Below are 72089 nucleotides of genomic sequence, written 5' to 3'. Positions count from 1 at the left end.
ATTCTAGGAATCCAGAAATACTTGGGATTACTTTAAGTTCAAGAAATCTGGCAATCCTAAATATTTGCTATGTTACTTGTGATGTTAAGCATTAGATATACTTTATGCATTTTTTCTCATTTACCTTATCATATTTTTTTTAATTTTAAGTTTCAGGATACATATGCAGAACGGGTGCAGGTTTGTTACATTGGTAAATGTGTGCCATGGTGGTTTGCTGCACCTATCAACACATCACCTAGGTATTAAGCCCAGCATACATTAGCTGTTTATCCTGATGCTCTCCCTCTGCCTACACCCCCCTGTAGGCCCCAGCGTGTGACGTTCCCCTCCTTGTGTCCATGTGCTCTCATTGTTCAGCTCCTACTTACAAGTGAGAATATGTGATGTTTGGTTTTCTGTTCCTGCCATAGTTTGCGGAGGATAATCGCTTCCAGCTTCATCTGTCCCTGCAAAGGACATGATCCCATTGCTTTTTATAACTACATAGTATTACATGGTGTATATGTGCCACATTTTCCTTGTCCACTCTATCACTGATGGGTATTTGGGCTGATTCCATGTCTTTGCTATTGTGAATAGTGCTGCAGTGAACATATGCATGCATGTATCTTTATAATAGAATGATTTATATTCCTTTGAGTATATACCAAGTGGGATTGCTGAGTCAAATGGTATTTCTGGTTCTAGGTTTTTGAGGAATCACCACACCATCTTCCACAATAGTTGAACTAATTTACATTCCCACTAACAGTGTAAAAGTCTTTCTATTTCTCCACATCCTCTCCAGCATCTGTTGTTTCTTGACTTTTTAATAATGACCATTCTGATTGGTGTGAGATGGTATCTCATCATGGTTTTAATTTGCTTTTATCTAATGACCAGCGATTATGAGCTTTTTTTCATATCTTTTTGGTTGCATAAATGTATTCTTTTGAGAAGTGTCTGTTTATGTCTTTTGCCAACTTTTTAATGGGTTGTGTTTTTCTCTTGTAAATTTGTTTAAGTTCCTGGCAGACTCTGGATATTAGTCCTTGGTCAAGTGGATAAATTGCAAAATTTGTCTTCCATTCTTTAGGTTGTCTGCTCACTCTTATTAATTTTTTTTTTTACCATCTAGAAGCTCTTTAATTAGATCCCATCTGTCAATTTTTGCTTTTGCTGCAATTGCTTTTGGCGATTTCATCATGAAATCTTTGCTTGTGCCTATGTCCTGAATGGCATTGCCTAAATTTTCTTCTAGAGTTTTTTTTTTATCATTTTGAGTTTTATATTTAAGTATTTAATCCATCTTGAGTTAATTTTTGTGTAAGGTGTAAGGAAGGGGTCCAGTTTCAATTTTCTGCATATGGCTAGCCAGTTTTCTCAGCATCATTTGCTAAAGAGGGAATCCTTTCCCCATTGCTTGTTTTTGTCAGGTTTGTCAAAGATCAAATGGTGTTAGGTGTGTGGTCTTACTTCTGAGATCTCTATTCTGTTCCATTGGTCTGTATGTCTGTTTTGGTACCAGGACCATGGGGTTTTAGTTACTGTAGTCTTGTAGTATAGTTTGAAGTCAGGTAGTATAATGCATCCAGCGCTGTTCTTTTTGCTAAGGATTGTCTTACCTACATGGGCTCCTTTTTGGTTCCATGTGGATTTTAAAGTAGTTTTTTTCTAATTCTGTGGAGAAGTCATTGGTAGTTGAATGGGAACAGCATTGATTCTATAAATTACTTAGGACAGTATGGCCATTTTTGCAATATTGATTCTTCCTATCCATGAGCACGGAATCTTTTTCCATTTGTTTCTGTCCTCTCTGATTTCCTTGAGCAGTGGTTTGTAGTTCCCCTTGAAGAGATCCTTCACTTTCTTTGTTAGCTGTATTCCTAGGTATTTTATTCTTTTTGTAGCAATTGTGAATAAGAGTTCATTGATAATTTGGCTCTCTGCTTGTCTATTGTTTGTATATAGGAACACTTGTGATTTTTGCATATTGATTTTGTATCTTGAGACTTTGCTGAAGTTGCTTATCAGCTTAGGGAGCTTCTGGGCAGAGACAATGAGGTTTTCTAGATATAGAATCATGTCATCTGCAGAGACAGTTTGACTTGCTCTCTCTTCTTATTTGAATACCCTTTATTTCTTTCTCTTGCCTGATTGCCCTGACTAAAACTTCCAATACTCTGTTGAATAGGAGTGATATGAGAGGGTATCCTTGTTACTGTCCGCATGTAATTATCGTGACCCATCAGAATTTCTTATTTATCCCTTGTTTAAAAAATAGAACCAATATTAGAAAGTTTAAATAAGTGATCACATACTAAGTAAAAGAAGTAACAGTAACAGTGGAACCCCCAGACTCATATCCCACTGCCTCTAGGAAATTGCTCTAGAAATAGTTTATAATAACATTTATTTGCACTTTGTTTTTAGAAGGCTTGGTGGTCAGAATGAGCTGTGGCTTTTTTTTTTTTTTTTTTTGAGAATTTATACTCAATGACTACCATGCTATGAATTCCTATTTTTAGAGATTTTCTTTAAACAGTTCAAAAGGCCTTTCCTTCTCCATTTAAACCAGGTGTGCAGTTTAAAAATGGGACTAGTTCCTCTTCTGTCCTATCTTGTTTTAGCCATGTCCAACATTTTATTGGCATGTATAAAGGATGAGTGCAATTTGAAGATAATATACATGGTCTATCCTTACTTCTCTAAACAGCAAATATACTGTTTAAGCTTCTGTCGTAACAGACTGATTTCCCTAAATTATGTTTGAGAAAAAAATTTTTTGATTCAATTCCAATCACACATACATGTGCAGGTACATACACACATACACAAAATTACATATGCAAACCTTGGCAGCTCGTTCTGCTCTAACACTAAAATTGTTTTCTTATGAAATTTCAACTTAATAAAAATTGTGTCTAGTAATCCTATAATTAAAAGAGCTGCATCAATGCAGGGGAAAGAGCTGAAGACTAGAAATTTCAGTCTTGCATTAAAAAGTTGTTCTTTCTACAAGAATTGAACAACATTGAAAAAGTTTTTTCACAAGAAATACATGAACATATTATCTTAAACATTTCAAAAATATAGATAAAATATAAGCATAGTTCAAGCCCCCTTTCACCTTTCCCCATGCTTCTTGTTGCTAGCTATAGCTGTGTAAACCATCTGATGTGTATTCTTCTGGATACACATGCATTTTCTGTGCATGTACATGCACATATACATTTATCTTATGATCCAACTCTTCCACTCCTAAGTATTTGTAAAAGAGAAATTAAATCAGCACATGTCTATACAAAGAATTAACTACAAATTTCAAAGCTGTTTTATAAGTAATAGACAAAAACTTTATATAACCTAAATATCCATTAATAAGTAAGTGGACAAATAAATTGTAGGATATCCAGACTATGAAACACTCCCCAGCAATAACAAAGAATCCACTATTGGTATACACAACAGTCTGTTAAATATCAAAATAATGATGCTGAATGAAGTAAGGCAAACAAAAAGAGTACATACTATATGATTCCATTAATATGTAATTCTAGAAAATATAAATTAACCTATAGCAACAGAAAGCAGACCAATAATTGCTTAAGGAGAGGTACACAATGAGGAAGAGCAGAAAGGGAGGGAAAATAGATGAAAAAGAAAAGTTCTTGGGTGATGAAATTGTTCATCCTCTTGGTTTTGGTGTAGTTTCATGGTTCTACTAATATATGAAAACATAAAATTGTACTTTCAAAAATTTATTGTATGTCAATTTATAAGTAATAGCCAAAAACTTAGACCAATCATGTGGTAAACAGGCCAAGAAATCCCAAATCAATTGGAATTACAAATACTTGATGCTGTCCTATCCACAATGAGAATAAAAACAGTAAAAAGTAATTGTCTCTAGGAACTGAGTCAGGGGATGGGAATACTTTATATTAGAACCTTCTGCTTCGTTTGATTTTATTAGAGGGCATGCCATGTGGAGGTATGTATCTTATTTCAAAAGTCATTTCTGAAGATAGTGTGAAATGCCTACATATTTTACAGAAATAAAATTTAACAAAAATATTCATAGTAAAAGGTTACCAGGTGTGAGGTATCACGAATGACTTTTTTTAAATTTTTCTACTTTTCTAGATTTTCTTAGAAACTTTAACCATTTTTCAAAACTTATTTTTAAATACTGATTTTCAGCTTTCTTCTTATCAGTGGCATTCCTTTCAAATAAAACTTTACATGATTTCCAATTTCGAAAATGTATAAAAGTTACCCAGCTCAGGCTCTCATTATTTTTGCTTTTTGTCTCAGGTCTCAGTATCTTGCAGCCCATCCTAGATCTTGATGCCAGAGTGCTGTTTCTCAATTTATCCCCCATGTACAAATGTGCCATTTTTAGTACAGTAGTATCCAGCCTTATCAGACTCAATGACTTACTTTTGTAAATATTTCATAACTCCCCTTTATCATTCCAAATGGAATTAATATATAACATGTTTGTATATATGGTGAATATTATACATTACATGTATGGCATATATATATATATTTGGCATATATTTGATGTGTATATATGTATACATCACATGCTTACTAAATATATATACAAACATACCTACATATAAATAAATAAATATAATTATCTCACCTAATATTTTGGTGAAACCGTTAAAATATTGGTGTTAAAAATAATGAGCAAGAAAAAATGGAATTTTTTTTCATGTGCTCAGAGTAGGTGAACAGAAGGTCAAGCCTGGCTTCAGATACATAACTTCGTAATTTTTCTTAGCCTTCCAAACTTTTTTTCTTTTATCCATATAATGACTAAAGCATAATTTTTGGACTAAAAAGCTTAATGTCTTGGACTCCAGAGCAACAAAGAGATTACTGAGGCCTGGAGGCAGCTTTCATGATCTAGGTAGAATTTTAACAGAGCCTTGAGAAAGGAATAGGGTAGGATTTGATAATCAGAAAAGCCTTGTGCCTAGGTTAACTTTTATTTCACTCTCTGAATTAAAAGTCAGTAAACTATTAGAATGAGGATGAAATGGGATTATTTTTTAGCTATTTGCAAATTAATAGCTAAACTAATACTAAAAAGCCTGCACAATCTGGCACAGACCCATTTTTCTAACCTGAATTTTCAATGATCCACAAAAACCCTCCTCTCCAAATAGACTGATTGATTTCTATAAATGCCTTACACATGTTTTGAAAAGAGGGTTAAAAATCTCAATGTAACCAAAATAGTGGCACAATATAAATATAGTTCTTATCTGCATTAAGCTCTCCATTGTTTAAAGCAATGCAAAATCTGATTGTTTTTCTAACTGAGAAATTTTAAGGATACATTACATGAAGAAGGTAACAGTAAGATTAATATGACGGAAATCCAGTAATATAGGTGAGAATAGAGGACAGTGACCTTTGATGCTCAAAGGTAATCAGTGTACTGTTAATCCAATCATTTTTTACACAATTTTTAGCTAAAAGTTTTACTATCTTTATTGCCTGCACTGTGAATACTTTCCTGCAGTAGACTTTATTTGCTCACAATTATTTGCTCTCTTGCCAGTTTAGCCATGCCTAGTTTAGTTCCCCAGCCTACAGATTTGGGGCTTGTCATGCAACATGCTTTGGCCGGTAAGAGGTGAGTGGACATAATATTTAACATATCTGAGCAGAAGCTTCCCATGCTATTGCAGTATTTGGCTTGGTCTTTCTCTCATGTATCCCTTCTGACAGAAAAAAGAACTGTCTCAGATAGAAGTTACTCCTTCCTTCTGAGTCATAAAATGAAAGTATTTTAGAAGATACTCAAACCTGACCTACAACCTAGACTTCATTCCAGCTCAGTACAATCCATGGTTAGCCCAAGCCCACATGTAATATGAATGATGACAAAAAAGTCTTGTTGTAAGCCACATGAGTACTGAAATTATGTTACTGCAGTAGAAACTGACAGTTAAAATTCCATTTTAGATTGCTTTTTGTATTTTTTACTGAAAAAAATGAGAACAACCGGATGTTTCTAAACATAGTAACAGAATACTTACTTTTACCATCTTTAATACTGAAAGAATATTCAAGTAGCAATTTGTTTACACTTAACATTAAAATGATCCGTTGAAATTTGTAGTTTTTTCCTATTGCTTTTATATCATAGCATAATTTCTGTCTTGGTGTTGAATATACATATATATTATACATACATTTTATATATAACTATATATATACACTAATATGGAAGACTGTGGTATGTTATATTAATTTGTGGGGTTCTAAATATTTATTAATTTTTTCTTCATGTGCAAATATCTGGTGCATGATCTCCTAAATGAATTTTTTATGCTTTTGGTTCATTATCCAAAAAATGTTAGTTTAGCTACCCTGATTAAGTATGACCTATTGCTTAGCCAAGCAATTTTAAGTGGGAATAAGTCTCAAAACTGTGAAACACTGATTTTTATTAATAAATATTTTATAAATGCAGTCAAATGAATCTCAAAATACTAACTCATTTTAAAGACCCAACTATTGGGGAAAAGTCCCTTATTTCTTTTAATACAACATTCACACTATTGCAGCATTAAAAATACAAATCATGCTACTATGGTTTGAATGTGTCCCCCAAAGTTCATGTGTTGGAAACTTGTCCTCACTGTAGTGATGTTGAAAGGTGAGGCCTAATGAGAGATGTTTGTCATGGGGCAATGCCTGCATAAATGAATTAATGCAATGAATTAATCCCAAAAGTGAGTTTATTATCAAGGGAGTAGATTCTTCATAAAATAATGAGTTCTGCCCTTTCTTACTCTCTCATCCTCTTTTGCCCTTCCACCATAAGATGATACAGCAGGAAGGCAATCACCAGATGCCAGCCCCTCACTGTTGGACTTCCCAGCCTCCAGAACCATAAGCCAATAAATTAACCACTCTCAGGTATCCTGTTATAGCTGCACAAACCTGACCAAGGAACATGCCTTGGATGTTTTTAAATAGATCCAGAAAATATAATAAAATGATGATACAGACCTGCTTAGTGAGCAAGTATTTTGTCAGCCTTTATTTAAAGTTAAATACTTTACTTGTCAAGAATAGCAAACTATCTAAGATTATTCCCTACTTGTAAGCCAAATAAATTAGTATGCCAGTTTCATGAATGCTGTGTTAGAGATAAAGAACAGTATTGCTCTCAATTTCTTCTGAGCCCAAGCATATTTGCGTCAGTGTCCATTGCCTCCACGTCCAAGAGTGGGCATGCAGTGGGCCCAGATTGATATCTGCACATATGTGAGTTGCAGTTGCACAAAAGAGGAACCCTAAGTTCAGGAAATATGAATATTTTATAATGTTCAGTAAGCATGCCTGCCCTTTGCTCTGAAGGGAGACACTATGCCTGTCTTCCAAGCCTGCTTGCTAGACAATTATCTTTGAAAAGAGAGTATGAAACAAAGAATAATTAGTGCCTTTCACACAAAATGTGCCAAAATCATGAAAGACGTACAGAGCATTGTCTCCCAACACACTTGCAAATAATCCTGAGGGACCTAAGTGGGCTCAAAATAATATTAAATAAATTAGTAAAATCAGTAATTTAAACTCCAGATTTAAAATTCATAAGAAAATATAAATGAATCTAAAAATCCAAAATATTATATTTAGACATTTTTCCATTTAAAATAATATATTTAAATATGATAACCTATATAAATATCTTGAGGGAGGAACTTTCTAAGATTAAAAATAATAAAGGAAATTACAACAGAAAACACTAGTGGACTGAAATACATAAAATTTGAATATCAACATAGCAAAACCTGATTAAAATAGAAATAAAAAAATATATAAGAGACTTGGAAAACATTTAATATTATTTAAATAATAATTACAATAGATACATAATTAGTATTCTTACTATATAAGGTCATTTTAAATGACAAAAAAAATTCCTGCTCTCTCCTAACACTAATAATAAACAGATAAGTCACAAAAGTTCAATTCAACTATTAAAATTAATTTTCTAAAGAAATCAAAGAAACACAATGTTATTAATCAACAATGAGTGGCCAGTCTTTGCCTATCAAAACTAACAGTGTTTTTAAGTAACATTTCATTTCTTCCATGATGTAATAAAGTAAGAACATATGTACTCTGCTGATGAGAGATTCAAATGTTCTAACATTGCCAGAAAGCACAAAAGCATTAGGTGTCACTTTTTAAAAAATATTTATAATTCGTGATTCAGTAATCCTTCCTTCTGGGATGCATTTCAAAGAAATAACCTTAAGTACACATGAAATTCCATTCTTAAAGATACTGCAGTATTATCTATAGGAATAAAAGATGGGAATTAACGTATATGTCTAAAATTTAAAAAGCCAAGTAAATGATGACAAATCTTTTAGAAAGAATGACTATACATTATTTACATGCACTCAAAGTCTTCAGCCTTTATCAAAATGAAATTTATTTTTACAGAAAGCTTGAGAGAATGGAAAATTGCTGACATGATGATGTTTGAGAATATGAATCAAAGTTTTATGCATTTGTTTTTATTTGGGTAGGTAAGAAGGAGATAAGGAGAAAATATATGGTAGATATATGTTGTATATTACCTGTGTACCGCAGAATTTGAAATAAACTATTCTTATTCTCCATTTCTTCTAATCTGTTTATAAAATAGGTCAAAACATTTCATTCAAACTTTGAATGTTTTAATGTTTTCATGAACTCTTGCCGTATATATCATTAAAACTATGAGTGCTAAAGAAAACTCTACTTGTTAAAATTTTTATTAAAGTACATGGTGTTTTTAGCTAAAACCTATAAACTTTAAGATTGATTTTATTTACTGATAGTCATAACTAGCATAACCACACTGATCTAGTTATGTTTAACTAAGCAGTATCCAAAAAATTGAAGGTATTAGAAATAGGAGTATATTTAAAGGTTTTCCATTTTATAAAAACAACTAATTAAATGTGACTCAGAATTTTTTAAAAATGCAGAAATTCACTTTTACAATATAGCAGAATACTTATAAACTCTCAGTGACATGGAAAAATTCTCATGACATAATGTTAAGTGAAAAAAATAAAAAATATAAAGTGTAGCAGCAGATTTTTTTAAGCAATAAAACCTGAAATAATGTCCGAAAGAAGTACCTAACAGTCTTATCAGTGATTGTTAATATGGCTTCATATTATAGTAATATTATACTTACTTTATTGTATTTAAACTTTCAAATATTTTTATACTGAGCAAAAATTATTATTGAGAAATTTTAAAAATTCAAAATAAATCAGCTTGAAGTTTCTACACTATGCACAGTATGGTAACATACCACCCTATGTTGAGATTTGAGAACCCCCATCATGCCTTCTAGCCCTGCTCAGTTTCTCTTTACATTTCATGATACTTAAAATCTTTCCATCAGTGTTTTCTTTCTTTGGATTTTTTTCAAAATATATAAATACCTGTTCAAAAATATAAATACCTCTCATTATATTCAGCAAATTAAACTTAAGCCATAACAATGCAGTAATAGTTTATCAGATACTTTACTTTGCCATAGAGCAGAAGTAAAAATCAGATGGAGGAAGTGACACTAGTGATGAAAGACCCCAGAAAGTGGTAGTGATGGGCAGCAATCAACAATGAGGTTTGCTTCTTCCCGATTTTAACTACAACTGTCTCTAACATCTCATTCGAACATGTTAGCCCCAGGATAATCTCATAAATTGCAAAACTGTTGGTTATGCCTGTTCATGTATTCGAAAAGATCTTATGAGAGACTCTTTGGCTTTAGTTTTGCATCTATATGGATTACATAAAAATAAAACTGAATCCTATTTCTTACTCTGGATTTTTGCACTACCAAATATATTGACTACATAAACCTGTTTGTTAACAACTTTTTTAAATGTGGATTTGTTTTCATCACATAGGTATGCTTAATTTGTTTTCTATTGCTGCTGTTAATTACAGCAAATTTGGTGGCTTAAAACACAAATTTATTACTTTACAGGTCTGCAAATGGGAAATCCAAAATTAATTTCCTTGGGTCAAAATCAAAATTTTCAGGTTTCAACAAAGTCCTCCTGGAGGCTGCCACCATTCCTTGACTTGTGGCCATATCACTCCAGCCTCTGCTCTTGCCACATCAGCTTCTCTAACTTTGACCCTCTTTGGCCTACCCTGGGACCTTCTTTCTGGTATCTACTTACCTTGCCTCCTTCTTTAAAGAACCTTTATAATTATAATACATCACATCTACCCAGATAATTCAGTATACTCTCACTGTCTCAAAGATATAGCCAAATTATATCTTCAAAGTCCCTTTTGGCATGTAAGGAAAATAGTCACAGGTTCCAGGGATTAGGACATGGGCATCCTTGCGAGACTATTATTCTGTCTACCTCAGTGTAGAGCAGTGTATTTAAAAATCACTTACTAGAATTTTATATCTTTGAAACAAATTATAGAGATATAAATAAGATGATAGCTATATTAAAAACTAAGAAAAATGAAATATTTTTATTGTATGAACTACATCATCAATATGGTTAAATGGCATATAATAAATTTCAGAAACTGTTATTTTATGGACCAAAGATCTGTCAATAAATTGCATGAAATGATTTTAAAGGTAAAGGAATTCAAACATTTGTTTTATGAGCATTTGCCAAATTTGTGAGAATTCTTTTCCTTCAGAGATCATTTGAAGACTAAATGTCTATGGATATAATAATTTATTCTGCAAAGAATGTCATTTAATTAAATTGTAACTAGTATAGTTGTTTTGACTGTGCCCTCAGGACCCTTTGAAAGTAAGAAAAGGATGACTTAAATTGTTTCTTCTGATTAGAAGTAACAGAATATAGGGAAGAATGTAGTTGAAAGTCAGAAAAGAAGGAAATTAAGCACTCTGCAAGTTCTAAAGTTCTGGTAGTGCCAAGCAGCATGAGTAAGAGAGAGACCTGGACAAGTGTCTGAGGAAAAGGGAAAAGCAGTACAACTAACTAAGCCCCAAATACTACAATAACCCAACTGCAATTGATAAAGTCAGCTCAGTCACTAGAGGGTGAATGTCTCGCTCAACACTTCTACCAGGCATAGGTCAGAAAAGTCCCTCCTAGTATGAAACTGGTACAATGTTTAAGAAAACTGAATTACTTTAAATTCTCCCAAAATCTGTCATAAGTTTCCAAAGCACTTAAGAAGAAAAGGTAGGAAATTTTATACTGACTTTTTTACAAGTCAGAATTTGTTCACTTTCTGAGATCTAACTCTTTGGCAAATAAAAAATCCAATACTTTATTAATAATCTTGAGTCAACCTAGACAACTGGCAATAGGCTGATGGAAATTTCCTTGTTTATTTTATTTTGTCTGCCTACCATTTTGGCATGCTGTAGATGCTACCAAACTTTTATGGTGATCGCAGAAAATCATGAGTAATTATCAAAAATATGAATTTTAATTCATAAGTATTGTGAGAGATATATTGGGTGTCCACTGTGTTCTACACACTAAACATGAGTAAAACAAAAGACAGGTCACATTATTTTTGCTCAGCCGTTGTAACAGTACCCAGTTTGGCCCAAAGGAAAACCTCAAATATTGACAAGACCCTACAAGGCCCTAAATGTCTACCACTGCCTACTCCCATCCTTACTTCTCTGACTGTAATCTTCTGCTCCTTTCTCTGCCCACTCAACCCACCTGTTGCCTCCCCTGAAATCCCCCAGGCAGATCCTTCTGTCCAGGGATACTGGCCCACCCCAGAAGCCTTTTCTCCATGAAACCTACTTAACTAACTCCCTTACCTCCTTCAAACATTGCTTAAATCACCTTCACAGCCTGCTCTGAATACTCAATTCAATATGGTAGTGTGGCCCCTGGTCACACCCTGTGATTCCCATCTTCTCTCCCTGCCCTTTTTCTTCTTTCCAGGGCACTTGTGGCCTTCTAACATTCTATGCAATTGATTGATTGGTTGGCTGATTGATAGATTAATTGATTTTTAAATTGTTTCTTCCTAACAATGACACATGTTCTATGATAGTAAGAGTTTTTATCTGTTCTGTTTACTGACATATCGCAAGATCATAGAACTCTGCCTAGAACAGAGAAGGCATTCATTAACTGCATGTTGAATAAATGAATACAAACTGAGGATAGAAATTTTAAAGCATATTCGTTAATCCTTGCAATAAAACTGTAAATTGGATGTCATAACTTATTTTTACAGATGGCTAAACTAAGAACTTGAGAAGTTAAATGATTTACTGTATCATATAGTACATGACCAAACTGACACTCAAGCTCAGAACTGTATACATTTTTACATACCACACAGCAATATCAGTTTTATTTCTTTAATTAAATAAGTATTTCTCAAGTGTTGATGCTATACAAGGCATCATACTTAAGAAATCGTAAAGAGGAATAAAATACGGAACTTGTTCTCAAGGAGCTCATTTACTGTCTGTTTGACAGGTTTTAAAATGAGAGCACTCAGTGAGTGAACTAGGATCGGTCTGGTGATGCAGCTAAACATGCAGAGTTCTTAAACTCTGCCCTCACCAACCTATCTCAGCTTCTTCTGTGGTTTCTAGTTCTAAGTTTTTAGCATAAATAACACCACCTCTAATATCTTCCATTTTATTTTCTGAGGCAATGAAAGATTATCCACATCCTGTTTTAAAGTATTTTACAGCTTGTAATTACAGTATAGTTGGGTAGTTAGAAATGCTTTCGTTGCCCTTATCCTTTTTGTTCTGCAGGGTTTCTTGTTTTCCATAGATCTATAGACTGGACATGAGGAAAATAAATAATAAGCAGGGTATTTAAGGCAAAGATTTCAGGCATTCGCCAAAGCCTTGTGCTAGATCTTAGCAGGATCTTGTAATAGACCCTTAATAAGTGCAAATATATTAAGGCAAGACATTAAACAATAAGTGCACTAGATGAAATATTAGAAGATAAATATTGAAACTTTCCTCCAACTGCATCCCCCTCTGCATCTCTTAATAATAGACCTCATCAAAACCAAGATTAGAAATTTTCTATTTCAGCATATGGCAAGAGGGCTGAACTAATAAGACTTTGAAGAAGACATTGCAACATTGACATGGAAATTGTCTGTATTAGATGTCAGAAAATGTTCACTGATTTGAGCTTCACTTGGGATGTTACATGAGTTATTCACAAGATCCTGGTTGAGTTTGTGATGTTCACAAAATCTCCTAATGTCCAAGCTAGACCAGAGATTCAACGGGGGAGAAAAAAAAAAAAAACCACTTTCAATGGAATGTGTGGTGTGAAGGGAATAAAGGATAAAATGGTGATGAAAGCATTGTAGCTGGCTTTAGAAGGACAGATTTGGATAGACAGAGATGTGGATAAAAGGTAGTTTAGGTGAAAGGAATACCAAGAGCAAAAGCAGGTACAAATGTGAGAAATGCTAATTGAAAACAGGATTTGTAAATAGTTCAGTGTTGCTGGGCTATGGTGTCTTGGAGGAGAATACACACTGAATTAAAAGTGAAAGAATATAAATATTGTGCTGTAGGTAGCTGTGAGCCACTATTGTTTTTTGTTCAGGATGTGACAGTATCTGAAATATACTTCAAAAAGATTAATCTGTTGTAAGAAGGATTAATATCCATATAATTTGTGGAAAAATCAACAGTGAGAATAAAATATGTATATAAGATGTCACTACACAAACACAAGAAAACTTATTAGAAGGCATTCACTTATTTTGGCATCCAAGATACAAAATAGGAAACACAGGACAAGACTTGGGCATTGGTTACCTAAGTTACTGCCCTATCAAAAATGACCAGGCGGGCATATGCTGCCCTGGGAGGCTCATCTGTTAATAGGCTCTTAGATTACTCATAATTCTGACTGAAAAATTTTTTGGAGTACACATGCACTGGAAAGACCTAAATCTTCCAGCCTGGAAGAATCTGTCCTTTTGCTAATGATATGAATCCAGTCCCAGAGCTATTACTCTTTTGCACGAATAAAGGAAGGCATGTTAATCTCCCACCCAGCAAATGCTGCTTGGCTGTTGTGAAAAATGCCTAGCATTCTTAGCATATCCTAATGCATAATTGCTCTGGTCTCTTCCATCCTGGTTGTCATTCAGAAATAGTGTGAGAATCATTAGAGAGTGAACCACACACTGAAGCTAATTAGTCTACAATGCTAATAAAATACAAACTACTTTTAATAATCTATTCCCTATCAACATGGTATTAGGCCATTCTTTCAGTGCTGTAAAGAAATACATAGGTGGTTGCTAGCCGGGCGCGGTGGCTCAAGCCTGTAATCCCAGCACTTTGGGAGGCCGAGGCGGGTGGATCACGAGGTCGAGAGATTGAGACCATCCTGGTCAACATGGTGAAACCCCGTCTCTACTAAAAGCGCAAAAAATTAGCTGGGCATGGTGGCGCGTGCCTGTAATCCCAGCTACTCAGGAGGCTGAGGCAGGAGAATTGCCTGATTCCAGGAGGTGGAGGTTGCGGTGAGCCGAGATCGCGCCATTGCACTCCAGCCTGGGTAACAAGGGCGAAACTCCGTGTCAAAAAAAAAAAAAAAAGAAAAGAAATACATAGGTGGTTGTTGAACAATGAGAACATATTGACACAGGAAGAGGAGCATCACCTACTGGGGTCTGTTGGGGGTGGCTAGGGGAGGGACAGCGGGGGGTGGCAAAATTGGGGAGGGATAACATGGGGAGAAATGCCAGATATAGGTGACCAGGGGGATGGAGGCAGCAAACCATATTGCCTTGCATGTACCTATGCAACAATCCTGCATGATCTGCATATGTACCCGAGAACATAAAGTACAATTTTAAAAAAAAGATTTCAGTTAGAAGAAATAAATTCAAGAGATCTAATGTACAACGTGGTGACTACAGTTAACGCAAATACATCGTATCTTGAAAACTGCCAAGAGAGTAGACATTAAGTGTTCTCATAACAGAAATAATAAAAATGTGAAGTTATACATTTGTTAATTAGCTCAATTTGACCATTTCACAATGTATGTATATTTAAAACATCGTGTTTTACACAATAAATATATACAATTTAAAAAATGCCTGACTGGTAATTTATAAAGATAAGAGTTTTAATTGGCTCACGATTCTGCAGCCTTTACTGGAAGCATGGTGCTAACATCTGCTTGGCTTCTGGTGAAGCTTCAGGGAGCCTTCAACCATGGCAGAAGGGAAAGGTGAAGCAGGCACATCACATGGCAAAAGCAGGAACAGATGAGAGAGAGTAGGGCAGGAGGTGCCATACACTTTTAAGCCACCAGATCTCATGTGAACTCAGAGAGCTCACTTATCACCAAGAGGATCACCAAGAGGATCACCCAAACCATTCATGAGAGATCTGACCTTATGATTCAAACACCTCCTGCCAGGCCCCACCTCCAACACTGGGGATTATAATCCAACATGAGATTTGGCAGGAATTTATATTGAAACATATCCAACATTATAATGTTACACAACATTGTAAATGATCCTTCATTATACAGGTCAACTTGAAGTTCTTCTTTTCTCTCCTTATCTTTGAAACCAGTTAGTTTCTTAATTATATTTGCTTTTCAGTGTGGCTTAAAGCTTGAAGCCTTCACACCACAACCTTAAGCTATTTTATGAAATCCACTGCTTCTGTTCTTTATCCCATTGGAGTTACTCACCTAGAGAACATGTGCCTGTGGTTCTCACATCTCTTTTACCACTGAGGCCTTGGTGGCCCTCTTTCCCTTATGAATTCTTCTTCTGTGTATTTCTAGGCTTATGGTAGTAACTAATATTGCTTTAAGAAAACAGACTACTAAGGTCAGGTGTGGTGGCTCACGCCTGTAATCTCAGTACTTTAGGAGGCCAAAGCGGGTGGATCACAAGGTCAGGAGCTCAAGACCAGACTGGCCAACATGGTGAAAGCCCATCTCTACTAAAAAATACAAAAATTTAGCTGGGCATGGTGGCTCATGCCTGTAACCCCAGCTACTTGGGAGGCGGAGGTAGGAGAATTGCTTGAACTGGAACTCAGGAAGCAGAGGTTGCAGTGAGCCGAGATTGTGCCACTGCACCCCAGCCTGGGCTACAGAGCAAGACTCCACCTAAAAACAGAAACACAAAAAAAAAACCAGGTGAATCATGTATGTTTTGTATAAAGGGATAGTTGTAGTATGACTTGCAAGTCTTGGAGGTATTGTATGTTGGGGGTATTGTATGTTGGGGCAGTAACTTAGATAACCAATGCCCAAGTCTTGTCCTGTGTTTCCTGTTTTGTATCTTGGATGCCAAAATAAGTGCATGCCTTCTAATAAGTTTTCTTGTGTTTGTGTAGTGACATCATATATATATATTATTCTCACTGTTGATTTTTTCCACAAATATGGATATTAATCCTTTCCTTTCTTAGTATGTCTCATACTAAGAAAGGAAATTCTGCTATACAGTCATGTGCCATATAAAAGCACTTCTAGCAATGGTCCCATAAGATTATGATACGCTTTTTTTTTTTTTTTTTGAGACGGAGTTTCACTCGTTACCCAGGCTGGAGTGCAATGGCGCGATCTCGGCTCACCGCAACCTCCACCTCCTGGACTCAGGCAATTCTCCTGCCTCAGCCTCCTAAGTAGCTGGGATTACAGGCACGCGCCACCACGCCCAGCTAGTTTTTTGTATTTTTAGTAGAGACGGGGTTTCACCATGTTGACCAGGATGGTCTCGATCTCTCGACCTCGTGATCCACCCGCCTCGGCCTCCCAAAGTGCTGGGATTACAGGCTTGAGCCACCGCGCCCGGCCAATACCCTACTTTTACTGTAATTTTTGTTTAGGTATACAAATACTTACCAGCATGTTAAAATTGGCAACCATATTCAGTACAGTACTGTATGGGTTTGCTACATAGCTTTATTGGTTAAACATATTCACAAAATTCTGGTCAAATACGAACTATATTGTTATATACCTGCTAGGTGTATAGTAGGCTATATGACAAAGGTTTATGTAGATACTTACACAGTGACAAAATCACCTAACAAATAATTTCTCCAACTGTATTCCCATCATTAAGTGATACATAACTGCAGTAGCATACCTTCCTTGTTCTTCCTCTCTCCCTCTCTCTCCTTTCCCTCTATCTGAAACTAGGCAATGAAGATAGTAGATGAGATTATTTTCTATTGCCAGATCCGAAGATATTTTAAATCTTTTTGCTGTTTATAATCACAGAGATACAGCCAGTCTGCTGTTCATGTGGACTGTTCAGAGATCTAAAAATATTAAAATTTATTTATCATGTTAAATAGATACTATAGTTAATAAATATCAGAGACAGACTTCACTTATTTTATTCTCCTATTTGAGAAACTTAAAAGGTTTTGGAAAAGAGAAGGGAAAATGCAGTATAATTAAGCCAAAATTGATCTTTTGGGCTATTTTTGCATATCTAAGATGGAAAAATAATAATTCTGTGGATGATAATTATAATGCTGGTGATAATTGCAAAGGTTTTAGTGATTAGATAGAAGACACTGATGATTTTTTAAGAAAATACTTCAAAAATTGCATTTTTGAGACTACATTTTTAAAGCAATATGATAAAGACCGAAATTTTTAAGATCTTGAAATTTTGTTTTTCTTTGTTGGATGACAATTAAGGTTTATGATTGTTCCAGGATTGGTATACTTCTGCTTTATTTTCCTTCTCACCTTATAATCCTCTCTACATATGCTGTCACTCAAATGTATGCATACATATATACACATTTATACATACATACTTTTATAATATACATATTATAAAAATAATGGCTGCCTCTTACTGAGTATCTACCACATGAAGACTGTACTAGGAACCTTACATATGTTATCTCACAACAACCCCAGAAAAGAGGTGATGCTATATCCATTTCATAGCTAGAAACACAGATCTTTCAAGTTTACGCGTTGGTAAATGACATCTCTGGAATGTAAATCCAGCTCTTTCTGCAACATTAGAGAATTACTCGATTGATTCCTATATAAGTCAAAAGATAGGTTTATTAATAAATAGTATTAAATTTACACAAAAATTTTCTCTTTTTTATATTCTCTCTCTTCTTCACACTTGGAATGTATTTTCCAGCATGGCTTGCACTTCCCTGCACACCCTCCTCCTCATCAGCTAGGAGTAGTACTAACAACTGAAGTTCCTATGAGTGCAGCAGACATAAACCAGTAGACATTAATTTAGTTATTGTCAGAACAGACAAATAATTCCGTTACTCAATGTCTGGCTGCCACAGTATCATTAAAAAGATATTTTCTTAACTGCAGATTTTGGGGGCACCTCCTTCAAGTAATTCTGATTAGGTGAGCTGGGAAGAAGCCTCGGAATACCCTGTGAAACCTTCTAAGGTGATTTTCATTCATAGGCAGGTTTGAGGACCACTGGCTAAATCAAAAGCAGAACTGATAGTCAATACTCCAATTAAGGCCAAACTTAGGAATGACTAAGCTGCACGTTAGAATCACCTTTCAACACTTTTGAAATCCTGATGTTCAGACCCTGGCCCAGATCAATCACATCAGGATGTCTGGAGGTGGGGTATTTTTAAAGTATTTTTACAGCTCCCAGGTAACTACAATATGCAGCCAAGACTGAGAACCTCTGCTTTAAAGAGTGGAAGTAATCAGTCCGAGTTTTGTTACCAGAAGTAAATCTGTACAGGTCTGCAGCAACCTCAGTTCTTGCCTCCTCAGAAGAAAGAATTCGATTAAGAGGTATAAGGCAGAAGGAGGGACTGAGGCAAGTTTTAGAGGAGGAGTGAAAGTTTATTAAACAACTTTAAACGAGGAATCAAAGGAAGTAAGGTACTCCCGGAAGAGAGCCAAGCAGGTGACTTGAGAGAATAAGTATGCAGTTTAACTGTTAACTTAGGGTTTTATACTTTAGTAGGATCCCAGCTCTTGTGTTCCTTCTCCCTTGGTTCTTCCTTTGGGGTGGGCTGTTCACATGCACAGCGGCTTGCTAGCACTTGGGAGGGGAGCCTGTGCAGTGTGTTTACTGGAATTGTTCACGGGCTCACTTGAGGCGTTTTTTTTTCCTTACCAGTGCAGTGTTCCAAGAGGAAGGTCATTCACCATTTTGCCTCTTATTACACATGCTTGAGCCCACTCACCCAGCTCCTGAGATCTTATCAGGAAGCTGCTGATGACCAGTTTCAGGTGTTTCTGTCTATTGGAAGACTGCCTTTCCCTGGTGCTGCTGCAACCAATTATTATTTTAGAGAGACTGTGTAGCAACTGCCTGACCATCACCTGATGGTTGCCAGAATTCCTGGAGAAAGAAGGGGCTCTCTCCTGCCCTGCTCCTATCTGAGTAGCTACCTACTATTATTTTGGTTGTTTGTCTTGCAGTTCCCCTCTCTTTTCCGTGTTCCACTCTCTGGGCTAGAGTTGCAGAGTTGTTACCCTGAATATGATAATGTGTGGACATCCCCCTGCATCTTGACTATAGCTCCAACAGGGAGCAGGGAACTGGATTTGCAGCTTCTGAGTGGCTTGTCTTCCACTGGATCAAAATATTTAAGTGTTCAAAACTGAAATGTGAAAGAACAATGTATCCTAATTTCATTTATTTATCCAACAGGCATTTAAGCTGAATGTGAACATTACTTTTCACTCACTAAAAGAAACGTAGGTTATACTCTTACTTTTAACTTGCTTACACATATCCCACCCACAAACGCAGACACACAAACACACAGAGAAAGACAGTGTTATATAATCTCTATTGCAAATTTTTGCTTAAAAGGTTGTCCCTTGGCCGGGCGCGGTGGCTCAAGCCTGTAATCCCAGCACTTTGGGAGGCCGAGGCGGGTGGATCACGAGGTCAAGAGATCGAGACCATCCTGGTCAGCATGGTGAAACCCTGTCTCTACTAAAGGGGCAAAAAATTAGCTGGGCATGGCGGCGCGTGCCTGTAATCCCAGCTACTCGGGAGGCTGAGGCCAGAGAATTGCCTGAACCCAGGAGGCGGAGGTTGCGGTGAGCCGAGATCGCGCCATTGCACTCCAGCCTGGGTAACAAGAGCGAAACTCCGTCTCAAAAAAAAAAAAAAAAAAAAAAAAAAAAAAAAAAAAAAAAAAAAAAAAAAAAAAAAAAAAAGGTTGTCCCTTTGTGTATTTCAGGACTGTGATGGGAAGAAAGGCAGGCAGAATTGTTAGGCACTCCAGGCTACTTTTAACTGCCTGCTTTGTCTGTGTAAGACTGGACACACAGAAGATACAATTAAAATTTCAAAGATTATTGAGGGTTAGCAGTAAAAGTGCGAAAAACAGATATAGCATGTTTACACAACATTTCTCTGCTATTCCAGTTCCCAAAGGGTGTTGGTAAAAGCTTTAAGTTGAGTCGGGGGATACTTCAGATTTCTCAGAGAAAACAGAAAGCCAGGGTGAGCATCCAGGGTCAGGCAATCAAAGCTAATGAGCCGATAAAGGACTGGAGGGCTATGAGTCATCAGCACCTGCTGGCATTTTTTTCTGGACCAGGTTTGAATATACTTTATATCTAAAATCTAACTCCACATATTTTTCCCCTAATATGTTTGAATCTGGTTCACGGTGCTCTAAAATCACCTCAAGGGTTGGGTTGCTTTCCTCAGTGTCTGTCATAAGAACATGAAATAAAATAACAACAGTCTGGTGACTGGGAAGTGGAGAAAAATTTAAAGTTACCTCCCGTTTATGTCTAAGTCAGTTTAAATCAGGGGATGGGATGGGTCCAAACTCCAGCAGGACAAGTGAAGAATTTTATGAGTCAGTTCAAAATGAGTTTGAAAACAGGTTTAGAACAATTTTATTTCCTCTAGGTAAAAAAAAAAAAAAGCAATGGGGCTTTAAAACACAGCAACATGCAAATCAAAGGGCAAATTCAAGGGTAAAATTATTTTACAAGTTCCAGTGACCACACACACACACACACACACACACACACAAATCCTATTTAAATATGGGATAGGGGGAAGCTGACATTGTACAGCCAAAAAAAAAAAAAGAAAGAAAGAAAGAAAGTCAAGTACCAGGTTGTCTAATATTGTTTTAACTCTGTTAATAACTATGAGCCCTGAAGAAGTTATATAAAATTTTCTGAACCTTAGGTTCTTCATACTTAGAAGAAAGATAAGGGATAATTAGTATCTTTCAATCTCCAAAATGTTTAGTTCCATATCTGGTTGGAAACTTCAAACTTTGGATTGTCTAAAAGGTGTGCATGGTTATTTTATAAAGAAAATTGCTGGGAGAGCGGCAGCGGCGACCGGAGTGGTAGGAGCGTCAATTTATTCGTCTGCAGTCCCAAAATGGAAAGAAGATGCTAATTAAAGTGAAGGTTACCTGCTTCTCCCAGTTCCTAACGTAGGCCGCCTCCGAGCACAGCCCTAAAACGTTAGCCCGGGGAAACCGGGGCTTCCCAGGGGCTAGACTGTGAGCCCTTACTGGTGGTTGCCAAGGTGTGGTATCTCAGCCGTCCTACAGGAGCCAAAGCGGGGAGTGTGTTCAGTCAGCACCTGCCTTTCTGAGCCTGGCATCCTGGACCAGCCTCACTTCCTTGGCAGAGACAGACGCTGACCGGAAAGGAAATTGAGATTGACATTGAACCTACAGATAAGGTGGAGCGAATCAAGGAGCGTGTGGAGGAGAAAGAGGGAATCCCCCCACAGCAGCAGAGGCTCATCTACAATGGCAAACAGATGAATGATGAGAAGACAGCAGCTGATTACAAGATTTTAGGTGGTTCAGTCCTCCACCTCGTGTTGGCTCTGAGAGGAGGAGGTGGTCTGAGGCAGTGATGGACCCTCTATTTTACCTCCTTACCCTGTCGCTCATAATGAGGCATCATATATCCTCTCACTCTCTGGGACGCCAGAGCCACTGCCCCCTCCCCTGGATGCCCAGTAATGTATGTCTACTGGTGGGAGACTGTGAGGATCCCAGGATGCAGTATTCCTGGCCCAGAGGGCCCTTGCTGACTATTGGGTGTTAGTTTGCAGTCCTGTGTGCTTCCCTCTCTTATGGCTATGTCCCTGGTTGTCAATAAAATATTTCCTGGCCTCCTGGAAAAAAAAAAGAAAGAAAATTGCTTTAAAGTTGAATTTGATGCTTATAATTCCCTCCCCCTTTAAAAAACTATGGTTCCCTCCAATGAAATTCCCCCTACTTCAATTTAGTCTGTAGAAAATTAATAATGCTCTACTAAATGCAGACATTTTCCAGAATTGAGAAAATGTTTCAGGGCAAAACATTCTTATAGAAATGGTTTCCCCTTAATACTACATCCCCAAAATGTTTTAATTAAAGAAGACTATGGGACCGGGCACGGTGGCTCACACCTGTAATCCCAGCACTTTGGGAGGTCAAGGTGGATGGATCACTTGAGGTCAGGAGTTTGAAACCAGCATGGCCAGCATGGTGAAATCGTATCTCTACTAAAAATACAAAAATTAGCTGAGCGTGATGGCAGGCACCTGTAATACCAGCTACTCTGAAGGCTGAGACAGGAGAATTGCTTGAACCCAGGAGGCGGGGGTTGCAGTGACCCAAGATTGTGCCACTGTGCTCCAGCCTGGGCAACAGAGAAAGACTCTTAAAAAAAAAAAAAAAGGCCATGAAGTCAAGTAACTATCTCTTGAAAGAAAGAATAGATTTTACTCTTTATAGATGGGATTTTTTTAGTGTTTGACCAGCAAACCATTCTCTTCCCTCTTGCAAGTTCTTTTTTCTTACCGAATCCTTTTTCTCCACCATCATCTTACCTCCCAACAATGGAAATACTTCTCTTAGTGTTCAGTTTCTTTATGAGTTTGTGGTTCAGAAAATTGACTTGTCATTTCCAGAAGACTTTTCTTCTTCCCTCCAAGTAATTCCAACATTTGACATAATAGAGGTAACTACCTTTATTCTTGAGAAACTCATTAGCTAACCTGAGGCAAGTTTTGCTAATAGGACTTCATTCTTATCAGAAATGGTCTGCCTTTAGCTTTATTGTCCAATGTGATGGCAACCATCCAGTTTTAAAATGAATAAAGACTTCTGATTTACCATGCAATTCATAGAAGCTAAAAGGTGAATCCTATTGTGAATCTCCATTGATTTAAAGTAAGAGAAACTTACCATGTAATTCTCTTGTAAAATGCTATTGATTTACTGTACAATATAGAAGCTCATACTGTAGCTTTATCGTGAGACTCCTATTCACTGTGCAGTAGCATGAAACCAACTAAGTCACTTTATGGTGAAACTCTGATTTAATATGGATCCCAAAGGATTGTACTGTGTCTCTCTATGGTAATAAAACTTGAAATTTTGTTATTTCATTGATAATTTCTCAGTAGAAGCCCTTCCGTAGCCTGACAAGGCTTTAGCCAGCCATGGGCAACAGCAAACATAGTCTTACTATATGGAAGTCGTTAAAAAGCAATAGAAGATGTTCATCTTCTGGCTTAGACATGTGTGTTACTAATCTTCCTCTTGATAAGAAAGAATAAGGATTTTATGCTCATCAGGAAATTATTAATAACAAATTTCTTAGTATACATATACCCAAATCTGAGAGGGAAAATAACAATGTGATCATCTTTAGTGTTAATTCACTTTAAGATTACCTATATTTTGGCTTTTGATGCCATTGCTTTTGGTGTTTTAGTCATGAAGTCCTTGCCTCTGCCTTTGTCCTGAATGGTATTGCCTAGGTTTTCTTCTAGGGTTTTTATGGTGTTGGGTCTTATGTTTAAATCTTTAATCCATCTGGAGTTAATTTTTGTGTAAGGTGTAAGGAAGGGATCCAATTTCAGCTTTCTGCATATGGCTAGCCAGTTTTCCCAACACCAATGGGATCTAATTAAACTTAAGAGCTTCTACACAGCAAAAGAAGCTATCATTAGAGTGAAGTGGCAACCAATAGAATATTGGTTTGCAATCTACCCATCTGACAAAGGGCTAATATCCAGAATCTACAAAGAAATAAAACAGATTTACAAGAAAAAAACATACAACCCCATCAAAAAGTGAGCAAAGGATATAAACAGACACTTCCCAAAAGAAGACATTTATGCAGCCAACAAATATATGAAAAAAAAAGCTCATCATCACTGGTCATTAGAGAAATGCAAGTCAAAACCACATTGAGATACCATCTCATGCCAGTTAGAATGGTGATTACAGAAGACAGCAGAGGGTGGAGAGGATGTGGAGAAATAGTAACACTTTTACACTGTTGGTGGGAGTGTAAATTAGTTCAAGCATGTTGAAGACAGTGTGATGATTCCTCAAGGATCTAGAACCAGAAATACCATTTGACCCAGCAATCCCATTACTGGGTATATACTCAAGGGATTATAAATCATTCAATTATAAAGAAACTTGCACTTATATTTATTGTGGCACTGTTTACAATAGTAAAGACTTGGAACCAACCCAAATGCCTATCAATGATAGACTGGATAAAGAAAATGGGGCACATATATACCATGGAATACTATGCAGCCATAAAAAAGGATGAGTTAATGTCCTTTGCAAGGACGTGGATCAATCTGGAAACCATCATTCTCAGCAAATTCACACAGGAACAGAAAACCAAATGCCACATGTTCTCACTCAAAAGTGGATGTTGTACAGTGAGAACGCATGGACACAGGGAGGGGATTATCACACAGCATGGCCTGTTGGGGGATGGGGGGCTAAGGGAGGGATAGGAGGGAGTCAGAGGATTAGGAAGGGCTAACATTAGGAGAAATAGATAATGTGGATGACGGGAGGATAGATGCAGCAAACCACCATGGCACAGGCATACCTAACAAACCTGCATGTTCTACACGTGTACCCCAGAACTTGAAGTATAATAAAAAAGAGAGAGAAGAAAAAAAGAAATATTAGCTGTATTATATAAATACTTTGAGATTACTTGTGACTGTCTTAATTTGCCCACATTTTATTTTCCATTTAGATGGTCCATTCATCATTATTTGAACTACAGAACTAAATGAGATAGCATAAAATAGGTTATTATTTGAGGAGTGATGTTTTAAATCTTTAGGAAAAAAAAGTGTATTGTGGGAGATTTTCAAAATTGAAAATTATATAGAAGAGGCCATAAAATACATAAAATTTTATGCTATTTCTTCATCTACATACCATAATTTATAATTTTTTTTTCTAAATTTGCAGATATTTTTCTTTGAGAAAGAGCTATTGCTTAAAAGGTTATAAATCTGTTACTCATTAGAATAGGCTTACTTTCTTGAAATTTAATAAAATAAGCTCTTTTCAGAAGAAACTCAGTGTCAAACATCATTTTTTTGTATATGTTGGGGTTTTGTCCTTTTTATAAATTATTCAATTCTGTCTTTTCCTTAACTCTGCATATATCTTCTCTAACTTGTAAATATCTACTTAGTAGTAAGAAAATGAGTGAATAACCCTGTATTTCGGTCCTGTCTATTGTTCAATAAATACATTGTGATTTAGTGTGCCGGAAAGATTCTTTTGAACTTTATAGACGGATACAAATCTGTAAGATGTCTTCCAGAAAGTTTCATTTCTGAATGTTCTCTTTTTCTTAAATGTATAAAGAATTTAACTGTGAAGAACGATGTTTGAGGGACTGCATGAATCTGATAGATCATTATATTTTGTCAGTCAAAAACTACATACCTCCACAGTCTATTACAAGTAATCAAGTATTTTTTTTAAAAAAATTACACACACACAAAAAAGTGATTACCCTATTGAGAGCAATGAGAACTATTGAGAATGGAAAGAAGGAAACAAGCCAAGAGGCCAGAACATATTGGATTTAAAAGCCTGAAATTGGTCCCACATTTGCTTCCTCCTCTTCCCCTCAGCACAGCATGCCTGCCCCCATGGGAACTCCTTTCCTGCCTCCTTCTCCAACTGGAATAGAAAACAACAACAACAACTGGAGAAAAACGTAAATGCATGCTTAAGAAATGTCAGGTACTATTTTAGTAGTTCTGCATGCATTAACTGATTTAATCCTCACATTGACTTTTGAGGTTTTATTGTGAACCTCATTTTACCAATGCAGAAGCTGAGCACAGAACGTGTAAAAAAAAAAAAAAAAAAACTACCCCAAGACTCAAGAGATAGTAAGTGGTAGATCTGAGCCTTCAACCCAGATAGTCTAATTCCAGAGACTACACCATGTAGGACTCCACACTCAACTTCCCCAATAAGCATAGTAACTATACTTTTTCAAGTTGTACAGTGGTGCGTGTTTCTTTGTAGAGGGTTAGATCTATTATAGATAAATACATTATTTTCCTCTATCCCATTACTCTCATTCTCTTTCTCTCTCTCTGTCTCTCTCTCTCTCTCTCTCTCTCTCTCCCTCTCTCTGTGTGTGTGTGTGTGTGTGCGCGCACGTATGTGTGAATCTGATGTGAATAATGTGTTTCAGAATCCTTTACAGTACTGTGGGCAAATGCAATGTGTAAAATGTCCTTTCCTGTTGTGAGTACATATCCTGGCATAGCTGTCTCCATCCTGTGAAAAACTGAGCTTTTTATTAAAGAGAATTAAGAGGTATTGCATAACTCCAATCAGTATGAAATAAAAGCCATGTGATCTCTTGACATTGCAAGAATTTTCTCTCTTAGGAATATCAGATAGCTCAATAAGGGTAAATGTGCTGCCAAAATTATATTCTTAAAAATATCCCAAACCAAATAATACAGAAGCCATTCAATCAGAAACTATTCTTTATAGAGTCCCTCTGCCTCCTAAAAGAAGTAAGTGATGATGCAAAATGAGATCATTCACATGTCAAGAAGCTTTTAAGTGTCTTAACTGCAAACTTGATTAATAGTCATCACATTGGAGCTAATAGCACTATGGATAACATAGTTTTTGAAGCATTTTAAAGCCTTCCTTGGATATTAAGAAGATACTCTAGATGTGAAAACAGCTGTTTGGTTTCTGTAGCAGTTTAGAATAGCAAATGTTAGCTCCAAGGACACAAGAAACTATAGGCATGGAAGTGGCATCTTGAAAGCAGCAGATCCTCTGGATTTTTCTTCCCTCAGATTCAGGGCTACGTAAATCTCTGTGAACTATGAGACAGGTCTTCATCTTGCAGGACACTTCTCAAACTTAAGCATTGAGAGAATATGCCTAAAGCACTTGTGAAAATACACATTTCTGAGTCTGTGAGTTTGCACTTTTAAAAAGCTCAGAGCTAATGCTTCTGCTGCTGCAAGGACCCCAGCATAAGTCAATTTGAATAGTGTTATTTCAGGGCATCCTATAACCACTGTGATTCCAGAAACTGCCTCACTGTTTTCACTATTCTTTTCTTTCATACCAATGAGACAGAGAAACAGCTCTGGCAGCCGTAAGGTCACTGTGCAGTATAGGGCTTCTCTAAATGGGCACATCAGTATGAAAAATGAGTATTTCTGAAAAATGAGTATTCTGAAATGAATTGTTGTTTCATTCTATGAAATGAGCTCACGAAGATTTGAAGTACACATGGGGTCCAATTCAAATGCTCTTTGCAGATTTCAGTTAAAACATTTCTTTATTCTCCACTTGGCTTTAGGCTTCTGTTAATTCAACCCATAGCATAGTTTTCAGTTTAAGTGTTGAGTAATTAAATCACACAATCATTTACTTAGTGCCACATGTTAAGAGGAATGTCCAAAGGAGCTTAATATAATACATTCCTGAAGCTTCTTAGCAACAGGATCTGATGTTGCATGTAGTATTTTTAAGTTTAAAAAAAAAAAAGAAAGAAAAGAAAAACAATTAGTGTAACAGATTTGTTGTTATAGGTAAAAAGGATATCCTCATTTAATAGACTGGGGAATTGTGGCTCTAAACATTAGATTACTTTTCCAAGAACATGTGTCAAGAACATTGAGAGACAGACGGCAGGCCTGCTGTGTGCCATAGTATGAGGATTGAGGTGATAGCTGAAGCAAGCTGCCCAGTGGGCCTCCTAGGTCCGTCATTGGATGAAGGACACAGCTGAAGCTAGAGCACCTACAGTGTCAGAAAGAGTTGTAGTGCTGAGATGGCAGAAGAAAGGGATCTAGAGGATGCCCTGACCATGTGAAGAGAAGGGACTACATGTCTTCACCAGCCCTGCTAGCCTGAAACAATAGACAGCAGCAGATGACTAATTACCAGGTGTGACAAGGGACTTCTAGAGGGAAGCCAGTGAAAACTCTAAAAATAGTGAAGAACCAATATGTAGATTTTTAAGCCAACAGAGAGAGGAAGAGCTCATAAATTAAACACCGATGTGTTGACTTTGAAATACCTGTGGGACATTCGAGTGGATGTACATTTTGAGAAACTAATTTGAAAATCATTTGCTTATAAGTAAAAACTGAAGGTATGGGCCTTAGCATCAGCATCATTGGGTTTTTATGCCATCTCACCAGGACTCCCTTTGCCTGTCCCATCTGTATTTATTATAAATAAACTGCCATGTTCACACAATGTGACATCTCCTTTCCAGGCCACAGTTAACTGGATGAGGAGTGAGTACATTGCCCAAACTGAACCAATGCATTTGGAGTTGGGACTAGAAGAGACTAGCTCCAAACAGGTTGCTTGTTCAACATAAAAGACATAAATTTAGAAAGTCGCTTCAGCAGCCATTTTCCATAATGTAGAGAAAGTAACAAAGAAAGCCAGTCTAAAGCAGGACTGAGAGGATGATGCGGGCATGAAGAGAAACACAACAGAAGTGAGAACAGATAGAAAAGATGTCCTGGGTTATCTACAGTGCTTCAGTTTCAGGTTAGAGTCATTCCCAAGACCTAGACACATTGAAGGTCTTAGGGTCCATGAGGTACTCTTCTATCTCAATCAGAAATAATCCTTATTTTATTTAATCAAGTTCAATTTGATTTCCATTACTTTAAACCAAGAGTTTTGTCCAGGCAGTGTGGCTCATGCCTGTAATCTCAGCACTTTGGGAGGCTGAGGTGGGTGGATCACTTGAGGAGTGAGTTGGTCAGGAGTTCAAGACCAGACTGGCCAACATGGTGAAACCCCATCTCCACTAAAGATAGAAAAATTAGCCAGGCATGGTGGTGGGTGCTGTCACCACAGCTACTTGGTAGGCTGAGGCAGGAGATTTGTTTGAACCTGGGAGACGGAGGTTGCAGGAAGCCAAGATCATGCTACTGCACTTTGTCCTGGGTGACAAAATGAGACTTTGTCTCATAAATAATAAATAAGTCTTTATCTATGGAAAATAATATTGATAATAAATAAGATGTTGTGGGGACAATTTTTAGAAGGAGGAAAGGACCAAGAATGGAAAGATCTTGAATAATAACATTGAATTTTAGGCAGAAAAGAGGAATTCACAAGACATTGAAAAGCTGAGAAGTGGCCAGAGACAGAACATCTAGAACCTCTGTTGTCTTGCAAGTCAGGATAAAACCATTTTGACAAAAGAGGTAGAGGTCAGCAACTTTAAATTCTGTTTATTAGTCATAAAACATGAATGAGATATGTCCCCTCTATTTAACAAAAGGGAGGTTATTATTAACCTTGGTGAGAACAGTTGGAGTGGATTGGTGGAGGCAGAAACCAAAATTTTGGGGGGTAGTGATGGAGAACTATGAGGAGTAATAGAGGAAGTAGAAAGAGCAAGGACATGTAACCCAACCAATAAATTTGATTTTAAAGACGAAGAGATAAGTGAGAAGAGTACTTGGGATTAATAGATTTTTTTTTCAAGTGTGTGTGTGTGTGCATGTGTGTGCGTGTGTACTATGCACCTTGTAACCATGTCAACATGTTTAAATTCTGATGGGAAAGAAACACCAGGAGAGGGACATACTGGAGATACAGTAGAGAGAGGTACTGATAACAGTAGGCCATGAGAAGGCCAGAGGGGTGGGATCTTGACAACCGTGAGAGGCATGTCTTCCACTGCAAGCTGAGAGAAGGAAGAAAGGTGGTAAGTCTGAGATAAGATGCCTGTTCTTTGTCAGGGAATTAAGCAAAGTGTGGCCATGCGACACAGCTCTATTTTAGAGTTAGTTTTATTTGCCCCTTCCTAGCCACATTTCTTTTTCTTCTTCAAGTGTTAGAGACATGGGACCTTATTACCTTGACATCCTGTGAGAAAGATGGTTGGAGCCAAGGAAATCTGTGATCCAGCCCAAGCCTTCTCATTGTTTGATCAGTGTCATCCTGCTGTTTTGTTCTCTCCTCACCACATAAATTCGGTCCTCTGTCCATAGACATTTAGAAACATTTATTCTCTCAATTAAATCAAAAGCTCTTTGTGGGAGAAAAACATGTATTGTCCAGTTTTGTATCTTCCCCTTTAGCAATTTACATACAAATGGCTCTCAAAAATAATTATTTCATAAATTGAATAAAAATTCTACCTAATGTCTAATTAAACAATAATTTATTATCTAACAATCCTTTTTCACTTCAAATACTAAAGTATCATAATTTCTGTTTACCTCATAAAAAGTGGTTGATATATGTTTTCTAAAGACCACAGAAGATACTTTGTAGCATTTATTTCATTTGTAGATATTGTAGAAGCTCTTATAATATGATTCATTTTAATGAACCTCCAAATAAGCCACAAATTACTGGATTTTCTTTTTTTCATAGTTTATTAAAGATTTCTTCTTTAGTTCTTTTCAGATCTATTTCAAATCTATTGTAGCCATCCAAAATTTAAGAAATCTAGATTAATTTTACACATCACAGAATGCAGCTAGTGTTTCTGTAGTTTAATATGTCTAATGTCTCTTGAACACACCCTTCAATATTGGTAATATATCCTGTCAACATTCCTTTTCCCCCTCCCCTCTGACATGGAGCCTGTATTTAATACCTGTTAACCTAAATATATTCCAACGCAAGTCATATGGTTGGGAATGCCTTTCTGCTGTTAGGATTTCTGATACATTTTTTTCAATTTTCATTTATTCAAAGTAACTAGATTCAGAATCCAGTTACTTTCACATTTAATATTCAGCTTTGCCCTGAATGCTGAGCCACCAACATTGTCTGTTTAATGGTACTTTGCTGCCCTCTAGCTTATGTTTGAAAAGTTTTCTGTAATGTAACTATTTATTCAGTAATCTCTTGGATGTGCCCAACAAATTGGTATTCATTTGTATTTAACGAATCATTTATTCCTGGTTTTATAAAAATTAAATTTTTATAGTTATAAATTAAAGTGTTACTTTTCTTTCCAGGTAAAACTGATCTTATTAATCTTAAGAAACATCTAAAAAGAAAGGAAAAAGCTTTCTTATGTCACTGTGTAGCAGGTTCTCAGCAAATTCCTTTTTCCCTTAGCATACACATTTCCCCTCCATGTAGGTTGACTGTTTTCAAAAATCAATGTGTTTTCTATATTTTATTGTTTAAGCAGCCAGAGAGAAGTAACAGATCTTTTATGCTCTCAGTGAATGTTGAGTTCTTATCAAATATTTCTAAAAATGAGACAAAATAACTGAATAGCACTATTTTAAATTCTAAGGATGGTTAGAAATTTCAACCATGTGTTTTTTGTGTGTTCAAAAAAAAACATTAAACTACTTAAGGCCTGAATTACTATTCTCCGACAAAAGTTCTAAAATAATGTTAATGGCATCATACTTCTTTGTGATAAGATCTTCTGGCCTGGATAGAATTATCAAGCACATATCTACTACCAGAACAATTCCATGTCTGGTTTGCTGAGATTTATTTGTAGTCGAATATATAACAATGCAGTGAAACTACATTAACTTGAACTGCATATTAACAAAAAGGAAAGGTCCAATTATTTACCTACTTCTGTTCATTTTAATGCCTAGAAGCCTTAAAATTAAAATGTAATGTTCGGCATAATTTTCAGTGTTGTACTCAGCTGAGACTATGTAGTGAAGGGCATTTTGGTGTAGCACGGAGACCGTGAGACTCATAGAGTAGAAACCTGGATTTGATTCCTAGTTCTTTCAACACAAATTTTCTGGGTCTTAAATCTTTTGTTTTTAAAAATAATAAGCATATCTTTCTCATAAGATTGTAGAGAGCATGAAATAAGGCAATGAATGAGAAAGTGCCCACATGATATATGTTATACTAGGAGTTTAATAAACCTTCATTTATTCTGTATCTAGTGTAAACATTCAATTGTTCCTAGTCTTCTAATTAATGATAATTCTTTGCCTTTCTTTCTCCTTTTCCCTTATCAGTTTTCTTGCTGTTTGCGTGTCTTTTTATTGACTGTTTTTCAGTCAGGCTTCTTTTTACAAAATCTAGCTACTTTAAGAAAAAGAGAAATTTATTAAAAGATATTAGATATTTAATAAAATCTGGGAGGGCCAGGAAAATCAGGTTCAGAAGCTGCACTTGACTGTTCCAGAGACCTAACAGCCACTGGCACTGGGCAACAGCACCACCAATGCCCCCACCACCACAGTGCCACCCCAGAAGGGCACCCATGGCTTCCTGTCACTGCTGCCTCCCTCAGGCTCAGCAGAGTGGAGTCCAGAAGGATTTTATGTCTGCATCTGATTGATGGAGTCCTTCTACCATGGCAGCAAGAGAAACTGGGAAGGTGAGGTTCTGATTTCTACTTTGGTAGACAAGACCCCAAAGAAGAGGAATTCCACAAATATAAGAAAGCTATGGAATGGTTCCAGATGGCGAAAAAGCATGACAACTTCACCTTGCTCTCTGTTTTTTGTTTTTGTTGTTGTTGTTCATTTGATCCCATCAAGCTAATCAAACGGTGTTTACTTAGGAGTTTCTAGAAGCAGAAAACCTGAAGAAGTTCATCTAATGGCAGAAATAGCAGGATCAATAAAAAAACACAAACTGTTGATCTTCTCCACTATCTCCAACTCTATTCCTCCATCTCTCTGGGTATATGAATTTCTGTGTTTTATGCTGGACAAGCATAGTACTGTACTATGCTGATAACACATGCATTGATTGATGGATTAAACATTAATTGAACTGCAAAACATATGCAAGGAACAAAAAATATTAATGCAAATGTAAGTAAAATATGTTCCTTTTAGTCTTAGAATTTACATCCTAGTTAGAAAATATCATGTAAACCCCTAGTTATAGGCAGCATGAGAAGAGCTTTAACAGGGAAAGCACTGTGCACATAGGTAATGTTTAAAGATATAAATTCTAACCCCTGTAACGGAAAACCCATGGTTAAAAGTATTGTCCGGTATACCTATATCACAAACATACTGGTAAGCATATTTTGTTAAACAGGTGACTGGAAATATGTCAATAGACTATTCTGTTTTGTGATAAGCTCAGACTTCACTGTATGCTTTCAATTTTTATTCAGACTCAAGTTTTTTGAACTTTCATTGCCTTCAAATCGTCATTTCAAGAATTGTTGTTATTCAGACACTGTAAAATGAAATTTTAGATTATAGAATGTCCTTGAAAATAGACTACAATACTAATGTTTTAGTTTCTAGTCTTAAAACATTATCGCTTTTGGCCGGGCACGGTGGCTCAAGCCTGTAATCCCAGCACTTTGGGAGGCCGAGGCGGGTGGATCACGAGGTCAAGAGATCGAGACCATCCTGGTCAACGAGGTGAAACACCGTCTCTACTAAAAATACAAAAAATTAGCTGGGCATGGTGGCGTGTGCCTGTAATCCCAGCTACTCAGGAGGCTGAGGCAGGAGAATTGCCTGAACCCAGGAGGCGGAGGTTGCGGTGAGCCGAGATCGCGCCGTTGCACTCCAGCCTGGGTAACGAGCAAAACTCCACCTCAAAAAAAAAAAAAAAAAAAAAAAACATTATCGCTTTTAATTTACATTTCTTATGTATACTCATTTAATAACCAACTTGAAATTCAGTAATCACATTTTCCCCTAAGCTTTGATTAGCACAATTACAGTAAATAAAATAAGAAAGTAATTTTTGTAAAGCTATTCATAAAGCATTCTTTTTGAGCCGTAAAGAAGCTTTCCAAATAGTTTTTTTTCAGTGTTAGGCCTACAAAAAAAATTATTTCTGTTCTGCTCAAGCTATACAGATCCAAAACTCTTTCATTGTCTGTTCATCTTTGTTTTGGTCTCCCTTAGTATGATGGCTCCCAGAAGAAGGCTTAGCACAAAAATGGTACTCAAGAAGTGCTGCTGAATGAATTTCTGACCCTCTTAACCCAGAACAAGAAGATGGAAATATCAGCAGAAAGTCCGTTTAACAATCAAAAGTCTATGAACAGGTGAAAGAAATAGAGAAAAACATAACTGATTTTTATGTGTACCTACCCCAATTTGTCTTTAGCCCTGAAGTCTGTTGGCTAATGCCTCTTCTAGGGTTGCTTTAAAGAACAAGAATATACATCAGCACATGCCTAACTGAAATCTTGGTGGAGACTGCCCCATCAACTACATTATCAATTGATTTGTAATCTATGGCTGAGTATTTTCTGTTGACTCACTACTGTATGCTTAATACTGATGATCGTATTCCCGGTTATATAATTCCATCACAGGGCATTCTGAGTACTGTGTTTTTAAAGTTATGCTAATAATGTGTATGGGGAAAAAGGGACTTCAAACCACTGTGATTATCAGACTTTTTATAATATCTTTTACTCATTATGGTAAAATGAAGTCAATGCATTAGACATGTTTCAGCCAGGCATGGTGGCTCACGCCTTTAATCCCAGCACTTTGGGAGGCCAAGGGGCAGATCACAAGGTCAGAAGTTCAAGACCAGCCTGGCCAACCTAGTGAACCCCCATCTTTACTAAAAATACAAAAGTTAACCGGACATGGTAACAGGCACCTGTAATCCAGCTACTTGGGAGGTTGAGGCAGGAGAATTGCTTGAACCAGGAAGGCGGAGGTTGCAGTGAGCTGAGATCCCACCATTGCCCTCCAGCCTGGGCGATAGAGCAAGACCCTGTCTTAAAAAAAAAAAACAAAAAGAAAAACATATTTCATTAAAGCCCATGGACTATAAAGGGATATGCCACTTTATAAGGATAGGCTAAAGCCAATCCCATTTTTTGCATGTGTGGATTCCTTTGATTAACTCAGATTATCCTCTCTAGAAGTGGGAAGATTGAAGAAGTCATCTTTCACTGTTCTTATATCTTTATTCTTTCATCCCCAAATCCCTCAAATTTCCCAAGACTCCATTGCAAAAAGAAAAGAAAAGAAAATGCACTAAAAAACTTCCACACAACATTTCTACTTTCACCTCTTTGCACTGAAACTATTAACGTGACCACATTCAATCTTAATGAAGGCTCAGAAATTTCATTTTATTTTTTATTGCTTTCAATGAACACATTTAGGTTTTATTACTGAGAACATATGGGAAAAGGAATATCAGGAGACAGCTAGAAAATTGGCATGAGGGTCCTCCTTATCCCTCCCATGATGTAATGTGTGGGATTTCATTCTGGAGGTTTCAGGACAGATTCCCTTCCTTCCCCCACCTACACTACAATACGTTTCTCTCTACCCAATATGCATCCATGAGCTTTATTCTTTTCTTTTCTTTTCCTTAGACAGTGTTTCACAATGTCACCCAAGCTAGAGTGCAGTGGTGTGATCATGGCTCACTGTAGCCTCAAACTCCCAGGCTCAAGCGATCCTCCCTTCTCAGCCTCCTGAGTAGCTGGGACTACAGGCATGTGCCACCAGGATTTTTTTTTTTTTTTTTTTTTTTTTTTTTTTTTTTTTTTTTTTTTGGTAGGAACAGAAGTCTCACTATTTGATCCAGGCTAGACTCAAACTCCTGGCCTCAAGCAGTCCTCCTGCCTTGGCCTTCCATAGTGCTGGGAACTTTCTTCTTGTGTATCCAAATACACTTCTCCTGCTCAAAGGAGAAAAGAAGGGAGTAATTAGTGAAAGACAGACTGACTTTCACTATTTAAGCTACTGAGTACTCTGAATTTTAATAAGAGGATCTGAGCCAAATTCTAATCCTCTGCTTGTATGTTTGCTATCTAAATTGAGACCACAGTCCATTTTAATTGAACATAAAATCTGCTGTTTGATCCTAAGCAATAGAACAGTGTTTTCATTTGCTAGTTAGTAGATTTTGGACTTCTTCCCAAAAGAAGCTAAACTTTAGTGATAGTTACAATATTATCTCATTCAAACAAAGGTCTGGAACATGTAATATTCTCTGGGGAGGTACCAACCTCTGTGAGCAGAAGATTCAGTGATTTGAATAACAAACTTAAACTCCAGACATAGCCCTGGCTAGCCAGGCAGTTATTCTCACACTCCACAGAACACTAAAGGTTTCAGAGGTACATCTAGTTTCAAAGAATGAAGCAGAGTAGACAGGGCCCACCTACCCTCACATGCATACTTTATTCTATCTACATTTTATGTATTGAGCTTCTACATGAAGCGTTGTTTAAATAAAGGCTTTAACTACTTTTGAAATCTGACCTCGTTGTTTTCAACCCCAATTCTCTTCCTTATGGATTTGTTTCTGAAGGATGTTATAACCTTGAAGTTCATAAGCCTTTCAGGAGCAAGTGGAGAAGGGTGAAAAGAGAAGAACTCAGGGGAAACTTCTGCCTACTTGTTATATTTTGGCAAAGGTTTCTTTGACTTATTTAGAAAGACCACAATGATGCATACAAACTAGATTCATAATATGATTTGATTAGCAAGACTATAGTAGTGTATTTGTCTCACTGGAAGTCATAATTTATGTGTACCATTAAAATTATTCCTCCTTTTTTTTAAGTCATTTAAATTTTTCTTTCTAATGCTTAAGTCTTTTTTTTTTAAATGTGTGAATATATTTATTGCCTCCCAAAATTGGATATCTGTATCCAGATCAGCATACACATAGGAGATGATGACTAACAGACAAGATCTGGTAATTTGCCTATTAAAGCTTCACCACAACTTTATTGTTTGTTTCTGTTATCAGGATCTTCTCAGCGGTCCTACTTCATCTGTCAAATATTCCATAGAGATGAAAAAAAAAAGGCAAGTGTTCTTAGTCTTCTTATTGTCACTGTTGTTAACTATAAAAGTTCAGTCTTTTTGTTTTGGTAGATTAGCTTTAAGTAATAATTACATCTCTAAAGAGTAGTTGTGAGTTCTATTCTAAATAAAATACTCTAAGAATTTATTTCTCTCTGCATCTCTTTCTTCACTCTCCAACTCATATTTCTTCATGACAACAAAATACCGAATAAAGGTTTCTCCTAGAGCCTGCCTCAGACATTGATCTTCTTCCAGTGCCACAAGGGCATCTTCTAGTTTCAAAGGGATCTCGGAAGGTTCTACTTGGTAGAAGTCTGTGCTCTCATCTGGACCGGCCAAGACCTCATCACTTGTATGAAGTCCATCTAGGCCTGCAGCCACAGTTGCAGCCAGCACCAAGTAAGGGTTTGCTGTTGCTGAGCCTAGTTTATTTTCTATCCGGGTGCCTTTCTCTCCATGACACTTGATATTAAATATACAGCTGTTATCATTGTATCCCCACGTTGTAGGCACACTCTCCTTCAGGTCTTTTCTGTCCTTGGAATAACGCTTTCGGCAACTAACAGCAGGCGCCATCAGGCAGCTGAGAGCAGCAGAGTGTTTCAAGAGTCCTGCCAACCATTTTTTCCCAGTGATTGTGAGCTGCTCAGTTCCAGAACTGCTGCAGAACATGTTTTTCTTCCTATCGACATCCCAGAGACTATGAGACAAAATCCCTGAATTACAAAATGCAGTCTCAATGAAGAAGCTGGTAATGTAATTATATTTGCTTGCTACTTCTTTGACACCTGTTCTGAGGGTAAATGCGTTATCAGCTGAACTAATGCCAAATTCAGGCAGAAAACAGATTTCCATCTGACCAGGCCTGGTAGAGGAGGAAAAACTCTCAACATTGGCTCCAGTGTGATATAAGCCATCAACAAGTTCCTGCATGAAGGGCTGATCATGGTTATTAAAAAATGTTGAAGCAGGAAAAGATATGGTCTTTGAATTTAAAATTTCAGGCACACCAAAAATGCAAAAATCATAGATGAAGGCAGAAAGCAGGGAAAAGCCAGAGGCCTGTAGCTGGCTCAACTGCCTTTTCGCAATGTACCTTGGGGAAGTCAAAAGAGGCTCACCAGTCACACTGAAGGTATCACATATCACTCTTGCAGTTCTCTCAGCCCATGGCAAAACTCTAAAGGTTGATACCTCTGGCATTAGGACTATGTCACTATTAAAACAGGTGGCTCTTAGGTGATTCATTTCATTGTCTTTAGGATTTGGCATCACTTCAAGATAACCTCGGGGCATGCAAACGCCTTGGCTCACTTTCTCCTAAAGAAGGGAAAAAATTAAGAAATTAGGTTTTGAAAACACACAAAAGCGTTGGGGGAAAAAAGCATTGCTAATGAAAAAAAAAATTATATATATATATATATATATATACACACACATAAATATATGTGTGTGTATATATACACATAAATGTATATATACATATGCATATATATATTTAACATCTGTTGGTTAACACTAACTTGATATCAGATGTTAAATATTTTAAAATAAAACCCCCCAAAGGCAACTTTATAAAGAATGCAACGTTTTAAGCCTTGAAGGCCTTATATGCTCTTAGATCTGAAAATTGCAGTTATAAATAAAAGGTATAATGATAAAGAAAATCACATTATAGCAAAAGACAAAGGTAAAGCCTTATGGAATTATTTGAAATTATCATCAAAACTACTTTCTGAAGCACATTTTATTTTATAGTACAGTTAAGTCTTCAGATAAGGCTTTATTGTTGCTTATTTTGTTGTAATCCTGAGTTAACTGACTCTCAAAAGTCTACAGTAAACAATTCTCAATCCTTCTCAAATTTCAGACTGTGGTCAGTACTGTGACACACAGCGCCTCTGTTCTGATACCAGAGCAGCCAGGAAACTAACAGCTGCCTTCCTCTCTTTATTCACTTTTACAACCATTTAAAAATTAAAAACCTCACTGTCTCACAGTCCCAGAAACTTCATCTGTGAATGTGGACCTATAACTCCAAAGTTATAGCTTCCAAAATGTTGTTACCTTTAAGTCAGCATGAACTGGGTGTCAAAGATCTGCCTTCTCATCCTAGCTCTTTCATTAATTGCTTCTGTGAATTTCAGTAAGTTACTGGATTATGTGCCTCAGCTTCCACATTGGTAAAACAAATGTTAGACTAGATGACTGCTGAGGTACTTTCTAGCTATCTGTCTCTGGGATTCAGTGATTTTGGTCCTTTATTTAACTTTTGCTCTCTGCACGCAGTAGGGAAGTGATAATAAGGTTGTTAAGTTGAACAGACACATAAAACAATTTCTGGAAATTATGTGTAAGAAATATCAACAAAGTTGAAAGTTACATTAATAGATGGAGAGGAATCACTGACTATAAAGGTTGGTTCCCATGAAGTCAGTGAAGATCATGAGGTTAATAAAACACCCTGGCAATCTGCAAGCCAGATGCTTTCTTCTTCTTTCTTTCTTTTTCTCTTTTTTTCCTCCACTTATAAACAAAAGTAACTTATTCCTCTTTAGTTCTGGAGACTGAGAAGTACAAGATCAAGGCATAAGCAGATTTGGGGTCTTATGAGGGCTGCTTTCTGGTTCGTGTATGGCTTCTTGTGTATTCTCACATGCTGGAAGGAAGCCAGATTATTTATGTTACCTCTAGACCCCAACAAGCATGACTATCAAAGAGGGACTGGTATTAGCCAAAGTAATTTACTGGCTCACTCTTCCGCATTTGCCCAGGAACCACTGCCTCCTTCTCTTTCCACCATCTCTACACATATTCTCAAATGCTATTTAACCGAACTGATCCAAGTCTACTTTAACCAGTAGTAAGTTGAGTGAGCCAAACACTATTTGGTGCCTACCTAACTCTCCAACTGACTCATGGACCTGTGCATGTAAACTTCATACACACACACACACACACACACACACACACACACACACACAGAGAGAGAGAGAGAGAGATTAGAATACTATAATGTGGAATCATTTAATTCATATTTTCACTATAAGCAATAATGTTATTTCCCTGCTTGTCAGTTTTTTAGCTTGAAATTCTGTATATTAGTTCTTTACATATCTAAAATGAGGAATAATATATTTTATTCATGAGACTTCTGTGAGTTTCTGCAATTTAAATCTGTATTTGTATTCACTTGGCTGTGAGTAGCAGAGAACAGCTGGTTGCTATTTCATTCCAATAGTCCTTCATGAACTCAAAAAATAGTAAAAGATCACACTTTATTCTTTAGACTATTTAATCCATATTTTTCTGAGCACTCTTTTCTAACACTGTAATTTGCTTTATTCTTTTCTTGAACATAGAGAATGCAAACTACTATCCATTAGTTATGGAAAATATATAAATATATGTGAATATATTCATGATAATATATTGTCTTAAATAGTGTTTATAGATATAAAGCACTGGAACAACTTCACTTAATAAAATTTTTTCAGAATAACTTAAATCCTTATCACAACTGAAACTTGGACCATAGTAAAGGTCATCTTTTGAAATAAGCCAAGAATTAATTATGCATCCTATAGCAAATATCATGTTTTGACTAGATCAAATATAGAAAAAGCCTGCATTACTTGCATGTAATTTAAACAAAAATCAACCCTACTGATAGAACAGAGATAGTGTAAGTTGGTTATAACGTTTAAACCTTACACACCACACACACATGCAATGTGTAGGTTACTTTGCACAAATGAATCTTGGTTTTTTAGGGGACAGAGTAAGGAATACACACACACACACACACACACACACACACACACACACACAATGTTTAGGTTATTTTGTACAAATGAATCCTTTTATTTTTTGATTCAGAGTTTCACTCTTGTCACTCAGACTGGAGTGCCATGGCACAATCTTGGCTCACTGCAACCTCCATCTCCTGGGTTCAAACGATTCTCCTGCCTCAGCCTCCTGAGTAGCTGGATTACAGGCATCCACCACCAGACCCCATTAATTTTTGTATTTTTGGTAGAGATGGGTTTTACCATGTTGGCCAGGCTGATCTCAAACTCCTGATCTCAGGTGATCTTTCCACCGTGGCCTCCTAAAGTGCTGGAATTAAAAGCATGAGCAACCACGCCCAGCCTCTCGAACCTATTTTTAATGTCTATTCACAGCAAATTTTCCAGAATAAATTGTTTTGTCTTAAATTAAAAATTTTAATTGTGCTAATATTTATTCTTTTTATCTTTGCAAGTTTCAAAAATAAATTTAAAGTGATTTATTAAAAAATATGCATACTCTATGATCATTGAATGAGAACAAAATAATAACTAGGTAATGAAATTAGAAAATTAGTTATTTGGAACCTGGGACTAGGAATAAATTTAGCCTTTGTGAAGATGTATAATAAGTTACATTAAAATTCTCATGATAAACAAACTTTATTTCTAACTAAACTCCAGGAAAAAAAAGTGTTTTTTATATGTGGGATAGTGAACAAAATAATGAAAAATATTTTCAGTAGCAGTTAGATTTTAAAAAAGCATGTAGAATCTTTCTTATGTCAATTATATCAATCCTTAGCAAGAATAAGCAGCATATTGTTTTATTTTTGTGAAAGGATTCCACTTAGAAACTAGGGTAATGTTCTATATATGGGCTTTTAGATGCCATTAGTAAACTAAATGACTAAATTTTGACAAAAACTGAATAGCAAACAGTTTTTTATTGAAGTCTTTGGCAAGTATTTGAAGTGCCAGTTATTTTTCCTTATGATTCAAAGAGATTGATTTGAATTATATTCTGAGCCAGTCCACAAGAAAATACATATTTTTTATAAAAATTAAACAACATGTATTCTTGCCTGGATGAAGAGGAAACAATATCTGCAAGCAAATAATTCCTTAAGAAACAAGTTTGAATCTGTTAGAATTCTTTAAAAAGTGTTTTTGGAGATGTCAAGTTTTTCCCAGCATAAAGCAAATGTAAAAATTAGGATCTGATATTAATGTGATAAAAGTATAACATTTTTAAATAGTTAAACCTAGAGCATGCTTAACTTTTACACTTTCTTAAATAGTACCTACCTGATGTCTCTTGCTAAGAACTGTGATGTTTAATTAACGCAACAACTCAGTCATCGCAATAAACACATGACAAATATTGACACAAAAATTAAGGAAGTCTCAAAACAACAGAAACACAATATTTCTTTATATCATTTTTAGGAATTTGATATATATTAAGTCATCCAACAATGGAATGTTTTCTTAACAGAATTAGGAGCTGAAAGGGATATGTTGCTTAACTAGCAAATTCTTTCTGTTTAATCATTTTTTCCCTTTTATGTTTGCTCTTGGGTCTTCTGTTGCAATTTTCTCATGTCAAATAAAATATAATCTTCATAATTGCAGTAAGGGAGAAAACGTAATTCTGTGGCCCAAAATTACTCAATGCAGAAGGACTAAAATTACCAGTCTTAATTAGTTTTGTATTTCTATTGGGTGAAGAAATTGCTGTTTGAGAGCTGAGAGTACATGTTTAGCTCCTTGGGGAGCAATAATGTGTTTGGGAGGAACAAGAGAAGAAACAAAATAAGTTATTGATTTTCAGCTTGAATTGCTGTATAGATTACAAGAAAATAAGAAACAGTAATAAGAACCATTTGCTTGCTAATGGTCATGAAATTACATTCAGTCACAACTGTGTATAAAACTCACTTGAAAAAAGTGTGCAGGGATACTTTTAAACCTGGACACACCATGAAGGTCTGTTGCTTCAAATCGTACAAACTGGAGGCGATTTTTGGCCATGACTTGTCTAATGTGTTTCATTCTAGAAGAGAGTTGAGGTGGGGTCAGAATTTGACTGCTGTCCCTCATGCACTCTGCAAAATAAAAAAAGATTCTAACTCAGTAGATTATGATGAACTGAGAAGCAAAGGAAACTATAGAGTAGTGAATTAATCATTACAATTAACAAAAACTAGATATTCGTCATGTCACTGGCTTAGAGTTGGATATCTTACCTTTCTTATCCTGCCCTTACCATCTTCCCAAAGTTACTGCGTCTAAACAGCCTAAGAGATCGTTTATCAATTAGAACGAGGACAAAAGTGACATTATTTGCGTAAGGATATAGCAATATCATATGTAGATACTTACTGAAAATCCCTTTGCTTATGGAAATTAAAATGTATTTGCATGAGTTCACAGCAAAAAAGAAACCATAAAAGTCTGTCTGCAAGTGACTATCACTGAACATATTTGGGCTTCTTAAACTAACTGTTAATTTCTATATTTTAACTTCTATATGATTAAAAGTGAATTTGGTTTTGTTTATTTTCTGGGATTTTGTTTTATTCTGGGAGTTTCTTGCCCAAAGGGCTTTATATCTTTTCAATGGCATCTAACTCTAAGAAGTCTACATATTTGTGTCAAATTTAAAACTTGCTTAAATAAGCAAACAAAAGTTTTTTTGTTTTTTTTTTTTTCTAAATAACAAGTGTGTAGGAGATGAAAAATCTGGACTGCATACCCAATTTCAAATTAGAAACATAAAAAATGTTCTTTTCAAGATTTTTAAGATACTTTGTTTCTAACTTTAGAGCTAGAACTTTGGAGATAAGTCATCTAATTTAACCAACTCGTTAGATTGAGTCCCAAAGTGGTACAATGAGTTACTCCAAACCACACTATCAGTCCACTGCAGGTTTGAAACAACTACAGTTCCCCCTTTTGATTCATGCTGTGTGGCTTATTACCACAAATTAAATTAAAATGTCTATAGGACATAGAACAGTTAGGCAAATAGTATACGTTATAAATGTTAGTTGCTGTCAGAACTTTTAGGAGAGGCAGCAGAGTATAGTGGTTAGCACAAAACACTGAGGCCCATCTACCTCCCTTCCAATCTTGCCTTTGCCCTAGCAACAATCTTATCTTCTTTATGCCTCAGCTTTCTCATCAATAACATACGACCTACTTCATAGGCTTGTTATGAGGATTAAACACGTTATTAACAGTTACTGGCAGACAGTAAGCACCATATAAGTGGTACTTAAATGCATAAAGTGAGTACAATTACTCTAGCCCTAGTAAATGATGCCACAGTCATGTCTGCATCCAAACACCCATCTGTCACATCACTGATATTGAGCAGCTATAATTTTAAAGTGATACCTGAGTATGCTTTTTCAAGATATAATTCAGCTTTAAAAATAACCATAAAGATTGACAGTTTAGAAACATAAAGTAGATTTTAAGTACATGAAGCATGGGAAAAATAAATGACTGTTTCCACATATGCAAATATATTACTGATAATGTGCTATCACTGATGCATTTGGCTACTCTGAAACTCTGGGGGCTTTATAACTACCTTCCATTTAACACAAACAATTAAACTGTAGCAATTAAAGTGTTTCATGCTAAATTATCATTTGCTGTATTCCCAACCTACTCTGAAACACTGGGTGTTCAGCCCAAGATGAATAATGCTCCTTAAAACAAAATTTATAGGCATTTTAAAACATGGAAATATGGGTCAGGTATGGTGGCTCACTCCTGTAATACCAGCACTTTGGGAAGCTAAGGTGGGCAGATCGCTTGAGGCCAGGAGTTCAAGACCAGATTGGGCAACATGGCAAAACTCCATGTCTACTAAAGATACAAATATTTGCTGGGTTTAGTGTCATGCACCTGTCGTCCCAGCTACTGCGAATCGCTTGAGCCTCGGAGGTGGAGGTTGCAGTGAGCCTAGATCACACCACTACATTCTAGCCTGGCTGACAGAGACTGTCTTAACAAATAATAATAATATGGGTATTTTTAGACAATGACTATTCTAAACATAATAAGCAATTATGTATAAGCTGTAAAGAAGACATTTCCTATAAAAGGAGAAAGGTAATTTTATTGGTTCACCAGTAATAGGATAACAGGTAATCTTATTAGTGTTTTGCCTTATCTGTATCTCCTAAATTTTCTATAATGAATACATATTATTTTTAAATAAGTATAATATTTATTCACTCAACATGGATATTTTTCATCATCACATACTATTCATACTGAACGTGTATCTAGGAATCAGCCGGAAAGAGCCCTTGCCCTCATAGAACTTTATATTATAAAGTGGGGCAACTATCGATAATAAACATGCCATCAAATGCAAAGGTGGGATGAATTCACACAGTGAAAGTGCTGAAAAAATATTAAACATAATCACCTGCAGTATTAATTTTGTGAGACTTGATCACAATTTGGACAGGTCTAACCCTTGATTCATTTTTAAGTCTCCAAGTTGCCTTGTGGTTGGACAGTGAGTACAGTACATGTATTCGTTTCCTAGGGCTACTACCATAACAGATGCCCCAGACCAGGTAGCTTAAACCGAAATTTTTTTTCTCACTGTTCTGGCAGCTAGAAGTCCAAAGCCAAAGGTGTCCACAGATTTGTTTCTTCTAAAGTCTCTCTCTCCTTGGCTTGTAGATAGCCATCTTCTTCCACCATCTTCACATGTTTTTTTCTCTGTGCATGTCCATGACCTAATATCTTCTTCTTATGAAGACATGAGTCATACTGTATTAGGGTCCACCGTACTAATCGTATTTAACCTTAATTATCTCTTTAAAGAGCATATCTCCAAATTTGGTCATGTTCTCAGGTACTGAAGGTTAGGATTTCATTATAACAATTTTGGAGAAACACCATTCAACACATAACATTGGATAATTCTGTTTCTATTTTCTTCACTGTTCTTACTGGCACCTGCCACACTGTATATGCACATGTTCCTGTCATCCCCCATTGCCTATCAGCTCCATGAGAACCGAGGCTTAGTTTTACGAGCTGCTGTTTTTTTGGTACTTGTAACAGTACAGGCATCTCGTAGGCACTCGACAAATATTTTTTGCACAAGTGAGTGAGTGAATGAACGAATACATCCTGTGTGATTGGACCTTGTCTAATTAACAAAAGGTGTCACCATATATTTTAGTATATATCCTAAATATCAATTTTTCATTCAAAAGTTCAATTCTTTCATCAAATATGAGAACCCTATACAATTCAATTTTATTTTCAAGGCATCAACTGATCTTGCTGCATCATTGTCCGAATTTCTTTTCTTCAAATAAATCATACTTGTTACTTACAATTAAACCTTTTGGTCAGCCTCTCCCAGCTGCACATGATGAATAGCAGGCAGATAATTGCCAGTTCAGGAGCTCATTTGTTTTTCCTACAGTGTGGTTTCTGGGAGGTGTTCTTCTTTTCTATTCCCTCAGAGGACTAATAAATTAAATCAATGTGTTTTTATAGAGGATGTTTTAGTGCTGTGAATGTTTAGGGAAAAAATAAGAAAACATTTTTAAAGAAAAAAAAAAAAACCTCAAAGCTCTATAGCAACTAGAAGGCCTTGGAGAAATTTTGTACGTGTTGAATGACGAGGGCGTATATCAGTTATAAAGAACAAGCCATGGTCACTTATAAAAGGGAGATTGAAGAGGCATTTGGGCTTTCAGAAATGCGAACTCAAAGAAAGGAAAAAGTGCATTTGACGGAAAACTCCAGAATACATTCAGTTATTGCAAACGTAGCATAAGACCGTGCTCTTTCAAGGTCCCACCATCTTACATTATTGTGGCTATGTTTGTGCAAATTTAACCCTGCCTTCTGGCCACATCATACTAGCCCAGCCATTGGTGGGAAGCCTAGGTGGCAGAATAACCAGATACAAATCAGGAAAAAGAAAAAAAGCAATACATAAAAAGTGGGAGGAACGGGGAATTTTTCTTTGAAAAAAAAAAGTATTATTTTTCAAAAAACTCAGAGAAGTTATTCCAAAGAAGAAATACCATATCAAAATTCCTTACACTTATTTTGCTGGGGTTATTTTTAAATTATGAATAGGTGATTGGTTTGTAGTTTAAATGTTTGGTACTGAGGGCCTATAGAGAACTTAATATACCCTGGGCCAAAAAGAGAGCTTCTGAGCTAAAGAAGTTAAGTTAGTAATGGTATCCATGCTCTAAGTCATGGTTGACAGTGCAAAGAGAGCTCATGACACAAGCTCTTTCTCCATATTTTTTACTTAAGACAAAGAAATGGTAAATCCATCTCTCTTTTGTAGCTAAAACTAGAATATATAAAACAATTTCACAATCTCTGGAGGAGCCAATGTGGCCGGCAGATATTATCTGATTAGTCTTCCCAGTATTTAGAAACTTTTTTGAAATAGTGGACAGCATTTCACTATTAGAAAATTTTATGTAGAAATCTTGAGTTCAAATTTCTTTTGAAACTAGATCTGGCAACTCAGGGTAGATATTTCTGCATAGTAGCAACAACTGGTTGGAACTCTGAGGTAGTCTAGAAGGGACAGGCAACCTCTACTTCATGGGGCAGCAAACATTTCTGTAAAGGACCAGATAGTAAATATTTGCAACTGTGTAGGCCATATGGTATTCATTTCAGCTACTCATTAAGCACAATGTCATCTTAGCAGCTATCAATAATACGTAAACGTTACTTACAAAAACTGACCAGCAAGCTGAATTTGGCTCTGGGGCACTAGTTGGTTGCTCTCTGCTCCAGTTTCTCCTGAGCAGCACCACTCCTTATTTTCTTACACCAGCCTATCATTTGTATTAACTGTCTGGCCCCGTGGGCATTTGTATCAACAGCTGCCTGATGTTCAGAGGTCGTTAGTGCTCATGTTCTCTACTTCAGAGAAATTCATAAAGCCAAAGAAGAGAGAAAGTCAGATATGAGAGATGGTGTGGTCGTGAGACCAGAGAGTTCCCTGACCCCCTCTCGAGACTTGCAACAGGGATGTGACTCATTTACTCCGCCACTGCACTCAAACCACTTATGGGACGGGGAACATGCCTATGAGCCAAGCTGAGAGCTTTTGGGCTGCAGCCCTACGGCAGTTATTTAGGGGTGTTACCATGCTCTTTTATCTTTGCCATTCACAAAAGGCTAGGTGTTAACCAGCTCAGTGGAGAGTCAGGAAAGCAGCCTTTTATACCCTGTCCTCTAGGTACCTTGCTCCTTGTCTGGAGCTTAGGAAGAAACAGGTCACATGGACTTGAAGGATGGTGAATGTGGGGATTTTACTGAGTGATGGAGGTGGCTCTCAACGGGATGGTTGGGGATCAGGAAATGGGATGGATTGGGAATATTATTTTCCCCTGGAGTTCAGCTGTCCCACCGCAGATCTCCTGTCCAACCATCCCAGCCAAGCTTCTCTCTGCATTCACATGCTCCCTCTCTTCTCTTCTCTCCCTTGCTCTTCTGCTGCTCTTCCAGTGGAGCTTGAGGTTTATATGGGCATAGGATAGGGGCATGGTGGGCCAGAGTGGTCTTGGAAAAGGCAACCTTTCGGAGCAAAAACAGAAATGCCTGCTTCCATTTAGAGCCATGGGTTTCCAGGCTTTAGGGTGGGGTCTTTGCCAAGGAACTGCCCTCTTCTACCCAGTATTTCCGTGGCTAGTCTCCGTTATCAGTAGGCACAATAGTCCATCAAAAATTTCTACCCACCTAATCCCTGGAGCATGTGAATGTATTAAATTTGCATGGCAAAAGGAAACTTGCAAATGTAATTAAGGTTATGGACCTTAAAATAGGGATATTATCTTTGATTATCCATCTAAGCCCTTGAAAGCAGAGGGCTTTTCCCAGCTGAGAGCAGAAAAGAGATGTGGAAGAAGGGGAATTCAGAAAAGTTCTAAATATGAGAAGGATTTGAGGCGTGCTATCTCTGAGATATAAAACCAGAGAGAGGCTTCTGGGAGATAAGGGCCACCCCAGTTGACAGCCAGAAGTGTGACTCACTTCTACAGTCACAAAGAACTGGATTCTCTCAACAATCTGAATGAACTTGTAAGTGTACTGTTCCCTAGAGTCTCTAGATAAGAACCCAGATGGCAACACCTTGACTTTAGCCTTGGAAAGCCTGAAACAAGGAAAGCAGATGAGCCAGCCTAGACTTCTGATGTACAGAACTGTGAGATAGTACATTTGTATTTTTTAAAAGACAGTAAATTTGTGGTGATTTGTTATGGTGGCAATAGAAGACTAATACATACAGAATTCTGATAGTGTTTATTTTCCAGGCTCTAGCTCCTCCCTGGGCCCTGTGTATACTAAGGGATTTGCCCTTGCCCAAAGAGAGCTCTGGTCTCTGCCCTTGGTCCCTGGGAGATAATCTCCAAGCAGTTAGAATGTTTTGCCAGACAACAGTGTCTTTGTTTACCTAGGGGTTCTAGGCCATGCCAGAAACTTTAACAATGTTATTTATAGTGGTGATTTCAACTCATGCAGTAACCGCTTGATTCCCAAAGGGGCTGGAGAGTGAGGTCAGCCAAATGCCCAGTTAACCATGATGCCCCAGTAGAGACTCTGAACACCATGACTCAAGTGAGCTTCCCTGGTTGGCAACATTTCTCACATCATTGCCAAGAGAATAGTGCTGTCTGTCGGTGACTCCACTAAGAAAGGACAAGTGAACATTCTGTACTTAGAACTTCCCTGGACTACCCATGGCTGATTTTAATTTGTATCCTTTTAGTGTAATAAATCATAACCATGAATATAACAGCTTTCAGTGAATTCAGTGAGTCGTTACTTGGGGCATTCCAAAACTTGTAATTGGTGTCAGAAGTGAGGGTAATGTGGTAGAAACGAACCCTCTAACTTCCCACTCTGGTATATTTTCATCTTTCCAAATCTTATATGTTTAACCTGTCATTATAGACTTCCTTTTTTTTTTTTTTTTTTTTTTTTTTTTTTTTTTTTTTTTTTTGGCAAGGGGTGGAGGAGGCAGGGTCTCTCTCTGTTACCCTGACTTGAATGAAATAGCATAATCACAACTTCCTGTAGCCTCAACCTCCTGGGCTCAAGTGATCCTCCCACTTCAGCCCCCTAAGTAGCTAGGATCACAGGCATGTGTCACCACGTACAGCCAATTTTTTTACTGTGTAGAAAGAGAGTCTGCCTATGTTGCTCAGGCTGATCTCGAAATCCGGGTCTCAAATGATCCTCCTACCTCAGCCTCCCAAACTGCTGGGATTACAGGTGTAAGCCATTGTGCCTGGCCTTTAGATTTCCTTTTAGAACTAATTTCTAGCATATTCATCCAAGAGAGTTTTAAACAATACATTCATGTACTAAAATAGTTACATTACTATCAATAAGCCAGAAACTTAGAAATAGGATTTTACTTTTAGAAAAAGTGAGACATCTTCCATTGCAACCCTTCTGTTCTTCACATGAGCAGCCTAAGGGATAAAGAAAACTACAAAGCATTTTATAAAAGATAGGTATATAAATTTTTGTAAGTGTTCTGACTCCCAGGCTGGTATTCCTCAACCAACACTGCATTCTTTCAATTCAAATACAAACTTGGGGTTAGTGGCTAGACCCACATATCAGTTTGTTCCCAAATCCTTACCAGTAAATCCTTACCAGAGTTTGGGTTAAATTCACCACCAGGAACATTGGTTGTTGTTCTGGGGGACAATAGTTTTATCACTGTTGTCTCATCCTGAGAGTCCTTGTCATCATGTGACAGTTGAGACTCAGCAGAGCCAGGTCCCATGACTGGTTTGCTCATGTTCCCTAATTTGTGGCACACCATTTGGTCTCTGATCCTCTCTGTAGTAATAAGGAAAAATGTTAAAATATGTTGCCCTTGTTTTCAACTGTCTCTTAATATAATATGGAGAGGAATACTTGAGAAAATAGTATATTCCTAGCAGTGACATATTAAATGAGAGGCAGTGAGAGTGGTCTACTCTAGTCACTGACCAAAAAAGTACATTGTTTGTAGAGAATTTAAAAACAGGCCAGGCACAGTGGCTCATGTCTGTAGCCTGTTATCCCAGCACTTCAGGAGGCCAAGGCAGGTGGATCGCTTGAGGTCAGGAGTTCAAGACCAGACCGACCAACATGTTAAAACCCGGTCTCTACTAAAAATACAAAAAAAAAAAAAAAAAAAAATTAGACTGGCTTGGTGGCACACCCCTGTAATCCCAGCTACCCAGGAGGCTGAGATAGGAGGGTGGCTTGAGCCCAGGAGGAGGAGATTGCAGTGAGCCAAGATCACGCCACTGCGCTCCAGCATGGGTGACAGAGTGAGACTCTGTCTCAAAAAAATTATACATAAATAATAAAATCTACTAAAATCTGACTGCTTTTTATTGTAACCATATGCTGGGAATTTCTACTGTCCTGCCTTAGGACACAATGACTCCTAGGATTGAGCCTGTTGCCCAAATTAACTTCTAGTTTTAGCAGTGTCTCAGATCTGTTGAAATCTAGTTGGAGTTCCAACGTGTGTTATGAAAACACCTTCCCTACCATTCTTATGACCCCCCCGAAATCCTCAGTAATGATTTCTGTATTCAGTTTTGTAGCAGAAGACTGTCTCTCTTCCTATTCGAGCTTTCCTGTGTTTTGTTCTTTTTTTTTCTGCTATTACCACTCTTCTTCTAACCCTCTTTAAATTGTAAATATTTTGATTATTTTTATATATTTACATTTTAAGCTTATATTTGCCATCTTTTATGTCACCTGTATAGGAATAAATTTTGCTTCTTTTTCCTTTTGCTTCTTCCAAAGAAAGGAAGATGTTTTATTAAAAGAAAGACCAAATGGAGATTGCCATTGACCACACCATTTTTGAGAGATCAGAGGAGTTAGATACCATTTGAATTGGATATATCCGTTTCTCCCACTTCCGTTGAATAAACATGTGATTTAGTGACTTTCTTCCTCGTCTTTCTTAATTTATACATGCTGTTGGCTTCAGTCTCATTGCCTTCATCTCTTGTTGAGTCCTGTTGATAATAAATAAAAAGCCAAATAACAGATTATTTATACAACTATATATGGATGTCAAAAAAGTATGACAATTGAATAGCTAGATTTCTTAATGAGCATAGAAGACTTTAATAATGATGAAAATTTTGTCACTTCTAAAATCACTTCAATAACTCAACATTTAAAAGCCCAATGTTGTGCTGATAGGCTAGATATTCTCTATCTCCTTTTATATGTGGCAGAGAAAATATCATTAAGTAAATTAAGATCTTGTCTAATTACTCAAGATTTCTATGTTTATTTTTTACTTTGGGAATTTTATGTTATTTATTTCTAAATAATTTTGCAAAACCTATTTCAGCTAAAAAGTTTACTTCTTATGATTTCTGTTTTTCAGGATCTCTAACCTTTCTGTCTGAAGCCATAAGTATCTGAAGAATTGTATTCTCTGCTCTCTTTTTTCTTATGAAAGAGGAAAAATGAATATTGATGCAATGAATAATTAATAATTGCATCAATATTTAATTCAGAAAAGTACTTGAATTCATCAAGTGCTATTTTGTGACTGTGTTTTATATGTGTAAAACAAATATCATACCCAAACCATTTTATAGCTTAAGAAAATGCATTTTAAAAAAAATAACCTAACTTTCACAATCCAACTTTCATAATCCTTGACATGACAGGATATGCCCAGCAGGGAGTTGGGCAGTGAGGCAGGGGCTGGCCTAGGGAGTTCAGGAATCTCAGCACTAACAAGTGAACAGAGTCACCCCTGCAGTCCCGAGACAAAGAAGTTGTCACTGAAGAAATATATTAAAATTTTTGAAAAAGCTGACACTGGTATTTTTAAGGTTTTTTTTTTTTTTTGTAAACCTCTCACAGTGGTTTGAGGGGAGAAGAAAGTGAAAGGGTCAGGGTCAAAAAGTATATTGGAAATGTTTTGAGCTTAGCATCTTTTTGAAAATCGGTCTCTGAGAGGTTTTACATCTGTGAAAAAGTTATATAAATACATGTTTTGTAGTTGCTGGGGAACAGCTGTGTCAGTTGTCTATAAAACCAATTCAGTCTCAAGGCTGCAACAGGAAAAGAAAGACTTTCATTTTTTGGTGTTTATGTGTAATTATGATGCATTGTTATTATTGTTATATTAACAAAGTTATAGTTCCTAGAACAAAGGCTTTTCTGTTATTTTAAATTTTGCTGTAATTTTAAAGTTTCACTTATTAGAAAATTGTGGTCTTTTTTACTCCAGATAACCATATATTTGGATAATATGGTACTTAATATGTGATATAATAATTAATTTTTTAAGTAATTTAGGATTTAATTTCAATATTAGCATAAATTTTCTCAATACACTTCTGATAGAATCTGGCAGTAATATAAAGCTTTATTGTACATATTCATCATCTCTAAAAATTGTTTTGCCAGAAATGCATAGTCTATAATTTTACTTTTGTTTTATATATATATATATATATATATATATATATATATGATCTTTTAAATAAATGTTATTTAGAAAATGAAATACTTAGCCAGGTATATAATTATCAATGCAGTAAGAGCAGACTAACATTTATCTTAGCTTGACACTTTAGGAATCTTTTCATATATAAATTGAAGGAATCTGGTGAGATGAACTTTAACATCTCAAACTCTAACCTGCAACTGAATGAACAATTAAATAACGATGTGTTAAAATTAAGCACATTGTCAAGCATGTTTTCTCATGGTACCCTTCAAGGTAATAAAATCACAACATTTTACAAATAAGAAAAGTGAGACTCAGAGTAACTTGCCTCCAGCCACAAGAATGAATGAAAGATGCAGTTTCTAAAAAGATCTTCTGATTTTCAAAATGCCATTCTACTCTCTAAAAGCCAGAGATCCAAGACAAGAAAAAGGTCATTTTAAAAACATTCACCTTTCTTCATATAAACCAAATCAAAAGGGAAAGTTTCTTAACCAAAGTAAAAACAATTTACCTAGTTACTAACTGAGAATTTGACCAGTAAGAGCCCAAAAATTGCCCGGGTGTCATGGCTCACACCTGTAATCCCAGCACTTTGGGAGGCTGAGGTGGGCAGATCACCTGAGGTCAGGAGTTTGAGACCAGCCTGGTCAACATGGTGAAACCCCATCTCTACTAAAAATATAAAAATAAGCCAGGTGTGGTGGCACATGCCTGTAATCCCAGGTACTCTTGAGGCTGAGGCAAAAGAATCACTTGAACATGGGAGGCGGAGGTGGCTGTGAGCTATATTGCTGTTGTATTCCAGCCTTGGCAACAGAGCAAGATTCGGTCTCAAAAAAAAGAAGAAAAGAAAAGAAAAGAAAAAGCCCAAAAACTAAGTTGTGATGCATTACCTACTCCATAAAAATGCTCAAAAAAGGGAGTAGGGGTTTCAGAAAAAGAATGCATATCACACATTTCATTCAGTCCTTTGGTTTTATTTTATATACTAAGGTGATCAACATGTAAACATAGCTATAATAGATGAAACAAATGTATTGAATCCCTCATTTGTCCCAGCTCCAGAAGAGTATTTTTATTCCCTTTAATCCTTCGTCTTTTAATTACACTTAGGTGCAATGTGAATGATGTTTCAGTAAAAAAAACCTACTAGCCCTAGTGATTGAGGTTTGGGTTGTAATTCTGACCTTTCCACAAAGTAGCAAGTCCTTCTAGAGCTTTGACATTCTCCTTTATAAACACTTATATAAATTAAATCGTACTATTAAATTAAGTTGAGCTTAAAGCCTCCTTACGTATTTTAAGTTTGACTTAAAAATTTCTAAGCAGACTATAAACTACTCTTGTACCAATCACAGAGTTTCAGCCAATCACAGTGGCCAATTTTTCAAACCCTGTTCAAACACTAATTCTGTACCTCATTTCCATCTTCTGTACATCACTTTCCTTTTCCTGTCCATGAATATCATCTGACCATGTGACAGGCTAAGAGTTGCTCTGAACATATTCTGGTTCTAAGGGCTGCCTGACTCTTGAATTGGTCTTTAGCTAAATTTAAATTTTTATTTTTCTAAAGGTTTTTGTCTAACAGATGGCTTCAGAAGTGGGATTTGAAGTAGAGCTTCCAGCAACCCCAGGAGCACTGAGGGATTAAGCAATGTTCACGCTGGGTCTATTGTATGCATTGCTCTCTCGTCGCAACTAGGGATCATGGGTAAGTTGTCTCTCAGATTATGAAGATCCATGCATTTGTGTTTTGATTACTTGAACCTGTATGTGCACATTTTTTGCCTAAACTGGGTTCAGAAGTCATAACAGAAACTGGACTGGGTTAGACTCAATAATTAACTGGATTATATCCAGTTAGAAGTCTTAGAGGCTGACTGGGCAGACAAACTAGCAGGAAGTGGCAATACTACAGAAGGTGTGAACTCTGGCTTTCAGAAATTCACCAGGATTTTGTGTTCTAACCCGTTTGTTTTTCTTTTTTTTTTTGAGACGGAGTTTCGCTCTTGTTACCCAGGCTGGAGTGCAATGGCGTGATCTCGGCTCACCGCAACCTCCGCCTCCTGGGCTCAGGCAATTCTCCTGCCTCAGCCTCCTGAGTAGCTGGGATTACAGGCATGTGCCACCATGCCCAGCTAATTTTTTGTATTTTTAGTAGAGACGGGGTTTCACCATGTTGACCAGGATGGTCTCGATCTCTCAACCTCATGATCCACCCGCCTCGGCCTCCCAAAGTGCTGGGATTACAGGCTTGAGCCACCGCGGCCGGCCCACCCGTTTGTTTTTCTAATGCGTTAGGTAGGGGAAAATCTTTGGCTAAGTTGCTCAAGATGTGAGTGCCAAAAGCAATATTTAACATAAAAATGGGATCCTTAATTTCTGAAGAACTGAGCTCTCCATTTTCGTCTACCTGTACCTCTACATGCATAATTATTAGGTCCTACCAGCCGCAAATATTTACAAAAAAGGCAAAATCTTATGAAGATAATTTAAAATTACAGTGAAATGTTCCAAATGAACATCTAACTTTAAGAAGTGAATTTAAAAATGAGAACTCCCAAATTAGGCATATCTAGGACACCTATTGATGTGCAGAAGCTTCTAAAAAATGTGAATATTTCTATTGCCTCTTTTTAAGCCTTTCAAAAGGCAAATAAAAAGCTTAAGCAACTAATTGATAAGAAAAACTGAATCTACTAATCTTTTGGCTTAGTTACTATCCTGCCCCAAAGATAAAAAGAGAGTGATATAAAGTGTTCATGAAAGGTAAGCTCTCAAGTAAAGTAGGCTTTTTTCTTTTTCAGAGCTATCCATGCTGAGTCCACACATAGAGAATTATTTCCTGGCCTTATTAATTAATGGGCTACAACCTGACCTCAGTAATTTTAGCTAAAAAATAGTGGCTAACTTAAAAAGACTGCTTATTGAACTAAATTGGTCTCCAAATTCACTTTTCTGGCACTTAGCTGGCTATTTTGAAACACTTTTTTAAACAAAATGTACATCTATAAAGGAAATCTCCATTTTTAAGGGTGCCTGCCTCTGTGCAGCAGGAAGAGAGGAAGGACTAAGTTACTAAAGACTTGTAATTGACTTAGATTTATGTAACAGGTCTCACCTTTAACATACTTTTTCCTGTCCGTTGCATCTTAACTGGGCTTTTATTCACATCCTCCTTCGTTGATTTGGGCAAAAGATGGTACAATATTTAGGCCTAAAGTCTCAACTGTATGCATTTGAGAGATAAAATTTCTATCTTGTTTTACCTAAAAGTCATCACTCCTATAATCCAAGCACTTTGGGAGACTGAGGTGGGAGGATCACTTAAGCCCAAGAATTTGAAACTACCCTAGGCAACATAGTGAGATGCGTCTCTACAAAATATATAAAAATTAGCTGGGTATGGTTGTGTGTGCCCGTAGTCCTAGCCACTCAGAAGACTGAGGTGAGAGAATAACTTGAGCCTGGGAGGCAAATATTGCGGGGAGCCAAGATCATGCCACTGCACTCCAATCTAGGTGACAGAGCAAGAATCTATCTCAAAAAATAAAAATAAAAAATAAAAAATTCAGAAATAAATACTCATTAAATATCTGAGTCATTTCTAAGTCAGTTAAAATATTGAAGTATTAATTATTAACATACATTTATGCTTTAGCATCTTATATTTATATGATACTGAAAAGGTAAATATATTGAGCTCTATTAAAAATAATAGAGGAAATAACTTTCTAAAAAATTATGAAATAATTTTCATCTACAAATACTGATATAAAACAGTTCAAAAACCACTTATTTCCTAGGTTTTACTCTGGTAGTTAGAATTACTCTAAGAGTTAAAATTTAAGTCAATATATGTAATTATAACTACTAAAATAAATAATTCGGCTGGGTACGGTGTCCATGTCTGTAATCCTAGAACTCTGGGAGGCCAAGCTGGGAGGATCGCTTGAGGTCAGCAGTTGGAGACCAGCCTGGCCAACATAGTAAAACCCTGTCTCTACTAAAAATGCAAAAATTAGCCAGGCATGGTGGTGAATGCCTGTAACCCCAGCTACTTGGGAGGCTGAGACAGAAGGATTGCTTGAATCTGGGAGGCAGAGTGTGCAGTGAGCTGCAGTAAAATGTTGGGACCCTGAACCTTGAGTCTGTAATATTACAACTCAGAAGGCCCATCCAGCCTCTTGAAACCATACACTTCTTAGAGATCTTAAGGTAAAACTAACCAGAGAAGTTTCTCTCTATAAGCAGATGTCGTCCTAGACACAGAAAACTTTCCCAAAATCATAGAACAAGACCCTGTCCTGTCATGAGACTCTTAACTTTTCTTAACTTTTTCCTTGCTTATGCCTCTTTGAACAATAGAGTGGGAAAAGGGGCCCTGCTACCCATGGAGTATATTTTTATTTGTGTTCGATTTCACAGACAACCTTATACATGAGTAACCTTATCCCCTGATGAATGCAAGATGAAGGGTCAGTGTAGCCTAGGAATTTTAATGATATCTTTGTTGCTCCATGACCATTCAGAAACAGAACATCAGTCCGCTTCTCTTCACCTACATCCTAGGTTAAAGAAAACATTACCAGGAGACCTTCACCTTTCTAGATGGGCATGATCTGTTAGGTCCCTTTTTCCATGGCTTGGAATAAATGAGGTCATGACTAGAAATGTATCTCTTAAAGTCATCTCTATAGCAGATTTTACTGCAAAACCTGTGGCTGCACGGCAGTCTTCCTTAAATTCTCTTACTAAAGTTGTGCTAGATAATAAAATTTCTCTAGATTACCTACTGACTGAACAGGGAGAAATCTGTGCAGTGGCTTACACTTTTTATTGTACATGAATAAATACAATGGGTTTTGTAGAGATTCAGTTGCAAGAAATTAATGAACAGGCTGCTTAATTAAAACGTGTAGACTTTTCCTCTGGTGTATTCTTTGATCTATTTGATTTTACTTGCTTAATAGGAACTAATAGGCACTCTGGCTAAGGAGCATACTCCAAATTCATGGTATGCTCCTGCCAGTCACAATAGTAGTCATTATCATTATCATTCTGCCAATCACAATAGTATTCTCCCTGGTATGCTGTGTTCTTTCCACAGTTTTAAATGTTTGCATACAGCCATGTGTAGAATGTCAAATGATCACTTTAACTGGAATGACAAAAACTCAAAGAAATGCCTGATCATGAGTACACTATAACCTATCAAGGTGCTAAGTGTGCTAACCTATATAGTCTGCTAAGACAGAAAACCCAAAATAATGGTAATAGGAAGTAGCAGCAAAGCCCTAAGTTTTGGTCACACTCTCATCTAGGTGAGAACCAGACCAAAAGAAGGTAATTGTTAAAATTATGGAAGACCATTGTTCTGGACTGAACTCTTGCATTAGGCCCCAGCAGACCACACCAAATCAAAAGAAAATTACTCATGCTAATGCAGCATAATCACAGTGAAACTTTAGGGAAGCAGATAGATTCCAAAATAGTCTTTTTTTTTTTTTTTTAAACTCTTAGAGCAGGAAATGCCAGCATAATAAAGAAGTCCCCTCTGCTTTAACCCTTACAAAAAATTAACCTAAAGTAAACAACCAGGTTGTTTTTCTCTCCTTCTGTTTCCATATCTGCACCTTACAAAACCCACTGTGCTGCTATTTCTCAGTGAAATTTGAGACCAAATACGTCCCTTTGCAGTGGTGTGAGAGTGACGTCAATGCCTAAGGTTTTGATCAACTTCTCAATCTTAAGAGGTTGACTCAAAGGGAGGAGTTGTTTACATAAAGCTACCTCTTTACATATCTTAAATTTGGCCTATAACTTTATAAACAGACTGTGACCTACTCTTGTACCAATCAAAATTTCAGATGCCTGCCAATCACAGGCAGCCAACTGTTCAAACCATGTTCAAATAAGGAAAACTCCCAGCTGTAACTAATTAATAAAACTAAATGAAGTTCAGAAATGAAGCTGTACTTCATTTGTCTTCTGTATATCACTTTTCTTGTTCTGCCCATAAATGTTATTCAACAATGTGGCATCTCCAGAGTCGCTCTGAACCTATTTCTGTTCTGAGGGAGGCCCAATTCTGAAATCATTCTTTGCTCAATTAAGCTCTCTTAAATTTGTCTAAATCTTTTAAACAATACCCAGCTGAATATGGTGGCTCATGCCTGTAATCCCAGCACTTTGGGAGGCTATGGTGGGCAGATCACTTGAGGCCAGGAATTCAACACCAGCCTGGGAAACATGGCAAAACTCTTTACTAAAAATACAAAAATTAGCCGGACGTGGCAGCACATGTCTGTAGTCCCAGCTACTCAGGAGGCTGAAGCACAAGAATCGCTTAAACCCAGGAGGTGGTGGTTGCAGTGAGCTAAGATCGAGCCACTGCACTCCAGCCTGGGCAACAGAATGAGACTCTGTCTCAACCAAAAGAATAAAGTATTTTAAACTATAAAATATTAACATTTTAAAAACATTGTTATATCCAGACAATATTTCATATTTCATTTAATGCTCACAACATAGAGGGAACATTTATTATTACCTGCATTTTTTTCCAAAGCAGAAAGAAGCCCACAGGGGTTAGGTAATTTGTTCAAGGTCACGTCTGAGGAAGAATGGGAATTCAAATCCAAGTATTTTATTTGAGATGCTTCTTACATCACCATAGCTTGACAGTTGACTTAAATGGAATTCCATTTTTATTGTATAATGTTAACTGTGTAACTCATAAAACTTGTTCAACTTCTTCAATTATATATTCTTTTTTCAATTGTATTTTTATAACTCTTTTCTGTATCAAGGTTAAACCTATCTTAATTCATATCACCACCAGTTTAAACTTTCATTAGTCCCAACAGTGAGGATGTAACCTACTATGGATAAAGCAAAATCAAAGAAATAAAAATAAATAAAACATAAAACATGATTCACAAAGAATATTATAATCTAGTAGAGACAGTAAGTGTTGTTGTGGCAGTTAAGGGCCTGCATGTTGTAAAGAAAGAGATATGTTTAGGTTAGCCTAGTTCAAGGAGGGCAAATTCACATACCAGACAGATAACAAAAAAACGCAGTGGGCTGGAGGGTGAACACAGCCATTGATATCCCTTCATGGGAAGGAGCCAACACTTGAGTCTAGCCAGTTGTTGCCATATTAGAACGTGACCCTGACTGGACTCAGTGCCTCACGCCTGTAATCCCAGCACTTTGGGAGACCAGGGCGGTTGGATCACGAAGTCAAGAGATTGAGACTATCCTGGTCAACATGGTGAAACCCCGTCTCTACTAAAATTTACAAAAATTAGCTGGGTATGGTGATGTATGCCTATAGTCCCAGCTACTCAGGAGGCTGAGGCAGGAGAATTGCTTGAACCCAGGAGGCAGAGGTTACAGTGAGCCAAGATCACATCACTGCACTTCCGCCTCCCAACAGAGTGAGACCTCATCTAAAAAAAAATAAAAAATAAAAAAAGTGGCCCTAGTGTTAATAGTTTTACAAATTTTCAAAAAAATGCCAAAATCTGGATTTTTATTTGAAATTTTATGATTGTTAAATACTGTCAATTGATTTAAAATACAAGGTAAAAAGAAAAGAAATAGAGTTTCTCAACTACCACACAACTATGTCTCAAAACTACCAGAATGCTGTGCAAAATATGCAGCAGCTCTAGGGATACGAGGCACAACTGTATCAGCAGTGACCACCTGTCTTTTCCCCAGTGGTGGTATCTAGTGTGGTACTAAAGAGTGATGGACAAAATATTTAGCCATTAGTATATCTAACAAAAATAACCAACACTTAATATTGCACCTGTTATGTGCTAGATCTCTTCTAAGTGCTTTACCTGTATTAATTTATTTATTTACCTGTGTTAATTTATTAATTTATCCCACGTGATAAACACATTATCATCCTGTTTCAAAGATGAGAAAAATTGAGTCAAAGAAACATTAATCAACTAACCCAAGCTCACAAGTCTCATAGTGACAAAGCTAAGATTTAAACCCAGTCAGTTAGCTCCAGAGTACCAAGCACTTAGCACACTCTTAATGAACACTGTCATCAAAATATCCTCCCAACCACTGCTGGGGTACTGGGAAGCTATGACAAGACGTCCTGGAGGAACCCTTTAGGGCCAGTCCCTAGTTCTTTAACTCTTTAATTGATGGATTGTGGACAGGTCCAAGATCTCCAGGGGAGTAGTAGAACAGATAGGAAAGTTTGGGTAGAGTGAACCATTAAGAGGCTCTTTTTAGCCACTGTTTACCAATTGATTTAGAAACATTACAGGTATTGATCGACTTACGACCTATGCAACTTATGATCATTTGACTTTACGACCACAATCGCTAGCTACAACTGCTCCGTGTCTGGCAGCGCAAACGTTGCCCAGCTGGGCGTAGGACAGTGCAGACCAGCTTCTGGCAGCACTACCATCTCTGCGTGCACCATTTCAACTGTACATACAGTCTACTCAATTTACGACCAAATCGGATTACAACTGGTCCACGGTCCTGAGCGTGGTCGTAAGTCGAGCAGTGCCTGTAGTCCATTTATCAAGTGTTCAGTTATGCAGTTCTCCCTGCTTGCACCATTATGTTGGAAAAGCAACATCTGATGCATAGTAAGTACTAAATAGAGGTCAGCCACAATTGTTACCTGGGTACTATGCATTACTGAGGATTCCTGGTGGAAAGATAATTCATCTTAGATTACCTCACAGGCCCTGGCCAGCCTACAGGTGACTTTCGTTGGGTCAGGCTCTATTCTCTTATCTAAGAAGCTCTAGATTCTAAACACAATAAAACAGGGGAAACTCTCAGAATCATGAAGGCATATCAAGCGGTCCGAGGATTCTCAGAGCGGGGCAGCATGACCCAAATAGCCTTGCGTGTACTCTACGGTAATGCTATTACTACACAGGCAGAATATGTCAGTCTTCAGATAAGCCAACCTTAAACAGAAGAGGGAACATTTGAGCTGAAGATGGGGGGTGAGGAAAACCAGGCTGGAAGAATCATGAGCATAAATAGAGATATGCCATTTCATTTTGATTGCATGGCATAAATATACAAATTTAATTCATGCTTAATTTGGACAATCCCAAATTTCTGCTGCAACAGGTTGATTTTCATTCTTTTGACATTTTCACCAGAGCCACTTTTCACAATTCCAAAATGTTTCCGCTATCATTTTGTCAGATGGCTCCTTTTTGTCTCATACATGAGAATGGCCATAAAGAATGTTTCCTTCTTACATTCAAGTTCATTACAAGACGTTTTCATAATTCATGTTTTTCTCACCATGGTGATTCTTTTGAAATTGTGTTTATATGGTTTAATATAAGTTTGTCATTTTGCATTTCAACTCAGTGACTTGACCAAATTAACTAAAAAAGACAACCTAAAGGAATACTGCCAAGCATTCAATTTAGACCCTAATTTGACCTAATAAATTTCTTTCCGATATAATAATTATTTAGTTTCTAAATTATTACTTATTTTATTCATTTACTTTTAATTTTCTCTAACAGTTACCTTTTTAATATCAATACCTTAAAAGAAGAAAAAAAAACACCTTTGTTTTGACCCCTGTGTAATAGTTATAGTCTGAGGTGTAACTATTAATGCATTTGCAAAACACTCTGATTTTGTTACTGAGAGAGGTGCATGAAAAAGCAAGCAAGCAAAACAAAGTTTCAAGTTTTAACTTCTGTTAGAAATAGTGGGAAAAAGGATCAATAATGATCAAATTTAAAAGAATACGTCAAAGAGGAAAGAATGTGCCTTCAGTTACCCTAAAGTGTATTCTTCAAAGAAAAAAGAAAGAAAATGTACCTAAAGTATTTACAGAAATGTTATTTCAAAGATTACATCAGAAACTTGTATTAACTACTTTAAAAATATTTGAACCTATTAACCTTGTATTCCTACTTCTAGCAACTGGTTTAAGAAAAGAATCTGAAATATGTTCAGTGCTACCTTTATAGTAAAAATGTAAAAGCATACAACGAAGTAGAAAGAGTTAAATACACATGGCAATTCTTTGCAATTGATTTACCATTTAAAAATAAATGCTTCTGGCCAGGTGTAGTGGCTCACCCCTGTAATCCCATCACTTTGGGAGCCCGAGGCTGGCGGATCACCTGAGGTCGGGAGTTCAAGACCAGCCTGACCAACATGGCAAAACCCCATCTCTACTAAAAATACAAAAATTAGCCAGGCATGGTGGCAAGCACCTGTAATCCCAGCTACTCTGGTGGCTGAGGCAGGAGAATCGCTTGAACTCAGGAGGCAGAGGTTGTAGTGAGCCAAAATTGGCCATTGCACTCCAGCCTGGGCAACAGAACAAGACAGAACGAGACTGTCTCAAAAACAAAACAAAGCAAAAGTGCTTCCATTTTACAAGATTGCCTGATGGGGTTTTGTTTCATTTTGTTTGGTTTGGTTTTCCTTTAATTTTTTAAACTGACAGATAAAATTATATGTATGGTATACCACATAATGTATATACATTACAGAATAGTTACATCTAGCTAATTAAATATGAATTATCTCACATAGTTATCATTTTGATAATGAGAACACTTAGCATCTGCTTTCTTAGCATTTTCAAGAACGTATATTATTAGCTATAGCCACAATGCTGCGTAGTAGATGTCTTGAGTAGATGACTTGAACTTCTTCCTATTTAACTATAATTTTGTATTCTTTGACCAACTCCACAATCTCTAACCATCCTCTGTACATCCATTGTTACCCTGCTTCTATCCATCCTTCATACTACTGTCATGTTGTTTCTCTGTAGCACAATTTTGGTTTTGTTATTTCTTTGCTGAAAATACCTCCACAATTCCCCCTTCAGTGATAACTCAAATTGGTATCTTTTAAGTCTCTGCATAATCTACCCTCTCAACAATCTCTACAGCCTACACAGCTGGGTATTTTCACATACAAACCATGTCTCCATCTGAACAAAAGTAGTTTTATCATTTCTTGTGCCCACACTGTTTTCTTATTTCCTAGGCTCCTGTTGATTATCTAGCCTATCCTGTTAAAACAGTTACCTACTTTTCTGGCCGCAACCGAAAATTAACCTGCAGGGTGGTTTGATGTAGCCATCCAGTTCAAAATGATTAATGTTCTTATTTGGGGAGAGAAGGGCTGCAAAAGGTGATCTAGATTCTACTCCTTTCCTTTTAAAATGTTTATTAATTTTAATTGACAAGTAAAAATTATATATATTTATGGTATACAATGTAATCTTTTGATGTATGTATACATTGTAGAATGGCTAAATCAAGCCATTAGGATAGATATTACCTCCCATTTTTTGTGGTGAAAACACAAAATCTATTATCTCTGCAATTTTTACATATACAATATGAGGGTACGTCAGAAAGTTCATGGAAAATGGAATTAAAAGATAAAAATATAAAATATAAACTTTATTTCTCAACATAGGTTCTATCAAGGTTAATACACTTTTGTAAGCAATCATAGCAGCCGTTTAGTGCATCCCTTTCAAAACGATTACGAATGTCCTGAAATTTATATCAATGGGGTCTTTTTACATTATTCACTAAAGAAAAATGAATGGTCTTTATAAATTTTTGTAAGATTAGGAAATAAAAGGAATGCAGAAGGAGCCAAATCAGTGCTGTAAACTGGATGCATATGATCTCCCATCAAAAAGGTCACAGAATTACCCTTGTTTGATGAAAGGCATGAGCAGGAACATCATCATGGTGAAGTAGAACTCTTTGGTGAAGCTTTTCTGGGCATTTTTCTGCTAAAGCTTTGGCTAACTTTCTCAAAATGCTTTCATAATAAGTTGGTATCATTCTTTGGCCCTCCAGAAAGTCAACAAGCAAAATCCCTTGAGCATCTTAAAAAACAATTGCCATGACTTTTGCTCTTGGCTGGTCCACTTTTGCTTTGACTGGACCACTTCCACCTCTTGGTAGCCATTGCTTTGATTGTGCAATATCTTCAGGATTATACAGATAAAGCCATATTAATCTCCTGTTACAATTCTTTGAATAAATGCTTCAGAATCTTGATCACACTTGTTTAAAATTTCCACTGAAGGCTCTGCTCCTGTCTCCAGTTGATCTTGGTATAATAATTTTGGTACACATCAAGTAGAAAATTTGCTGTACTTAAAGTTTTCAGTCAGAATTGTGTAAACTTAACTAATCAAGATGTCTATGGTGTTGGCTATGGTTTCTGCTGTTAATTGCCAGTCCTCTTCAATCAAGGCATGAACAACTACAGCAAATTGATGTGGATGGTCTGCCACTGAAGCCTTCATCTTCAACATTGTTTAATCCCTTCTTAAAAGAGTCATCGATTTTAAACTGCTGATTTATTTGGAGCGTTGTCCCCACAAGCTTTTTATAAAGCATCAAGGATTTCACCATGCTTCCACCCCAGGTTCACTATAAATTTGATGTTCATTATTGCTTCTATTTTAGCAGAATTCATGCTACTCTGATAGATCCTCTATTCGAACTGATGTCTTATCCATGTCAAACTATATCCTGTTCAGGCATGTTATAACAAGTTAGCATGAGTTTACTTTGGTTCAAAAGAGTTTTAAATCCATGCATAGTATTTTTATAGTATGCATTTTCCATGAACTTTTTGAGGTCCCCTCATATATTATTATTAACTGTAGTCACCACGTTGTACAGTAGCTCTCTCGAAACTACTACTCTTTCTAAATAAAATTTCGTATTCTTTGACCAACATTTCCCCAGTTTTACCACCTATCCTCTGTCAACCACATTCTACTCTCTGCTTCTCTGAGTTCAACCTTTTTACACATCACATATAAGTGAGATCATAAAGTATTTGTCTTTCTGTGTCTGGCTTATTTCACGTAATATAATGTCCTCCAGGTTCATTCATGCTTTAGCAAATGACAGAATTTTATTTAGCTCTTAAGGGATCATGATGCCTGGGCTAAGCAAATTATTGCCTGTTTGAGGATTCCTTCTTTTTAAAGGCTGAGTACTATCCTGTTGTGTATATATGTCACCTTTTCTTTATCCATTCATCTATTGCCACACACTTAGGTCAAGTCGATATCTTGGCTATTATGAATAATACTTTAATAAACATGGGAGTGCAGATATCTCTTCAACATATTGATTTCACATTTTTTGGATATATATCCAGTAGTTGGATTGCTGAATCATATATGGTGGATCTATTTTTAATAGATGATTGATGTTATTAAGTCTCTAATGAAATTAGAGCCCTTATTAAACTTTGTGTTCTGTTGAAATAACTCATAGCTATGTTGTCTTCATTATAATTGGTAAATTGTATAGTCTCCCTTTGGTGATCTTACCTATTGCTTCATTAAATAACTTTCAGTATCATTAAAGTAGAGCTTTCTTCCATCTAAAAGTTACTTTTCTACAAACTAAAAGGCATTGATTACTTTAATCCAGACATTATGATCTCTTAAGTGCTAAGTATACATTCAAGTGTCTCTTGTAGAATAAAGAAACACTACAGATAGGTCAGGATACTATAAACCAGGGAACTGTTTATATCTCTAATGCCCACTTGGGTAATCTAGAGTAGCGATTACATTGATCTGAACTAGGAGAATAGCCCTGGAGTAGGGGGTGAAATAAGCATAGTGCAGACATACTTGGGAAGTAGATTTGGCAGTTTGGTAACTGGCTGGATACAGGAAGTGTCAAAGACAGAGGACTGAAAAATGACAGCCACATTTCTGACTAGGAAACCCAAAAAGCAAAGACTTGAGAAGGGAAATTATGGGTTCTGTTTTGGACATATGGAACATAAGGTGATTGTGTCATCTGGAGGTGTCCCAGCAAGCATTGACCATAAGGGTCGAAATGCAAAAGACAAAATGGAAGGAAAAAATAGCTTTGACAGTGGTTGGAATGATTAAGGAAAAGAACAGGGACTAAGAAAATAAAAAGGCTAAAACAGAGATGTTCATTTAAATGACATACAATAAGAAAAAATAAAAATAAATAGAACCGAAAAACCACCATATTTAATGAGTAAACATAAAAAGGAAGTACTAATGGACCATTCTGCTGAAATGGTAAATAAGGTTGGTGTTAATACTTACACAATGTACTTTGCAAGCCAAGACACTGGAGGCCTTGGTAAGAACAGTCACAATGGAAGCATGTGAGCAGCAGCTAAATCCAGTGAGTTGAAAAGTAATGTGAGTTGCTTAGCCCCGGATCTACACCCACTAAGCACACAAGAAATATTATCAAATGAAGATATAAAATACAACTCAAAAATACAAAGTAAAGAACACAGAAATGATGTCTACCAGGGGAGTACATAGAGGCTCAAGAAAACTTTATGTTGCTTTTAGGTAAAGAAGACTTGAATATATTTAAATGCCTAAGACCACCAGGTGCAGTAGCTCACACCTGTAATTCCAGCACTTTGGGAGGCCAAGGTGGACAAATCACTCGAGGCCAGGAGTTTGAAACAAGCCTGGCCAACATAATGAGACCCCCATCTCTACGAAAAAGACAAAAATTAGCCAGACATATTGGCACGGGGAAGCTGAGGCACAAGAATCTCTTGAATCTGGGAGGCAGATGTTGCAGTAAGCCAAGATTGCACCACTGCACTCCAGCCTGGGCAACAGAGTGAGACCCTGTCTCAAAAATAAGTAAATACATACATACATACATATATACATACATATATAGATGCTTAACGAAAGAAACCAATAAAGGAGATGTAGTAGAGAGCAGAAAAAGAGTAAATGGAGGTCACTGGGAGGGCAGAAAAGATGGAGACTGGGGCTGAAATAAAATAATTCAGTTTAGTACATCTTCCACTATCAAAGAAAAGAAAAAAGGATAGATCATTAGAAGAAAGAGCAGGGTTATGAACAGCATGTGTTCTCCAACAATTAATGCAGTGAAACCTTAACACCTAATGTAATGGTATTAGGAAGTAGAGCCTTTGAGAAGTGATTAGGTCATGTGACTGCAGTCTCATGGTAGAATTAGTTCCCTTACGGGAAAAAAAATAGAGGAGTGCTTACTTCCTCTCTCTCCGCTGTCCACCATATGAGGATACAGGAATATGTACATCTACAAGCCAGAAAGTGAGGCCTCACTAGATACTAGATTTGCCAGCAGCATTAACTTGGACTTACAGCCTCCAGAACTGTGGGAAATAAATGTTTGTAGTTTAAGCCAGCTACTCTATGGCAATTTGTTACGGCAGCCCAAACTGACTAAGACAAGAAAGGAAGAGAAAAAATGAGGAGGAAGAGGCCTATCAGGAGGAGAAAGAGAGAAAGAAGAAAATTGTTGACATTTTATGAGTGCCTTTCAGATGAGGTAACTGAACCTCAGGAAGATTTTCACCCAATAAATGGCAGAATTTTAATCTAAAACTGATTTTAAACCTTGATCTATCTTATACATTATAGATAAGAAAAGGTGGAAAGTTACGATGCTTCTAATTTTCCCTTTAAGGTAAGATAGAGTAGGAATATGGACGACTAAAAGCTTAAGGAGAATGGAAATGGTTTAACCTAGTTATAGTGGAGACTCAGAAAGAACCACCTCAGGAAAGAAAAATATCAAGGGCCCAGAAAGAACTGGAAACTTTAAAGTTGTAGTCACCAATCTGCACAGGTAAATTATTTTCTCTAGCAAAGCTCAGCTGGAAATGTGAAGACACTGGTTTAAGGTTTCATGAGGTCACAAACTCAGAAGGCCAATGACAAAAATAAATTGAGGATTTGGGCAAGGAAGACACTAAAATAATGGGATATAGAATCCAAGACAGATGGGATAGGAAGTAAAGTCAGGAAAGGCTGACGGGAAGAACATGCAAGGACTGAACATTCTTAGAAGGTGACATTTAGATGTATCCTTGTGCCTAATATATTGCCTAACATAAAGTAGTAATTGAGTAAATAATTTCTAATTAATTAATTACAACAAAGACCTACCAATCTGAAGTATATGGCCAGAAGGGACGTTTGACTCAGACTTCTTTATAAAAGATTCTAAATGAGACTTCTTTGGATGTCAACAGGACCTGATGGTAACACAGTAGGACGATTCCATCAAAACAGCTATCCCAGATAAACTGTGGCATGGACTTCTTCGAAGTTTTCTCTAGAAGGGCTTAGAGTTGTGCTTATTCTCTTAGATGGACTTCTACTGGTGAAAGGCTGTTCTACAATGCCTCTGTAGCTTTATTCTGTAAATTTTACCTTTTCTAGGGTTTTTTCACTGTAGTTATCCTCAATATTATACCTTTTCCCCAGGGTTATGATTACCCCTTTTAAGATACTGAGAAAACATTATTTCTCATGCTTTTCTGAAGCATAGCTAAAAAGTTCTGTGTGTGTGTGTGTGTGTGTGTGTGTGCATGCTTTCACTCCATATAGCTATATAAATATACAGATATATTTGCATATATTTATATATTTATAAATATATATATTTCAGTGAGGCAACTGAGGCTTTGACAAATGCAGCAACGTGCCTGGCTTCATACCTAGAACATAGCAGAATTCAAATATGTATGGTTTGCAACTCTTACTTCATTTCTTTGTGCTACTTACAAACTTTATAGGTTACAAAATACTGAAAACTAAGGAAATCCAAGTCTTTAAAAACAAACTCTCAAGTGAGAGTTCCGTAGTATCTTCATCTTTTAAAGTAAAACAAAGCACAGAAGGAAAATCCAGATAAATTTCTTGGAATTTGCAAGAAATCAGAATTTTACTTAATAAAATGAACCCAAAATTGGATAGACTATTTGTCAAAGTGTTGAGTTTCTTATCTCCAAGCATATTTGTAGGGAGATTAGTAGCCAGATGTTGCAACCTGGTTAATTTCTACTTCTACCATCAAATTTTCACTTTCTAACTTTTTAATCCTCACCACATTTACAAGAAAATAACCTAGATCTAAGGTGGCAGATTAGGTAGAACATTCACATGTGACAAAGAATGATGGAACAATTATCATTATTGAAAGCCTCTGTGTGAAAAAAGTATTAGAATGTAAATGATGTAGCTGCTGCCATATGAAAAGCTATGAGTCTTGTTTTTATTTCCAACGAAATGGCAAACAGTCAACAGTAGCACCAACCCATAAACAAATCTCACTCTATGGGCAAGTTATACAAAATCTAAAAATAGAAAGTTCTACACAAGAAAAGTATACCTAACCAAACATTTTCAGAGAAGGAAAAAAGTAATTTTACAAAAGTCTAACACCATGTGATTTTGGTAATATGAAGCTAAATAATAAGGAAAACTAATATAATAAAGGAAGCAAAAAGTTTTGTTTTATTTAGTATTTTCTTAAGTAAATCAAAAAAGATTCCTCTGTATTTATTAGAGAAATTAAGATTGTATGGATAAAAATAAATTTATCCATGTAGACAGAACAAAAATAATTTGTGAAGGCTGTGGGTGAGCAGAAAAGCAACAAAAATGTTTCAAAGGTAAGAAAGACATGTAAAAAATTTAAATATTCATGTATATATAATATATATTTATGATAATGGGCTCTGTAATATAGTGTGAAGAAAGATCCAAGAATGTTATGGAACCGTTAGTGCAGATATCAGCTAATAGGCTGCTGCAGCATATAAAAATACTGCAAATATGAATATAAAAATACTTTAAATATGATAGGGGAAGGTGTTCTATCCTTTAAAAGAATTTATCGTATGCCTGTAACTAGAGTGTTAAAAATAGTTCTAGTCATCATGCTTAGGAAAGCCTTAATAGGCTAGAAGTGGATGGATATATGTTTATGTAAAAAGGTACATTATATATAATTGTTACCATTACTATCATAGGCAAATAAATTCTATCATATAAAGGAAAGCATGTAAAACTCTTTAAGGCTATAAAAAGGAAAACAGGAGAGCTCTTCAGGGTCAACATAACATAATAAAGTATAGGTAATGAATGAATGACTCCTTTTTAATGAGTGCTCACTATGTTATAAGCACAATTCTAAGCACTTTACTTGTATTAATGCATTTAATCTCCATAAAATCTCTTCCTGTGAACACTATTAATGTCCCAGTGAAGTACAGAGAAGTCCAGTAATTTGCCCCATGTCACACAGCTAGTAAGTAGCAAAGCCAAGATTAAAACACAGGCATTCTCATTTCAGAGAATGTGAGCTTAACCCACTGCACTTAAAACTCCAATTGAATTTTTGTCTTGTCTCTCCATTGAGATTTCTTAAATGGAGGGCTATTTGATACACTGGGAGTAGGTAGGTTTGAGGTAAATAAAAATAATTTTAAAATAAAAATAATTATAAAATGAACTATATAACCTTGAAATCTTCAGAAAACAAATCTTCTGAATTCTAAGAGACACAACACATGGAAAATATAAAAGAAGAATCATGCGGTCCCTAGAGTCACACAGACAATAGCATAAATCAGGGAAAACTGGGGTAGGTAACACTAAGCTCTTGAAGCAAGCCTCTAGAAGGTCAGGCAGAGCCTCCCATGGGGCTGCACTTCATGACCCCAACAGATACGGCTGCAGAGCAGGATGAATCTCTGACTTCACCCCAGATGGAGTGCACTCCTTCTGTGACATGGAAATGTCAGAACTGTGTCTACCTGTGTCAGGGTTCTCTGTGCTGAGTTATAAATATCTGTAGCACAGACAACAGATCTTACTCACTCACTTGACATATTACCCAGCT

At 36.6% G+C, this 72089-nt stretch overlaps 2 protein-coding genes across 2 annotated transcripts; one reads left to right on the top strand and one right to left on the bottom strand.

Moving 5' to 3' along the window:
• Positions 1-21320: 21320 nt before the first annotated feature.
• LOC101037145 (ubiquitin-like protein NEDD8) lies at positions 21321-22157 on the top strand. Its single transcript, XM_003926359.3, has 2 exons — positions 21321-21410; positions 21643-22157. Exons 1-2 carry the CDS (start codon positions 21393-21395, stop codon positions 21868-21870), a joined length of 246 nt encoding a protein of 81 aa, XP_003926408.1. The 5' UTR covers positions 21321-21392; the 3' UTR covers positions 21871-22157.
• Positions 22158-36999: 14842 nt separating this feature from the next.
• On the bottom strand, positions 37000-56500 carry LGSN (lengsin, lens protein with glutamine synthetase domain). Its single transcript, XM_074397102.1, has 5 exons — positions 56471-56500; positions 51751-51883; positions 50511-50699; positions 42759-42925; positions 37000-38349 (listed from the first exon to the last, which is right to left on the bottom strand). Exons 1-5 carry the CDS (start codon positions 56498-56500, stop codon positions 37150-37152), a joined length of 1719 nt encoding a protein of 572 aa, XP_074253203.1. The 3' UTR covers positions 37000-37149.
• Between the last annotated feature and the right edge of the window lie 15589 nt (positions 56501-72089).

The sequence above is a fragment of the Saimiri boliviensis genome, chromosome 4, assembly GCF_048565385.1.
Source record: "Saimiri boliviensis isolate mSaiBol1 chromosome 4, mSaiBol1.pri, whole genome shotgun sequence".
Taxonomy (NCBI): Eukaryota; Metazoa; Chordata; class Mammalia; order Primates; family Cebidae; genus Saimiri; species Saimiri boliviensis.
The sequence above is the reverse complement of the archived record's forward strand: the minus strand, read 5'-3'. Positions and strand labels throughout refer to the sequence as shown.

Coding starts and splice junctions, on each gene's coding strand:
- LGSN (XM_074397102.1), bottom strand. CDS start 56,500: ATGCAACGGACAGGAAAAAGTATGTTAAAG. Junction 42,926..50,510: donor TGAATTTAACCCAAACTCTG/GTAAGGATTTAC, acceptor TTTATTTTGCAG/AGTGCATGAGGGACAGCAGT. Junction 38,350..42,758: donor TCCCTGCACACTTTTTTCAA/GTGAGTTTTATA, acceptor TCCCTTCTTTAG/GAGAAAGTGAGCCAAGGCGT.